Raw genomic sequence first — 70,431 nt, 5'->3', positions numbered from 1 at the left:
ATTGATAATCAGTCAGGAATGTTCAGAACACTTTAAATCAAAATGCCATCACATTCTGTCTGGATGTTTGAAGTGTTTCTTTAGTGTAATTGTCATTTCAGCCACTGGAGGCTGAAGTTCAGCAGCTCCTCACTCTAAAACAAAGTGATTTCCTCAGCTGACCTGCAGCTGCAGTGGAATACAGGACATACTTGTGTGTAGGAATACAGCAGCTGGCTGCTTCATAAATATGTGGCAGCAAAGGAAAGTTCTGCCTTGATGTGAAGATGAAGCTCTAAAATCTTCTAAATGAAGAACATTTCAACATGTGTGGGACTGTTTGTTTTCAAAGTGTGTAGAAGAGCTTTCTGATGTTGACTCCGTCCACAGCAGCTCATCACTCAGCTTCTGTACCGCTGCTCTGAACTCCATCTACTGCAGTAACACACTGACTGAGTATGACCACACCACAAAGAAACACAACTATCACTGTGCTGCACATGAACTGTGCTCAGTGCAGGGAAACCTGTGGTGGAGCTCCAATCCTTTGGAAATAACAGCTTTCAGAGCACAGGGGGGCCACGGCCACGTGTCTGAAAGCCCCATGAGGGCTGGAGTCTCAACAACACAACTGACTCTGGTCCTCAGCTCCACACCCTCCAAGTCTGAAGACATTTATTAGGACATTAGATTCAGCGGTGGATTAAAGATCTACCACAGTGGACTGACCTCAGAGTCTCCAGTCTACAGTCTGGACTCTCCACAAGATCACACAGCTCCTTCACATCTGGATCCTGCAGGAGGTTTCCTCTCAGGTCCAGTTCTCTGAGATGGGAGGGGTTGGACTTCAGAGCTGAGACCAGAGAAGAACAGCTGATCTCTGACAACCAACAGCATCTCAACCTGAAAAAGAACAAATCATGGAGATCAGATGACTGATAATCAGTCAGAAATGTCCTGATCCAGAACTTCTCCATCTTCTCAAACTCATCACCCACTTTAACATCTCAAATGTTGCTGGTCCACATCAGACCTTGTTCCAATACAAAGACCAAGAGCAAGACTTTAAAGATCCAGTCCTGATGCAAGACTAAGGTCTCCCTTGGTCCTGGTTTCTGTCTGGAGATCAAACATGTGAAACCAACTCTTTGGTTCCTGGAAGACTTTTCCTGATTAATATATTGAACAAGTAAATTCAAGTTTTGGAAAAGAGTGACAACTTTTATTATTATTATTAGAAACAACTGGAAACATGAAACAACAGCGATTTTTAATAAAACTGAATACATTCAAGTTAAATGTGAATATAAATTCTGGATTAAACAAATCCTCAACAACAACTGAACAGACCTCAGAATCTCCAGTCTACAATCTGGACTCTCCAGAAAACCACACAGATCCTTCAGTCCTGAATCCTGCAGGTCATTGTTGTGACTCAGGTCCAGTTCTCTGAGATGGGAGGGGTTGGACTTCAGAGCTGAGACCAGAGAAGAACAGCTGATCTCTGACAAACTGCAGCCCTCCAACCTGAGTAAAGAATAAAAGATGTGACTATAGGAGACAAAGTTCCTGCTTAAAAGCGTTCAATGTTTCATCATCTGTTCATAGCTGAACGTTTAGAAAGCAGAAGTTTAGCTCTTTTCAGAAGTTTAGAAAATGAAAGTCAAACAGCTGAACCAACAGGAAGCAGCTTCACAACAGTCAAATACAAACAGTGAGAAGATTTAATGAGAAAATGAAACAACACCTCAAAGAACCTGAACTGACTCAAACTGTCAACATTGTGATTTCAACACATCGGAAATAACCAAACAGCAGAGTCAGCCAAACTTTATTTCTATCTCTGATTCTGTCATCATTAATGATATATTTGAAGAAACATGAACAGTTGAATGTGGAAATCATACTTAACCCTCCTATTATCCTCGGGGTCAATTTGACCACATTCAATGTTTATCATTCAAAAAATAGTAGCTGACTTTTTTTTTTTTCGTATTTTTTCGCTTCGTATTTCATGACTTTTCCAAATTTGATGGGTACAATTGATTAAGCATAAAATTATCATGAAGACATTTTTCAATGTGCTGAACACATATTGCACACATTGGTATTCCTCTGGGGTCAATTTGACCCCAAGCTGTTTTATCTGTGTAAAAATGTGTGACCTAACATTCCCACAAAGCTATAGGTGCAGAATTGATACTGCACCGATCAATAAATATAAAGCTGTCTGCAGGTCAGAGTCACCACAACTGTAACATCATATTAATCTGAGAGCAGAAATGAAACAGTCTGACCTCAGAGTCTCCAGTCTGCAGTGAGGACTCTCCAGAAAACCACACAGATCCTTCAGTCCTGAATCCTGCAGGTCGTTCAGACTCAGGTCCAGTTCTCTGAGATGGGAGGGGTTGGACTTCAGAGCTGAGACCAGAGAAGAACAGCTGATCTCTGACAAACTGCAGCCCATTAACCTGAGTAAAGAATAAAAGATGTGACTTTAGGAGACAAAGTTCCTGCTTGAAAGTGTTCAATGTTTCATCATCTGTTCAGAGCTGAAGGTTTAGAAAGTAGAAGTTTAGAAAATGAACGTCCAACAGCTGAAACTCATAGAACTGAGCTCCGGCAGGTAAGTCCACTCTAAAACCAGTCGAAACAGTCCGCAAACAAGCTTCAAAAGTTCTACACAGAAAACCAAACTTATCATGAATGATATATTTGAAGATGACGTCTTGGCCTGATGTTGGACCAACACATGACATTTAACCCAGCTGTCAGTGTTTTAGCTCAGTCTGTCTCAGTCCACAGTTTGGACTCTCCAGTCCAGCACACACTAGCTTCAGTCCTGAATCCTCTATGTGGTTCTGACTCAGGTCCAGGTCTCTCAGATGGGAGGGGTTGGACTTTAGAGCTGAGGCCACGACATCACACTCAGTCTCTGAGAGTCCACAACCAACAAGTCTGTGATGACACATATTACACAATACGTCACTGACACAGGACACTACATATTCATCTGGAGAGTTTGAGGACTAAAGACGCCAAGACTTCCATCTCTGTCTCACACTGTCAGAGTTTCAATCCTTTTTCAGGCAAAGAGACAAAATGTGGTCAGTTGGTCTTCCATCAGGTCCTCAGTCTGTCAGGGACCTGATCCAGGTCTGTATCCTCTGAGGGACCATGAGGCTATGTTGACCTGAAAACAGACTGTTTTGATTTTCACTGGCTTGAGATCAGTGAACAGTGAAGCTGGTGAAGATGATCAGTCACTCATACCTGCTGATGTCATCAGTCTTTAGGATTTCCACTAGAAACACAACTAAGTGAATATTTATCTCTGGCAGCATTTGAATCATCTGAAAACAAACAGCTGACAGTGAAACACCATCTGAATCAGATTGGATTTAAACACATCAGAAGGATTGATGAGAAGGAGAGTGGACTCACCGAGCCTTCCTGCAGTTCCTCACAGCTGGGATCAGTCTGCGTCGTCCTTCCTCTGATGTGTTGTACTTCTTCAGGTCTAACTCATCCAGAATGTCCTCTGACATCTGTAGCATGTAGGCCAGACCTGAGCAGTGGATCAGGGAGAGTTTCTTCTTTAATTTGGTGTTTGACTTCAGGAATTCCTGGATCTCCTGATGAATTGAGTGATCATTCAGCTCCATCAGACAGTGGAAGATGTTGACACTTCTGTCAGGAGAGATTTTCATCTTCCTCGTCTTCTTCAGGTTGTTGATGGCTCTCTGGATGGTCTCTGGTTTGGTTTCTGTCTGACCCAGCAGAACTTCTAAGAGTCTCTGGTTGGACTGTAGAGAGAGACCATGAAGGAAGCGGACAAACAGGTCCAGGTGACCAGTTTTACTTCTGAGGGATTTCTCCAGGACTGCCATCAGAAAGTCCTCCAAGGCTGAAGCTTTGTGTTTTTTTCCCAGAAAGTTCTTCAGGACCTCCTTGTTCCTGTTGGTGTGACAGTGGAACATGTAGACTGCAGCCAGAAACTCCTGAACACTCAGATGAACAAAGCAGTAGACTGTTTTCTGGAAGATCACACTCTCTGTTTTGAAGATCTCAGTACAGAGTCCTGAGTACACCGAGGCCTCTGTGACATCAAGACCACACTGCTCCAGGTCTTCTTGGTAGAACATGATGTTCCCTTTCTCCAGATGTTCAAACGCCAGCCTGCCCAGCTTCAGAAGAACTTCCCTGTCAGCCTCCATCAGCTCCTGTGGACTTGTCTCATGTCCCTCATGGTACTTGATCCTCTTCCTCCTGGTCTGGACCAGCAGGAAGTGTGAGTACAGGTCAGTCATGGTCTGAGGCAGCTCTCCTTGCTGGTCTGTAGTCAGCATGTGCTCCAGAACTGTAGCAATGATCCAGCAGAAAACTGGGACTTGACACATGATGTGAAGACTTTTGGACTTGTTGATGTGTGAGATGATTCTGTTAGACAGCTCTTCATCCCTGGACCTCCTCCTGAAGTACTCCTCCTGCTGGGCGTCAGTGAAGCCTCGGACTTCTGTTAGCCTGTCAACACATGAAGGAGGGATCTGACTGGCTGCTGCAGGTCTGGAAGTGATCCAGACCAGAGCCGAGGGAAGCAGATTCCCCTGGATGAGGTTTGTCAGCAGCAGGTGGACCGATGACTCCTGTGTGACGTCAGACACGACCTCCCTGTTGGTGAAGTCCAGTGAAAGTCTGCTTTCATCCAGGCCGTCCAGGATGAACAGAACTTTACAGGCAGCCAGCTGCTCTGCTGTGATCTTCAGTAATGTTGGATGGAAAACATGAAGCAGCCTGAGAAGACTGTACTGCTGATCTCTGATCAGGTTCAGCTCCCTGAATGAAAGCAGAACCAGCAGACTGACATCCTGGTTCTCCAAGCCCTCTGCCCAGTCCAGACTGAACTTCTGCACAGAGAAAGTTTTTCCAACTCCAGCAACGCCGTTGGTCAGAACCAGTCTGATGGGCCTCTGCTGGTCAGGTGAGACTCTAAAGATGTGGTGACATTTGATTGGAGCATCATGGAGGCTCTTCTTCTTAGAAGTTGTCTCCAGCTGCCTCACCTCATGTTGGGTATTCACCTCTTCACTCTGTCCCTCTGTGATGTAGAGCTCAGTGTAGATCCTGTTGAGGAGGGTTCCACTTCCTGTTCCTGTTCCTTCAGTCACATGTTGACATCTGGTCCTCAGACTGATCTTATGTCGATCTAAAACCTCCTGTAGAACACGATCTGCTGACAGAGAAGAGACAACGTTAGACTGAAGACAGAGAGTCTGAGGATCTGATGGAAAACTAAAGACGTCAGTCAGAAGTTCAGTCTCACTCTGTTCAGGGCTGGTCTTTAGACCTGGTCTGGTTCTGGATCTTTGTCCACACTGGGGACAGGAGGAGTCTCCTGAAGACGCAGACTGGTCCCAGTGTGAGGTGCAGCACTGTCTGCAGACCCAGTGTCCACAGCTGGTAGAGACTGGATCCTTCAGGACGTCCTGACACAGAGCACAGTGGGACGGCTGCTCCTCTTCAGAGACATGTCTTTTCCTCTTCCTGTCTCTGTGAAAACATTTCTTTATAACTGATTATAACTGACGTGATCTGACTGATGTCATAAAATGTTTGGGCAAATAAAAAACATCAGTAGTTTCTGGTGATAAAACCCAGAAGATCCATCTCAGTGCCTTCCTGAATCTGCACTAATGATTCAGGATCATTCATATTAATCTATGAACAGATTTTTATTCTCATCTTCACAGTCTCTTACTTTGTCTCTGAGGGTCCAGGTCCATTACTGAAGCCTGGAGGATTCCATTCTTTGGACCAGTCAGACTTCAGAGACAGACAGCTTGATCCTGGAGACTCTGGTCTGGCCTCTTCTTCCTCATCACAGTCCATCATCTTGAGGACGGAGTCGGTCTGAGAGGGAAACACTTTCTGACTGACAGAAGACAAAGAAGAAACTGGACAAATAGTTTGTTCCAAAGATACACACCCAAAAATACCAGGCAAATCCAAACACACATAGTCCATCAACTTCGGGAAGGTGTAAATTTGACAGAAGACCAGAATCTCTGTCAAACACAAACAACCACAGAAAAATAAAGTCCCGGTCAGGTTTGTTGGTTCCATTGTTGGTCTCATGTGTATGATCCAGCTCATCATCACATTGAGTCAAACTGTCGATGGGGAGAACAGGAAGTACCTCACTTCACTGTGTTGCTGAGGGACTGGATAGAATAGATAAATCAGGACTTCCAGGAAAGTTGAAGTTGTGGTGTTTGCAGTTTGGATTGTTTCCCAGGTTGATGTGGCCACTATGAGTATACGAGATTCCAATAACTGCTGCAGAGAAAATGGAAAGACTAGTAAGCTTTTACATTAGGAAGTGGCTCGGGGTTCCGAGATGTTTAAGCACTGTGGCACTGTATGGGAAAGGCATACTTCAGCTCCCAGTATCTAGTCTAGTGGAGGAGTTTAAATGTACTAAGGTTAGGACAGAGCTCCTGTTATCTGGGAGTAAAGATGTGGTTGTTAGTAAAGTGGTTCCAAACCCAACCAAGGGGAGAAAATGGAATCCAAGAATGGCAGTGCAGGGATTGTGGGTAATGTACACATAGGCCGAGGAGGCTTGGGGCTTGGCCCAGGCAAACTGGTGTGGAGTAGAGCAGATCCCAAAGAGAAGAGGAAGCTAGTTGTGGAGCAGGTTCGTAGACAGGAGGAAATATTAAGAGGTGCGAGGACAGTGGCTCAGGCTAAGCAGGGACAGTGGTTGGACTGGGACGGTGTGGAGAAGAAAAAGCTTAGTTGGAAAGAGCTGTGGAGTATGGAGGAAAGCAGTATTAGATTTTTGACAGGGGCAACATATGATGTCTTGCCAACTCCCCAGAACCTAAAACTCTGGGTAAATGGAGACGCGCTATGTTCGTTGTGTTCGGGCACTGCAACTCTAAAGCACATCTTGTCTGGTTGTAAGGTTAGTCTCTCACAAGGCCGATATACATGGCGACATAACCAGGTTTTAAAAAGCTTAGCTGCAGGCACTGAAGATATACAGAGGCAGGTAATTTTAGGAGGGTCTGAGACAAAGAGAGTTGCAATACAGTTTGTGCAGGAAGGAGGGAAAGTTAATAAGATAATAAGGAAGCAAGGCAGCTTAGAGGATGCTAGTGACTGGGAGATGCAGGTAGATCTAGGAGGAAAGCTTGTTGTTCCCCAGGAAATAGCCTGTACAAAGCTAAGGCCTGATATAATTTTGTGGTCTAGGAGTAGAAAGAAAGTATATTTCATAGAGCTGACTGTGCCATGGGAGGATTTAGTTGAAGAAGCATATGAAAGGAAAAGGCTCAAGTATGCAGATTTAGGTAAGGATGCTGAGCAGCGAGGGTGGAAGGTTAGGATTTGTCCAGTGGAAGTAGGATGTAGAGGGTTTGTAGCCAGATCTGTTGTTGCTTTGTTGAAAGAGTTAGGAGGAAGTGGACAGAGGGTGAGGAAAACAGTGAAGGAAATGTCAGATGAGGCAGTAAGATCCAGTCAGTGGATTTGGGTGAGAAAAGTTAATAGTAGCTGGGGGCCCAGCAGGGGGAGCTCTTAAGATAGACTCTCGGGAGAAGCAGAGGAAAAAATCCAGGAAGGGGAAGTGTATTTAAGTGGAGGGTGTGGGCTGTTTGAGCTTCTTTGCCACCATGTAGTTAGTCCAGGTGAGTTGGCCTGGGTTGGTGTGTTGATTTTATTTGAATATAGGATTGTTTAGATGAGTTTAGTTGCTGAATCTGCTAGTGTAGCTTGTACTGCCTCCACCTCCTGCACCCTCTATACTTTCATGCCCCCTACCTGAACCAGGGTTTGTATCCCATCCCTACTTTTATCTCCACCTCTTCTATTTCTCCCCCCTACCCGAACCAGGGTCTGTATCCCCACCCCGCTTTCACTGGTGCAGTTGGTGAGAGGTCAGAGTAGGTGATAGTAGTGCTGTTTGAGATAGTTGTATTTGTGTGAGGAGTGGTGATGGCTGGCATTAGGGGGTGACTCTGGGACGCCAGTGTTCACGGTCTAGCCTTCTGGAGGTGTTGTGGGCCTAACTAGACGAAACACCAGTGAAAGGAGGTTCCCACCTGATGACCCCAAAGACATGATAGCTATCACCGCTCACTGGCCTAGTTGGATATTATCTGTAGGGAACATAGAGCAGGGTGAAAGTTTGTTGCTAGGAAGGTGATCACTGAGTCTGGTCCATTTTTTGTCGCACAAGTTTGTTGTGTTTTTTCTAAATAAATGTGTCCTCAGGGATGGGCAATATTTCTAATGCATGTATTTTAAAAAACAAAACACTATTTTGTGATTTGTATGTTGAGATATTTCAGTGGTGTGTATTTTCTAAATACTGTAAAATACTTTCTGTGAAACACTGATTAAATGATCCATTTATTTATCTTTCTATTTTTGAAGAGCATCTGTTTTTCTGTCTGTGGCCCCCTTCCATGCTCACACACCTGCGATACCGCTCTTGGCCAAATGCGATTTTGGCACTCTTTCACACTACGGACACACACACTTCATGCACTCATCACAACACAAAATGCACGGCAGATTGGACTGAGTCCTGGGTATTTGGTGTTTTGTCTGGACCAGTCAAGGAAGTTGTTTCACAGCAAGATGAGCAACCAAATTAGATAGTTTAATTTTTGTAACACATTTATTCCCCACCATGAATCCATTGGCATGTTTCTGTTCAGTCTAACACTCAGAGCTTTTTGTTTTTTTATATAACCTAGCTCTGTGATAGATCGACACACACTATGATTTTCGCCGGAGCTCAAAGAATCATGTTTTTAAAGTTATTGTCATGTTACATGGTTTCTTTTTGTTTCATGTGTAGCCTACATAGGATTGCTGTGGGTGTAATTTTGACTCTAGAAAAATGTCCATGTACATGTCTATCACTTTTAGAAATGTAACTCTTTGGAGTTGACGGCACGTTAGGGTTAGGGACCGATTTAAGATGATGTAGAAGAAAGATGCAGCCTCACTGAATCTCCATTTCAACTTGTGTCCAAAGTGTGGACTTCAAACTATATACAGTATTTAAACCTGGCTGATAGGCCAAGCAATAAATCTATGCCACGCTCTTTCCTGATTATTGTTGACCTGTTCGGTACAGCAGAAAACTGTAAAAACAGGAAAGCACTCTCAAGTCTCTCTGGTGATAAAACCTAGAAGATCCATTTCAGTGTCTTCCTGTATCAGCAAGAACGATTCAGGATCATGAATATTAATTTATGAACAGATATTTATTCTCATCTTCGCAGTCTCTTACTTTGTCTCTGAGGGTCCAGGTCCATTACTGAAGTCTGGCAGAATAAACTCTTTGGACCGGTCAGACTTCAGAGACAGACAGATTGATCCTGGAGACTCTGGTCTGACCTCCTCTTCCTCATCACAGTCCATCATCTTCAGGACAGAGTCGGTCTGAGAGGGAAACACTTTCTGACTGACAGAAGACAAAGACAGGACAAACGGTTTGTTCCAAAGCTACACACCAAAAAACACACACAGACCTTCATCTTCGGGAAGGAGTCAGACAAAAAAATAAAGTGCCAGTCAGTTTTGTTGGTTTCATGTGTATTATCCAGCTCACCATCATGTTGGGTCAAACTGTCGATGGGGAGAACAGGAAGTACCTCACTTCACTTCTGTGTCCTCATTCTGTCTCAGTGTCTTTTTGTGGACAGAGCTTCATTCACTCTTCTTCCTCCAAAGTGGCCAGAACACTAACTTGAGGGAAATAACAGGACAAAGAAAGGCCCATCTGCTGTGGAAAAATACTCGTCCTGAATAAAAACACGAGTTAGATAAGCACACACCTCCAGTACACCAAGCACATTACCAAAGAAAATAAAGGTAACCAATTAAAGTTAAAAAAAAAAAAAAGAAAAAAGGTGGGGGGGGGGGGGGGGGGGGGGGGGGGCGCGGGCAACAAGTCAATCACCCCTACTGCCTTGCTGCATTATGTAAACATTTTCCCTGTCCAGTTTTACAGTTTTAGTCTTATTTTAATAGATCATTTTTAATATTCATTGCATTGTTCATTAATAACATCTCCTGGTCTTCACAAATACGCGGCTATCTGATATCTTCAACTTGTCACTTCCCAAAGTTATGTTTTATGTGCTGGTCCTCATCTGTCCTGTCTGAGATGCTGGAGCTTCACGCATGCAGATAATGCTCAACTCAAAAGGTGAAAGGTGTCTGAATTAATGTTTTGTTTTGTTTTGTTTTTTTCGTTGGGCCTCCTGGTAAACAGTGGAATCCAGAGAAATGTGTTAATAACTGGGTTCTCACAAGAAGATCAGCTGATCACACAGCCTGTCCAAAAAGAAAGAAAGAAAAAAAAAAAAAAAGCATGACAATCAAGCCAGAGTACCAGTCAATATGGAATCAATTTTGACTGCAAGCAATTGTATGAGCATAGCCACATTATTCTTTGGTTGTTGTCATTATGTTTTATATTACAGAGGTTGTGATTTTTGTTCATTGTTCAAGCCATTTTGGAGTGTTTAAAATATGATTAGTTTTGGACTTACCATTTTTATTTTTGAATTGAAATTGTGAAAAGCAAGGTTGTGTTCCATATTGTGGTGTTCAATGAAATTATACTTTATATTCTTAAACAACACAAAAAATATCTCTAAATAAACTAATCATCCATTGTCTAATGACTGAAAAAAAAAGTGCTATCAGCTAGCTAATAGTTAGCTGGAGTGCATTTAGCTTCAGTGTATATTATCCAGATTGTTTACTGTTTTTGACACCTGTTAGAACCATTAAGTCTGCAAGTAAGATGGTAAATAAACGGCTAAGTAGCTGCTGCTAAGTACATGTATGGTTATTTTCCCATAGATCTCAATACAATTTGCCATTGGTTTAGCTTTCAGACTTTACACTACAGTCTGATCTCATTTGGTATTTTTTGATTTATAATCACAAATGTGTTACATTTATTACATAAGTTGTATTTGTTTTCAAATTCAGCACAACTGTATTGACAGAAAGTGGATTATCTTCGTGAAATTAGATACTACATTTGTTTTATCATACAAATCCTGATACTGTTTCTGAGAAATCACACACAGTTTCCGTGAAGACAAGTCTGTTATTGTCAGTGATAATTATTAATGTTGATCTTTTAAAAAGGACAAAGACAACACCTCAAGTCATTATCTGAGCTGTCAGACCAGTTCTCTCATTAAAACCCCGTCAAAAGTTGGCACACCCTGTGGTGGTAAACTGAGGACAAAGGCAGAAAAAAAAACTCAACTCACAAGATCTGTGCTCTGTTGATGCTATTAATTGGCAAAAAATACAGCTTATCCTCAAATAATTGTTCTTTAACTTGATAAGAAACTATTAATATTATTTTTACAAATCTGAAAGCAGCCAATCATCATTCAGAAAAGTTCTCCTGTCCAGTCAAACAGTGAAACAACACAATGTGATCACAGTAATCCTGTTCACACATTTACAGATTCTCACCTGCTGAACTCACTTCAGGGAGACTTTCTGACACTTTCCAGCTTCATGTGAAGAGAAGAAGCTGCTTGTTCTCCCTCATCAGTCCTGGTGTCTGTTTGAGCTGAGGAAAAGTTACATCCTCATAACTGCAGAGTCCAAATTATAAAACAACAGAGTGATGTTAAAACCGCTCCAACATGTTTTAGAAACCGAGTCTGTGCCAGAGCACTCCCTGGTTTGTTGTTGTACTGCTGCTGTTACTCAGCTCGTCTAATGTCCTCTTTAAGGACAATCTGGAACCTGGCTGGAGTGTAACTGAAGCGGCGAACAGACTGAGGCCTGCTAGCTTAACTGGATTCTTTCCCAGTTGTTTCAGGGTAGTTTTTTTCAGCACTTTTGAATAGTCAACTTAATCAGCCATGAAACGCTAGTTGCATTTTCTGAAATTGAGAGTCAAAATATAAACAAAAACATCAGGCTCTTATTCTCTGAGTCTAACTCTGAGTCTGACCCTGAAGTTTTCTGTCCCAGAACAGCAGATCTGAATTAGTTTGATCAACTCGGAGTAGTTTCACCCGGAGTGAAGCGCGTGCGCCCCAACTCTAAACAGACAGCATCAATGGAGCTCTGATTCGACGAGTCACCATGGCAACAGGGAAGCGGAGAGCCACAACTTTCACCCCGATAGGACATCTTAATGCGCTCATACGGCGAGTTTAACATGTCTTTAGAAATAAATGCAACACTGAAAAAGAGAGGGAGACGGTGTGGGAGGACATTGCTGCTCAGCACAATGCCCAAGTTTAAATTTAGTGCTTTGTAATCACAATCATATTCCAGAGGAAAACTGCTTGAATGGTAGGCTATTAGTTTATTTCATTTAGCTACAATTTTTCGGGGGGAGAGGCGCACTTGGCAGCAGTTTAAAATGAAATATAAAAACATTGTTCGAACAGGAAAGACCTCAGCATAATCTCATGTGGACCTGATTTTGATCATGTCTCTATCTGCTTGGTGGAGCCCCCTCACACCACAACAGACCTTGTAACTGTACTGTAACCTTGATTACCAAATTTGAAATTATTTAGTTTACTAAATGCAGCAATATAAATTCTTTGGAAAAGAAGAGCATTACATGATTAATTGTAAAACACATCATTTATTAAAGTAAGGCAGCAGCACCCATCAATACATAAAGTGAGCAGTATAATCAGGACTGATATGAAGAGCCGGGGTAGAGCGCTCTTACTCACCGATATAAAATCCATCAGGTTCTTGAGCAGAGCAGCTGCGCTGGATTCACTGTGGCAGACTTCTTTTGAACAGCTTTTCCTGTCCTCTTGGAAGTGGTTGTGCCACAGCTGGCCTTGGTCCCCCTTTCAGGATTGATTTTAACCAATGGCCTGAAAAACAAAATAGTCTGAGATCAGAGGCTGTCAAATCCAAAAAAATAAATAAAATTAAAAAAAAAAAAAAAAAAAATCAAATGTCCACCTGTTTGACCAAACACTGATAGATGTCATCACAGCACCATAATACAGTTAATGTCAGGAGGTTATAATGTCCTGTTGTTCTGTTCTATACTCACTGTGCTCCACTTTCCTGCACTCAGGCAGAATAAAAGAAAACAGCTGTTACTCTTTTGTGCCACAAGGAGGAGATACCCAGAAGTGAATGCTTCTGTCAGGTGTAAACAAAGGCAGGGCACATATATAACAGACTGAAGAAACGCTAAAGAGAAACAATGTGCTGCAATCTCTCTTTATTTTGCAATTAAGTGAATATAAAATGGTTAATAGCTTTATATATAAAGGTAAGGAGAGAGAGAGTAAAGATGATAATAGACAGGAGACCACTGCAGCCATTTTGAAATGAAGTAGCAGCATTGCCATGAATTAGGGTTCCGTTCATTTTAAGGGTGGTAGAGTCTTAAAAGGTAGTTAACATGAACTGTTAATGGGGAAAAGAGGAGTAACATAAAATAGTTAAGGAACTAAAATGTATTTATTTACAGGCATTTACATACAAAACTCATTTTGTTTATGCAAAAAATGTGACAGAAAAGGAGGACTCCAACAGAGCACAGGTGCTTCAAAATAAACAGACAAAACAAAAAAACAACTAAGGACAATAAAAACCAATTCAAATAGTTGAACAGCTTATACCAGCAAAATATAAACAAATCCTGAGTCACAGAAGATGCAGCCACTGTCAGGGGTCTAACAAACAAAAGGTGGCGGGAGGATATGAAGATTATACAACAAAAGTGTAACTGTCAAAACTAGGCTGACAATTAGCAAATCACAATCCTTGACAAATGGAGAGAAAGAGGCGACACCAGACACCACAGTTGCCTTTCAACTCCGGCCAGGAGGTCTGCTGGCCGGAGTTGAAGGGCATTACTGCTAAAGTTGTACGCCACACTTTCTTACCTTTTCCTGTTCTGTCCTGTTGATTCTGTTATGTCCCAGAGGTTTTAATGACATCAGAGATCCAAGATTCCTCCCATAGAAGAAAAGGAATTAATCCATGTTGATATCAGCATGAGCACCATGATGCTGACTGCTGTGAGGCGAGCTGCAGACACCACAACAGTCGTCCTAAATGCCAGGAGAGAGAGGGATGGAGGGAGGGACGCACGCACGCACGCACGCACACGCACACGCACACACACACACACACACACACACACACACACACACACACACACACACACACACACACACACACACACACACACACACACCTTTAACACGGATTAAACAAGGACTTTGTGTGTGTTATCTTTATCATATCAAACATTAATAAGAAAAAAGGCAAGTTACTGAGGGGTGTGAGGACCCGATCATCACTGCTTACAGCTTAAATTTAAAGTTGTACGTCACACGGTCTGAGCTTTTCCTGTTCTGTCAGCAAACATCAAAAGAGATGTTGATTCTGTGATGTCACAAAGGTTTTAATGACATCAGCCATCCAAGACTCCTCCCATAGAAGGAAAAGAATGAGTCCATGTTGATATCAGAATGAGCACCATGATGCTCACTGCTGTCTTCTCATATCAAGCAAGGGCGATTTGGCAATGTTCAATTTCTTCCTTTCTTTCACAGGGAGAATATACAAGCAGCACAGAAGTGCAAAGCTCTGGAATAAATCCTATTTTAGCCACTCTCCCTTTTTTCAGAGGCACATAAGAGGCTGTTTGAATCAACACATGATGATTAACACACATCCATGTTAAACATGACAAATCTTTTCTCTTTTTGATTCCTCATTCTTAGCAGTCTATTGATTTGCTAGAGCTAAATTCTGGCTGTTTCGCTTTAAAATGGAGGCACTGGATATTTAAAAGGATTTTTTTTTTTTTATTTTTTTTTTTTTAAACGAAGGAACAGCAAGCCTGTACTCAGGTAATTTGCGTTTGATAGAGCAGCACCTGATTGGATCCTCATCTAACTTCCTCCACAGAAGTTCCATTAAAAGGACACAGCAGTCTCTCTGACCAATCAGTTAACTGCACAGTCTTCAAGTCTCCCTTTGGAACAGCCAGAACTTTTGTGGGAAAAGGTGAAACCACCGCACAGTAAATGTTGGGGTAACCAGAATTAAGCTACAGGGAACTAGATCCCCAGAGCTGGTTCAGATCCTGAACCTTCCCATTGCTGGATGTACTTCTGTTGTGTGTGGGCCACTTCATAGGCTCCAGTGGCGAAATCTGTCAGTGTGTGGTACTTATAAGACAGTAACCTGCAGAGTGATGCAGAGGTTGTGATTTCAAGCCGCAGCTGGCTGTGATTTTGGAAGAAAGGTGGCATCTTGTTGCAGCACCTCTGTTGTGTTGTGCTATGTTCATTGTTTTCTTTTGTCTGTCGGTGGACTAATCTTGGAATAGCTTATCCACCAGAGTGTACCAGCTCTGGGGACAAAAACATAAAAGATTCTATGATGTTACAAAAGTTCTAATGACAGAGAGATCAAAGACTCTTGTTTGTCTCATTCAGACTGCAGCCTGAAGTCCCGGGGACATCATGCTAATGAACAGATCAATGGAACTGAAATAAACTGACAGTCCAACAGGAGGCAGGAAGAAGAAAATTAAGGCCACAGACAACAACTCCTCTGAAGATCTTCAGCAATAATGTTGGGAGAAGTTCAGCTCTCATCATCGGTCCAGCCATCAACTGTTTTCTTCCCTTTTTACTCTTAAAGAAAAAATTCTCAGTTACAGAAAACAACCAGAGCACGAAGGAAAAGTAATGATTGTGCTGATGGAGTTTCAGGAACACACAGATTTAGACAGTAAAGTCCAGATCTGTCTCAAATCAAACCAGAGCTGAGAAGTGAAGCGTCTCAGTTTTTTAGTTTCAAGTGTGCTTCAATACAACTCCCTCAGAGACACTGAACCAGAACAGACCCAGAAGCCAGGATAGAGAGGTTGAAGGTGTGGAGGTGTGCCACATGTGTCACCTTCCTGTTGTTGTCAGACAGTTTGAGGTTTCTGTGGATTGTGTTTGTGTCCAGTTCCAGTTCACAGACATCTGATGGAGAGAACAAGAAACAACAGCTGCAGTTTATCATCTGTTCATTTATCAACAACTCATTCAAACTAACATTTCATCACTTGTGAATAATGTTTGACTACATTTAAATTAAAAGCCAACAATCCAGGTAGAACATCAACAGTTACTGAACATGAGAGTCAAGATGTCAGCAATGTTCTGCTTTTTTTCTGCTGTGGAGTCAAAGATGACGGCTGATGGAGATCCACATCAATAAACACATGAAGTTTGTTGGCTTTACCATCTGTTTTTAAATCAGTTCAACATGAACTAACACAAACAGGATGAAGGCTGTTTGTTACATTACCTGATGGTCAAACTAATCTTCATGCAGCTGATGAGTGAAGGTGAACTTTAACTGCAGCTTCCATGAAAAAAATAAAGACAATATATACATGTATATCTGACAGCAGGAGGTTTCCTAAAGTTGTTGATCCAAAGACAGTCTGAACTCTCTGTGTAAAACTGAATATGACTTACAGGAAAATCTGACCAGAGTAGTTTCTGAACTTTGGAATGAATTGAAGTCAATAATTAACAGACAGTAATAATAAGTCCATATCAGGTAGATCACAAAGATCCAATGACCTTTGATTTATATGATGTGATGCACAATATGGGACAAAAATATGATCCTTTATCTTTTAATACTATTCAAAAACATTATTACACATTCTCGGACTCACAATTATGTTTATGACAAGGGACAGTTTGTTTTTCCACAGTGTGTATCTAGAGTTATCTGGTGAGACACATAACATCTTCAGCATCAGCAGATCACCCTGGGACTAGACCACTGCAGATCAGGGTGTCTCTTCAAAAGATGCTGCCTCCTTCAAAGAGCTAAGAGACACTGAGGAACCAGAGGCCTGTATCACAAAGCTGGATTAACATGCCTGGGATCTGTTTTAGTGATCCAGCTTCACTTAACCAGACATCCACAATCCTGATATGCTGTCTCACAAAACTGGTCATCAACTCACTAATCAAACCTAGTTTTTACATCTAAATCTGTGCATGGTCACATAAAAGGGGCTGGGTTTGCTGCATCCGACCAACCAACCCATGGAGAAGACACAATACTGCATTTTACAACTATAAAATTAAGAAAACATAAAGAATATAAATCAATAATAAGAGCAAAAAGGAACACAGTTGCAGCTGCCAGAAGCCCCAAAGAATGCTGGGAAATAAATCAGACTCTTTCAATGAGTATATTCCTGAAATTATCATATTAACTTTCCACCACATCATACAGCCCTGACCACTGTTGTATCCAGACAGTGCTGATTGCTGCTTTTCATGTAGAGCAGCTGTGTTTTATATGTGTTGGATATTCCGAAGCAACACTGAGTTTCCAATGTGTGGATGTTGGTAGGGAGAAGAAGTTATTTAGCAAACATCCTAAATATGTTTCGAACTACAAATGAACTGTCCTCTGTCTATTCTTCATTTCTTGTTTGTCACAATTCCAACCCTCCTCCTTTATCGGGCTAAAGACGGACAGAAGCATCTCCACGTCCTCCCCCTGAACACAGGAGCCAGCCATCCATAACCAGATGTGGACAAACCTCCTCCCCACAACATCACCCAAAAAGAAACAACCCTCATCATCACTTCATCACAGAGAGGGCCCTTCTGCTGTCATCAGATTCAGTGATGTCTTCATCAGGTCATCAAGTTTACACATCATCAACTGTCTTTGAGGAGAAATAATCAAACACCAAGTCAATTTCTCCTTCTCTGTATTTTCACCTGTCGGTCCAGGTGTGCTCTGATTAACAGGACTTCAGCCTGCTGACCTACACTGAGCTGCTCTGTTTCCTCTGAAAGAACAAGTCTTTAATTCGAGTTCAAACTGAAGCAGTAACTGCAACAGTGAGAAATGTTTTTCCATGCTAACGAAGCCTAATTAGCTAATTAAGATACGTTAGCAATGCTAGCTAAATTAACAAAGTTAGCATGCTAACCAAATTAGCTAACTTAGCTATGTTAGCATAACGACGTAACGACCTTCAACAAGGAGGACTCTGCTCAACATGTCGATTAAATGTTGTTTAAGAACAGTTTCACATGCAAACAGAGAAAAGACAACTTTACAGAAATTCAGCGTTAAAGTTCTCATCAGAGTTCTTACCTGAACTCCGGTGAATATTTGCTACAGGTGCTGCAGGAAGACGGAAGTTTGTTTCAAAACTCAGACTGGTGAATTTACAGCATTTAGTTAGCAGCACAACTTCCTGAACTTGTTTTCGGTACTGCTCCTCTTTTCAGTTCACTTCTAAGTTTTATTTTGTTTTCCATTTTCTCACAAAATGTCGAGTTGTAGCCACTTAAACAACTTTACACAACGCGCTGTCACTCCAAATGACTGACACCACTGAGAGCCAATGACAACTGAGGGGACATGGACGGACCAATCAGGTTTTCGGGGGAGGGAGCCTCAGCTGTGATCACGAGAGAATATTCTCATTCACTTCGACTCTTTCCTTCTCATTATTTGTCCTAAAAAGGAACCAAGAAAGCCATCAAAGCTGAGCCACTTGGTTTTTCTTCATGCCAATCTGAACCAAAGACGAGATAAAACTGTTAGGATTTTCATTTACATCCGATTGTATCATCCTTCATACTTGTCTATGTGGTTTAAATGTAAGTAGTTCAACATTTTTAAATGATTTACATTTAATTAAAGATTAAAAATATTTTCAAACTGAGTTTGATCTTTGGGTTTTTGTGCTTTTTCATTTATTATTTGTCATTATTATTTGCCATTTATCATTCGTTTGCGAAACGAGTCGTGTGCGTCTTTGTGCGCATGCGCTCATCCATCTGACACGAACGCTAGTGTCACGCGTGGGAGAGCGATTAAAGACAGGTAATGCCTTTGATCTCCAGTGACGTCACACAGTGTCGTAGCTCCATGTAGGTTGGAGCTGAGGATGTGATGTTCTGAGCACACTCAGAAAACGGACGGGAAGTGTCATTTCTCCTGACGTGTAGCATGATTTTTGTGCTGGAAGTTGTTCATCAAACACAACCAGAAGCAGCCAGTGACCAATTTAAAGAAGCATGAAACCAGAACATGCTGTGATCCATCCAACCGGTGTTGGCAGGATTTGATGTTGGAGTTTGAATAAATTCACTGACGCTTTAAAATGATCGCGGTACTGATGCTAATCCCGTTAGCCGGTCTATGGAGTTTTCTATTGCATGTTAGCATTGAATGGACATAGCGGACGTTATTTTAAGATAAAATGATGGCAGTAATTCTGGTTAAAATGACTTTGAATGCTATTTTAAATTTGTGGGTGTTCAGTCATTTGTGGTCTTATTCTGTGGAACAGAAAGTTCCTCTTTCATTTTATTATTCTCTCTTTCGGTGGAAAAAAGCCGAGTCCAGTCGAGGAGAGCCGAATCTTCAGAGAATCCGTGCAGACAGGGGGGTTATTTTGATGGACACACCATGATGCCAATCACATGAGAGGACAAACTGATGTTTTCACAATAATATTCACCTGGTCAATTGACATAGATATGAAGTTTTACAGGTGACCAAGAAGAGACGTTTTCTTTGCTCTACAACGTAACTTTGTGAAAATAACATGTCTGTGGTTGTTTTCTGATCCCTCCTTCGTTTCTTCATGTCTTCTGTTTGTGTCTCTCTCTCGGAGTGATGTTGTTACTGAAGCCGACTCTGACCCCTCACTGAGCGGGTCGGTGCGGAGAAACACTCCGTTACCTCCGACAGCTGAGCGGTATCGCTTCTCGGCCTTTTGGCTAAGATCAAGTGTAGTATCTGTTCTTATCAGTTTAATATCTGATACGTCCCCTACCCGGGGACCATATATTAAATAGATTTTTGGAACAGGGAGATGGAATAGGGGCTTGCTCCGTCCACTCCACGCATCGACCTGGTATTGCAGTATCTCCAGGAACGGTGCACTCCCTCTGTGTGTTCAATACAAGTCCTGTTCAGCTCAACATCACCTTAAACACATGATGTTGTCTTCATGTGTGTAACGCTGAGTGTACAGAGTGTTCATGTTCAGTTTATGGTTTTAGAATCAGTGAAGCATTCATGTAGAAACATCAGTTTAATGTTGCTGATTTCATCAGGTTATATTCTGCTGACCAGACTGAATCAATAAAGTTTTGTCATCGTTTAAATGTTGGTTGTATTTTGCATTTGTCAGCTGAATCCACAGAGTCACTGAAATGATGAAGTAAATTCAGGAAAGGAAAAACGTTTGGCTCTGAATCTCAATGTAGATTTGAACAAAGAGCTCCAGCTGAAGAAAACAATGCTGTCTGTTTCCAGATGATGAAGAACTCAGTTCTCAGTTGATGCTCAGTTATCTCCATCTAGTGGACAGATGGTAGAAGTTGATTCCTGAAAAGAGGAAGTGACTTTTCCTCAGATCAAACTGTTGAAGGAGAACGAGCAGCTTCTTCCTCACTGACTCACTCAACCTCTGTCTCCTGGGTTTGGATTGAGGTCTGGGTCTGGGTCTGGGTCTAAGACCAGGTGGGCCTGCAGTGAAAATACAAATATGCACTGAAAACGTGCATAGCAGCTTCTGTCAGAAGTTGTTAGTTGTGTTGTGTTAGTTGTAACCAATGAACCATGACACAATTGAACATCATCTGTTTTGCTTCATCTGCTTTTTACTGTCCAGGACACAGAGGAAGAGGATGTCTCCACATGCACATTTGTTCTTGATGTTTTCACTCACTGTTTAAAAAAAAAAAAAAATAATACAATTTAATTCATCCAAGTGTGATCTTTTGTTGCTCTAATATATTCGATTCACATTTTCTGTATGGCTTAGTCTTAAAATTATCATGGTTGTATGGTCAGTTCCTGCCTCATCAGAAAAAGTGGGATGGACAATAAATGCTGAATGGACTGTTGCTACTCTGCTTTCTCCATCAGTATCAGACCACGAGTAAGTCAATAGGAATTAAAGCAAAATCAAGGAAATCCAATAATCCATCTACGCAAAAAAGAGCATTTGAATCATCAAAATATTTCCCCAGCTGACACAAACGTGATGCTTTCCCTCCAAAACGTATTTAAGTAATTCTTATACAGAGCTTTCAGTTGTCACCCCACCACCCCAAATGTAAAACTGACATTTACGAATATGGAATGATGCAATAAAAGCCAAACAAGTACTTGGGTAAGTGATTTTATTTATATTTAGCATGCAATGTCTCAGTCTCTGCTGTCTGTTCCACAGAAGAACATGACAGTTCAGCGGGCTGACATGAACCACGTGACCACCCCGCAGTGAGATCAGGGAGTGTCGGGACTCTTCTCTCTTTGTCTGTCTGTATCATGTCAGAAACTCTGAAACACTCTGTACTTCTTTAAAACACGGTGGATTTACTGATATGAAAGTGTCCAGCAGTCCATGATGGATCATTATAGAAAGATATCAACTTTAATTCAAATACATTGTTGAATATAAACACAGAAATTAAAATATTCATCTGTAAAAGTTAAGATGTTGCCGAATAAATTATGCCAGTTGTGTGATGACGTCATGTGTCACTTTCCTTACTGAGGAGTGACAGCAGAGGAACAAAGGAGGAGCTTGTGTTTGAACCTGTGTGAGAAAAACAGAAAAAAGAAGACTCTTTAGCAATGCTGGGGATTGCATCAAAGGATTCATACATGGAAAGCACACATTCTACCACTGAGCTACATTCCCTGCATGGTGTGGCAGCTTTAGCTAACCAGATAGCTTCTGAGCTCCTGCGACAGCTAAAACAGTGATCTGTCTGATGAAACCTTTTAGATGAGATGAGCTCCAAAGCCCACCCAGGGACCTGCTGTGTTCAGTTCACTTGTTGCTGTATCTCCAAAGAGCTGAAGTCTTGTGGAGAATGTGGGCATCGATCCCACTACCTCTCACATGCTAAGCTAGCGATCTACCATTTGAGCTAATTCCCCTGTACTGACATGCAAGCTAAGCTTTGAGAAAAGGCCCCTTTAACAACGTCTGCGTTCACCATCAACAGGTTTCAAAGATATTTAGAAATCATTCACGATGGCCTTAAAGGCAGATATTTAGGATAACTCTAGCTGGAATAGCAGGCTGCAACAGGAAAAGTTCGGCATGTCTCTGTCTCTTGATGGGCTAATTTTTCAACAAATTTTTCGGCTATTGTTGCAGCTTTTGTAGTCAGAATGGCCAAGCGGTCTAAGCGTTCAGGTCGCAGTCTCTCCTTGAGGTGTGGGTTCAAATCCCACCTCTGACAGAGACCACTTTCATTTCACCTCTACTGCAGTAAGGTGTGTTTGGGGACAAAGTTGTTTTGACCGCCCAAACTTTTAAAAGACCAAAATTCCTTTGACATGTCGAAATATTGCTACTCCGTCCTTCGAAAATGGAAACAATGGAAACAACAACACATGCAAACAGAGAAAGGTGCTGGGTTGAGGTTCCAGTATCAAGGGTGACATCGTTGATGCCACAAAACCATCTCCAGTGCGAATACGTTGGATATTCGATGCATTTTGCAGTGTGGTGTTGGTTTTTCACTGCAATTTGCAGTGCATTCACAGTGATTTTTTTTTTTTTTTTTTACTGCGTTTTGCAGTGCATTTGCAGTGAACTTTTGCACTGCTTTTGCCATGGCAGACAATCTGTGATGTCAGATGATCTGTGATGTCAGAAGTTCTGTGAATTCAGATGATTAAAAAGACATTTTATCCTGAATTGAACCCTTAATTCTTAATTCTGATTCATTTGACTTTGTCTGTTGTTTCTGCATCGTTGTTCAGTCAGACCAACAGCAGGCTGCCATCCACAGTTCATCACTTTTATTTTCTCAACATGTCTCAACATGTCTCTGTGGTGCAATCGGTCAGCGTGTTCGGCTGTTATCTGAAAGGATGGTGGTTCAAGCCCACCCAGGGATGTTCTTTGTTTAAACCCCTTTGCTGCGGATAAGATCTCTGCCTGTCTTGTGGAAGACTGGGATTTCAATTCCTGAATATTAGAAACTCAGTGCTGCTTGCAATATAAAACACAGCTGCTCTACATGAAAAGTGATACAACAGTGGTCACCTCCTGTCTGTAGGCAGACTCATCACTCTGCTGGATGAGGCCGATGAAAATAAAGACCTCCTTCGAGCCGGAGTTGAACCAGCGACCTAAGGATTTCAGCTGTAAGCCTCTACAGTCCTCCGCTCTACCAACTGAGCTATCGAAGGGAGCTGTTCAACCTCTCCTCTTCTTGTCTCCTTTGACTAATATTTACAGATTTGGGTTAGGGAAAACATGGAGAATGTCATTTATCACAGTATGATCCACGCTCTAACCAGCTGACGTTGAGGATAATTCTGACTGGAATAGCAGGCTGCAACTTAGACAGACTAAAGCAACCACCGACGAGGATGGGATTCGAACCCACGCGTGCAGAGCACAATGGATTAGCAGTCCATCGCCTTAACCACTCGGCCACCTCGTCATGTTTGATGGCTTCAAAGGCAGATATTTAGGATAATTCTAGCTGGAATAGCAGGCTGCAACAGGACAAGTTCTGCATGTCTCTGTCGCTTGATGGGCTAATTTTTCAACAAATTTTTCGGCTCATTTGTTAGCTTTAGTTGTCAGAATGGCCGAGCGGTCTAAGGCGCTGCGTTCAGGTCGCAGTCTCCCCTGGAGGCGTGGGTTCAAATCCCACTTCTGACAGAAACTGCTTTTCTTTCACCTCTACTGCAGCAAGGTGTGTTTGTGGACAAAGTTGTTTTGGTCTACTTTTGACCGCCCAAACTTTTAAAAGACCAAAATTCCTTTGACGTGTTGAAATATTGCCACGCCATCCTTGGAAAATTGAAACAACCTGGTTTCAATCAACAAAAAGGAGGTCTACTGATGTGCCAGGAGCTCTACGTCACTGGAGCCTTTTCACCTCCACAGGTTTGTGTCATGTAATCCAAGAGAATTCCCATACCGGGAGTTGAACCTGGGCCGCCTGGGTGAAAACCAGGTGGCCCAGGTTGGCAAGCCAGGAGAGACATTCTCTGATGGATGCAGCTCCATCCACTCCATCCACTGTGAGCCCCTCAACCCCAGAATGCTGGAGAAACAGGAAGGAGGAACACCCTCGACCAACAGTGGCAAACAGCTGTCTGAGTGAAAAACCTCCCCTTGATGTGTGGATTCAAATCCCACTTCTGACAGAAACTGCTTTTCTTTCACCTCAACTGCTGTAAGGTGTGTTTGGGGACAAAGTTGTTTTATGTATATATGTATATATATATAATATATATTACATAACAACTAATTACACTTGGATGAATTAAAATTTTATTTTTTTTAATTTAACAGCAAGTGAAAACATCAAGAATAAGTGTGCATGTGGAGACGTCCTCTTCCTCTGTGTCCTGGACACTAAAAAGCAGATGAAGCAAAATAGGTGAGAAAAGAAGATGTTCAGTTGTGTCATGCGAACTGCGAACAAACTATGTTATTTCTCCATCTCAGAATAACCTCAGAACCTGTATTTTTGTGCTGACTGCTGCAATAATGCTGCCTTTAATAGAAGTTTAGGAACATTTGATGAAAGAATACATTTTGAAATGTCTGTTTATAGTTTATCACTTGTTAGGATCCCTGTTAGCTCTCACTGAGGCAGCAGCTACTCTTCCTGGGGTCCAAATGAAAATAGACATCTGCAGTCAAACAGGTTCAGGTAGATGCAGAGTCCTACATTAAAACAAACCACTTTACCATCAACCTCAGCTGCAGTTTACACATTACACTTCCATTACCAGGTCCTCTGTATATACATGTACATCAGAGTGGTTCTGTGGCTTAGCTGGTCAAAGCAACTGTCTCTTAAACAGGAGATCCTGGGTTTGAATCACAGCAGTGCCTTGTTCATAATGTTAGGTACTACAGATATAACAAGCTGGCAGTTGAAACTGTTTGCCTCCGAAGAGACCTGAACCTTAATCCAGCAGGTCGGACAGCTCGGCCACTCTACCACCTTCACAGAAGGAATGACACCCATGTGACATTATGAGAAACCTCAAAGGTTTGGAGGAGAGAAGAGTATGTGACCATGACTGTCCTGTGAGCTTCATTCACAATATGACATGTCCTCTACCACTGAGCTCCATCCTCTTTGGACCTTTCCTGAACCACAGAGGCTCTGAGCTACTGCAGCAGGTGAAAAGACAAACTGTTTCATGAAGCCTCTTCTCTGCTCAGGGTTTGATCACTGTTTTGGGGGAAGTGGAGTTACTGTTATATGTAGTCACTATCCCACAAAATCAGAAGACAGAGGTTCCACCGAGACTTGAACTCAGATCACTGGATTCAAAGTCCAGAGTGCTAACCATTACACCATGGAACCCCAGGATTGTTAGTTGATCTTTATCAAAGGCGCTGGCTCGAGGTTCCAGTGTCGAGGGATGTCATTGATAGAGCCAAACCGTCTCCACTTCTTATATGGTGAATGTGTGCTTCAGTCTTTTGCAAGAAAATGTAAAATAAAATAAAACTTAAAAGTGAGCTGAAAGAAAAGGACCTGTTCTTAAGTGTTAATGATGACTTTTTGTGTGTGTGGGGGTGTTTTGTTTTGAATTTATGATCTTTGTTGTCCATATAGAAAGGCATTAACAAAGCCCCACCTGTCATGTCTCTATTCCCCACCAGTGGGGTGGAGCCCACACTTTAAGAACGGCGGCCCTATAAGCATCCAACAGCATCACTGAGTCACTGAGCACAGTGACAACTGTACACATTACTGGAGGAAGTGATAAATGACATTCAGCCACTGTGTTAGGATAGCAGAGGAGGGTTTTGATCCATCAACCTCTGTATTACGGGCCCAAAACACTTCTACTGCTCCACTCTGCTCATAGCAGGCTGTGCTGCAGTCTCTTCTGGATCTGTGGGTTCAAATCCTCTGTGCTGTGCTGTGACCCAGCTTCTTTGTCTGAGGGCCCTCTTAGAAAAGATCCTTACTGATGAATTTGTTTTGCTTTAATTCACATCTGTCCTCATCCTCAACTGATTCCTCAATTAAATGTTGGTAGAAAATGTTGGTTTGTTTGGCACCTTGACATTTCCGAAATAGCTTTTTATCTCTCATTAATTAAAAAAGACAGTCTTCTGAAGGATAAACCACAGGTACTAAAATCCAGGATTGAACCAGGGACTCTACCAACTGAGCTATTTCAGCACAGCACACAGTGGAAATGACTTCTCATTGTTGCTTCCATGGCCTGGAAGTGGAACTGGAAGTGGTGAGAGGCTCCAACTCACCACCTTCAGATTATGAGACTGACACGCTGCCTGCTGCACCAACGAGGCCTGGAACCCAGAGTAAGTAAAAGAGGGAGATGGAGGAGAGCTGTCAGTGTTTCAGTATAAACATACATCATACAGCCCTGACCACTGTTGTATCCAGGCAGAGCTGACTGCTGCTTTTCATGGAGAGCAGCTGACTTTTACATTCCAGAAAGCACCGAGTTTCTAACATTTGAATGTTGGTAAAGATTTATGTTGCATTGGCCTGGAATTGAACCCAGGCCTCCCGCCTGGCAGGTGAGAATTCTACAGATGAACCACCAATGATGACTGACCACCACTACACCATCAAAAGCTTTCAACACTTGTTGACGCTTTGTTTCCTCAGACATGCTTTTAGAAACATGACAGCTAACCCTAAGCTGATCACAGAGAGTCTCTTGAATGGCTCTTTAATATGAACGATGGGAACCAAGTCACACTTTCAGGCCCCCCTCCTTTTTTTATTAGTGCCTCGGGTCCCTCTGTGCCATCAAATAAAATTTTGGGAAGGATAAAAAAGTAAGACATAAAAGGTGAACTGTGATGGCAGGAATCAAGGTGTGAACACAGTCGTGCAACTCTTCAGGGAAATACACAGAACAGTCTGTCTTTTCTGGACATGTTTGGTGTGTAGCACAACACAACTACACAGCTCAGCTATTTGTTGACTGACAAACACAACAGCAAGCTCTAACTCAGACAGCTACAATTATTCCTTTCTACATAAATGCTTTTCTTTGGGGTTGTCCTGCTCAGAAATTCAGTAAAAATGATGATTTGCTATTTTAAATTTGTACAGATCAGCCACAACAACACAACCCTGATCCCTAATCACTGCAGTTAACAGTCCTCTCATCATATGCTAATGGTCCTCATGAATTTAAGAGGATCGTTGTCTGTTCCTGATGGACTAAATGTGTTCTTCATTACAAACCATTACCAAGACCATTGAAACCGCCCAAACAAAGTAGACAGGGAGCTGTGGGAGTGGTTTCATTCAGGTAGAAGATAAATTCAGGTAAAAGCCTGAAAGGGAGTCCGTTGGACACGACTGGGAAGTTAATGCAAAGACTCTTGAGGAGAAGAGCCTAAGTGAGGTAAAAATGAAAGCTTAATGTGACTTAATCAATTCAATTGCTCTCTTTTTCCACTTTCAGTGTGAATTGACAAAAACAACAGTAAGTCTTGGAGCCATGTTTTCTTCAAATCTAACTCGGATCACTCCAATCAGAGACACTGATGACGTCTTTGTGCATAAGTGCTTCTCTTTGGGGTTGTCCTGGATGGAAATTGGACAAAAAAGATGAGGAATGCAATTCATTCTTTTCTTCAATCACCAGGACAACAAGTTTTATCAATTAATCAATTGGGGGCAAAGAAAGTAGTCTGAAAGTCACAAATGTTACCTTAACTTGAGCACTGACTTGACTGTTGAATTCAGTAAGTGCTACTTGTTGGAGCAGCGCTGACTGACAAAGACAACAACTTCTTCTTAGAATGCAACAATGATCATTTCAAATAAAAAGACGGAAGATTTCCTTTTGTACATGTGCTTCTCTTTGGGGTTGTCCTGGATGGAATTTGAACAAAAATTAATACATTTCGTCAGATCAGCTGAATTAGTGCATTTGTCACCAACGTTTCCCTAAATGAAGCACAGACTTCTGTTCTGAGAGCAGTAAGTGCTATTTGTTGGGGTGATGTTGGTGATTTCAGAAGTCAATCACAAGTCAGCAAGTTTTATCAATGATATGGAGGGTGGAGGGTTAAGAAAGTAGTTAGAAAGTCACAAATGTTACCTTAAAGGGCAAATTACAGGTTAATGACCACATTGAATCAATGTTTAAAAAAATAATATAGGAAATGTTTTGATAAAGTGTCTCATACTGGTAATATCCGTATATTCGCTCCACACAAACAGGACTGGCAGTCTTTGTCCCTCAGCTGGAAAGTGAAGGAGCTAAAATGTCCACAGCAGAAGTCCTGTGGGGTTTTGTCACCGACAGACTCGCCGCCGCCTCCCGGGAGATCTTAGCGGCCGTGGACAGAATGGTAGCCGGATATGAGGAGGAGGCTTCGGGCTTCAGGCAGGAGATCGACCGGCAGAGGAGCCAGCTGGAGCTGCTGCAGCCCCGAGTCCTGATCCACAAAACGGGTCAGTTGTTTTTATGAGTGAGAAAGGCTGAGGACTGTATTTGGCAGATGTAGAATGAAGCAGCTGGAGGAATTACTGTGTTCATATTGTAGCTAATAAAGAGGATTCATTATTGAATCGTTTCCTCCAGATGTTCAGCAGCTGATGGTGAAAAAAGAGGTTCCTACTGAGTTCACCTCCAGTCCGGATCCGGAGGATTCAGAGAGTCCAGTCCTTAAACAGGAACAGGAGGAGGACCAGGTACCAGGACTGGAGGAGACCAGGAACCCTGTGAGGCCGTTTCAGGTGAAGAGTGAGGATGAAGAGATGAATGAACCGGCCAGGAGCTGTGATCCACAGAGTCCTCTTCAACCAGATCCAGATCCAGAGGAAGAGGCCTCAGACTCCTCTGATACTGAAATCAGTGAAGATTATCATGAAACCAGAGTGGCCCAGTCAGATGTGAAAATACATGAAGGTGATGCAAATGTTAGAAGATGTGACAGCAGTGAAAAACCATTCAGCTGCCATGAGTGTGGGAAAACGTTTAAAAAAAAGTGGGATCTGAAGAGTCACAAGGTAGTCCACACAGGAGAGAGACCCTTCAGCTGTGATGTTTGTGGGAAAAGGTTTAAACGACAGAAAATCCTTAAAGAACACATGGTAGTCCACACAGGAGAGAGACCCTTCAGCTGTGATGTTTGTGGGAAAAGGTTTAAACTACAGAACGCCCTTAAATCACACATGGTAATCCACACAGAAGAGAAACCCTTCAGCTGTGATGTTTGTGGGAAAAGGTTTAAACGACAGAACGCCCTTAAAGAACACATGGTAGTCCACACAGAAGAGAAACCCTTCAGCTGTGATGTTTGTGGGAAAAGGTTTAAACGACAGAAAATCCTTAAAGAACACATGGTAGTCCACACAGGAGAGAGACCCTTCAGCTGTGATGTTTGTGGGAAAAGGTTTAAACTACAGAACACCCTTAAATCACACATGGTAGTCCACACAGAAGAGAAACCCTTCAGCTGTGATGTTTGTGGGAAAAGGTTTAAACGACAGAAAATCCTTAAAGCACACATGGTAGTCCACACAGAAGAGAAACCCTTCAGCTGTGATATTTGTGGCAAAAAATTTAAACGAAGGCGAAACCTGAAATTTCACATGGAGGTCCATACAGAGGGGAAACCGTTTGGTTGTGACAAATGTTAAGAAGAGAAAGACCGAAGCAGGTGACTGCAGGATCTTTGCTGGTTGACCAAAGGCAAACTGTAACATGTTTGGTAATTTGTTTTTACTTTTGCTTTGTTGTTTTTTGTCCTCACTCATTTGTGTTTGAGTCAGTGACATATATACCAGAAAAAAAGGTTTTGTCAAAGAATTTCAATAAAACGCATAAAAAATGTTGACTTTTGTTCTGCTAATTCATCTTTATAGAAACATGTGTTTTTGTTTTTTGTTTTTTTTATTTGCCATCAGAAATTATGTGACAATTTGTTGTATTATGCCTAAAATATGCTGTGATATGAAAATAATATAAACTGAAAATGGATTAAACCTGTAAGTTACTCAATTTATCAGAACTAAACTGTGATCCATTGTAGTTTTGTGAAAATGAGCATTGAGCATTATTTTCTAAATCATCGCTCAAAGTGAGACCTATGCTGTCGGTCTATCAACATATTTTCTACTTATTGTGACACACTTTGCTATAAAGTTCTAACAATATTTGTCACTCTGTGATGCTGTTTTCTATGTATTCCATTAATGTTTTCAGATTTTATCTTTCATAACAGACTCTGGCTGGCAGAAATGAGATCCACAGGTCAAATCAAATCAAATCAAATCAAATCAGATTTATTTGTATAGCGCCAAATCATAACAAAGTTACATCAAGGCACTTTACATATAGAGCAGGTCTAGACCAAACTCTTTATAAATTTATTTAAAGAGACCCAACAGATCCCCCGATGAGCAAGCACTTGGCAACAGTGGCAAGGAAAAACTTCCTTTAAGAGGCAGAAACCTCGAGCAGAACCAGGCTCGGGGGGGCGGCCATCTGCCTCGACCGGTTGGGTTGAGAGAGAGAGAGAGAGAGAGAGAGAGAGAGAGAGAGAGACAGGCAGGCAGGCATTGGAGGGGGGGTGTAGGCAGGAACATGTTGTTGCATGAAGTTCATGGAGTTGAGCTGTAATACAGAATTCATGCTATATGGGAGCAGCAGGTGTTGCAGGAACATGGGATGGAGATGAGTCACCACCTGCAGGATGAGGACAGGGAGAGAGAGGAGAGGAACTGGGAGAGACAGAGACTTTGGCAGAACATGGTTAGTAAATGCAGTATAAATGCTTAGAACTGGGTGAAACTGTTTTGTTTTGTTTTTTTTTTTGTTTTTTTTTTTTAAGAAGGATGGTTTTTATCAGCGCATGCAAGGAGGGAGTTAGAGAGAAAGAGGGAGAGAGGGTGACAGGGAGAGACAGAGAGCGAGAGAGAGAGAGAGAGAGAGAGAGAGAAGCTCAGTCCTTCCCCCAGCAGCCTAGGCCTATAGCAGCATACCTAAAGAGTAGAGGACTTTTTAACTGTACGCTCTGTCATACAGGAAAGTTTTAAGCCTGGTCTTGAAAGTTACTAAAGAGTCCGCCCCCCGGACCGATGCTGGGAGTTGGTTCCATAGAAGAGGAGCCTGATAACTGAACGATCTGCCTCCAGATTTACTCTTGGAGACTCTAGGAACCACAAGTAAACCTCCATCTAGAGAGCGGAGTGGCCTGCTAGGACAGTAAGGAACTATGAGCTCTCTGAGATACGATGGAGCTTGGCCATTAAGAGCTTTATACGTTAAAAGAAGGATTTTGAATTCTACTCTGTATTTTACTGGCAGCCAATGAAGAGCAGCTAACACGGGAGAGATGTGATCTCTTTTCCTAGTTCCTGTTAATATTCGTGCAGCAGCGTTCTGAATTAACTGAAGGCCTTTTAGAGATTTGTTTGGACATGCAGATAGTAATGAGTTACAGTAGTCCAGCCTAGAAGTTACAAATGCATGGACTAGTTTTTCTGCATCATCCTGACAGAGGATGTTTCTGATTTTCCTAATGTTTCTCAGGTGGAAGAAAGCTGCCCGACTAACTTGTTTTATGTGAGGGACAAAGGACATGTCCTGGTCAAAAATTACTCCAAGGTTTCTTACAGTGGAGCTGGAGGCCAAAGTAATGCCGTCCAAACTGATGAGATGATTAGATAGTATTTTTCTGAGGTGCTTAGGACCGAGTACAATAACTTCTGTTTTGTCAGAGTTGAGAAGTAAAAAATTTCCAGTCATCCAGACTTTTATGTCTTCAAGACATGCCTGCAGTCTGACTATCTGACTGACTTCATTTGGCTTCATTGATAGGTACAGCTGAGTATCGTCTGCGTAGCAGTGGAAATTGATGCTGTGTTTCCTGATAATGTTGCCTAGAGGAAGCAGATAAAGCGTAAAGAGGATTGGTCCAAGTACCGAACCCTGCGGGACTCCATGACTGACTACAGTACATGAGGAGGAGCTGTTGTTTACATGAACAAACTGATGTCTATCTGATAAGTAGGATTTGAACCACTTTAGTGCAGTTCCTTTAATTCCAATTTCATGTTCCAGCCTCTGTAGTAAAATATTATGATCTATGGTGTCGAATGCGGCACTAAGATCTAGAAGGAGAAGTATGGAGGCTGATCCATTGTCTGAGGCCATTAGAATGTCATTGGAGACTTTAACCAGCGCTGTTTCTGTGCTATGATGGGCTCTAAATCCTGACTGAAACTCTTCAAACAAACTGTTCCCATCCAGATGCTCGTGTAGTTGTTTTGCCACAGCTTTCTCAATGATTTTAGAAATAAATGGAAGGTTCGATATGGGTCTATAGTTTGCCAAAACATCTGGATCAAGATTAGGCTTTTTAAGCTGGGGTTTGATGACCGCAGTCTTAAGTGCCTGAGGTACATAACCCAGAAATAAAGTCAGATTAACCAAATCTAGAATGAACGGCTCAATTACATAAAAGATCTCTTTAAAAAGGCTGGTTGGTACTGGGTCTAATAGACAGGTTGATGGTCTGGATGAAGCTGTATCACCTGAACAGGGACTTGAACCCTGGACCCTCAGATTAAAAGTCTGATGCTCTACCAACTGAGCTACTCAGGCTTCTGACAGGTGCATAATTCAGATGAAATTAAATTAATTATTTCAGCTTGACTCGAACAAACAGCACTGAGGCAGCAGCTACTCTTCCTGGGGTCCAAATGAAAATGCACATCTGCAGTCAAACAGGTTCAGGTAGATGCAGAGTCCTACATTAAAACAAACCACTTTACCATCAACCTCAGCTGCAGTATACACATTACACTTCCATTACCAGATCCTCTGTATATACATGTATGTCAGAGTGGTGCTGTGGCTTAGCTGGTCAAAGCACCTGTCTCGTAAACAGGAGATCCTGGGTTCAAATCCCAGCAGTGCCTCATTCATAGTGTAAGATGTTGTAGATAGACACTTACACATGGGAAGTGCACGTTCTACCACTGAGCTACATCCCCTGCATGGTCTGGCAGCATTAGCTAACCAGATAGCTTCTGAGCTCCTGCAACACCGATCTGTCTGATGAAGCATTTTGGATGAGATGAGGACATTGATGATGCTGCTGAATTTAGGTCACCTGCACTTATGTCAACAGTCAGAGCTCCATACACAATAAGAGTACTGAAGAAAAATACTTTAAACATGAGCTCTGTGTCACATTCATGCAGCTTGTGTAGAAACAGTTCATTCCATCAGAATCAACCTTCACCTGTTAAGGTAACAGTTTGGTAACAGTTGAGGAGGAAACTATCCAGGCTGGAAAATGTTGAGTATCTATCATCAGCTATCATCGGCCTTGATAATGGTAACTTAGCACCAGTTACTGCTCTGATCCTCTTAGATGAGTCTTAACAACATCACTCAGCTCTCCCATATTTTAATGCCGTGCAGATTACAGAGATTCTCCAACGTGCTCTGTAGCTCTCGGGGAAATGGGTAGCTCAGTGGGAAATCTGGGTCCATGAAAACAACTAACCGTTGTTGACACATGATGTTTCTCTTTCCTGCTCCTCGTTACTGTATAGTGGACAGTATCTCTGCCTGTCACACAGAAGACTTCAAACCTTCAAACTACTGATGCACCGATATGAAATTTTTCCCCGATACCGTTATCAATATCTGTTAAAATTATTTTCCCTGACCGGGAATCGAACCCGGGCCGCGGCGGTGAGAGCGCCGAATCCTAGCCACTAGACCATCAGGGAGTGTGCACACACTAAATGTTGTAGTGTGTGAGATTTTTGATTTGAGATGTGAGATTTGAACTAGGGACCTCTTGAGCTGCAGTCAAATGCTCTCCCACTGAGCTACACCCCCCATAAACACACACAGCCCATCACTGCAGATCAGCAGGTCTGACTGAAAACATACTGTAAAGTATGAACCACAGCACTGCTGGGGTTTGAATGTGTAGAGAGCAAGAGGTCAACACTTGTGCTCCTCACAGTTGTGTGTCACTTGTGAGTCTGAAGAGCTGCTGCCTTTGATACATCGCCTGATGATGTAACAATACTTACAGAATGAAACTCCTCCTTTGAAGCTGCTTTGAAGAATTTCCAAAATCACATGTGATTCAGATGTAAACACAAAGGCTGCCCCACTGTCACCATTCAGAACAGCTGAGAAGCTTATTGATCATTCAAAAACTCTGTGCAGTCATATTCAAATAATAAACAATGTTCTACGTTGCTCAAAGTGAGATTTACAGTTTACTTCATCCTCACACTACATGCTAATGTTAGCACAGTTGCACTGCCCCTTTCCTCTACATTGGTTTCTGTTTCCTCATCAGAGACTGGCAGCTGGACGAACATGTCAGGATGGTCGGTGGTCTAAGGCTCCAGACTCAAGGTTAACTCCTTGAGAGATGTTTGCTTTCCCACTAAAACTTGAAAACGTATCTAAGTAATACTTCTACAGAGCTTTCAGTTGTCACCCTACCACTCCAAATGTGAAACTGACATGTGCAAATATGGAATGATGCAATAACAGCCAAACAAGTAGTTGAGTATGTGATTTTATTTATATTTAGCATGCAGTGTCTCAGTCTCTGCTGTCTGTTCCACAGAAGAACATGACAGTTCAGCGGACTGACATGAACCACGTGACCACCCCGCAGTGAGATCAGGGAGTGTCGGGACTCTTCTCTCTCTGGGACACTGGATCTGTCTGTCTGTATCATGTCAGAAACTCTGAAACACTCTGAACTCCTCTAAAACACGCTGGATTTACTGATATGAAAGTGTCCACCGGTCCACCAACCCACCATCGATATATTGTGATGGTGTGAAGAACATGTGAGCAGGAGAGCAGCTGCTTAAGTTTATGATGTGTTCAGGAAACAGTCAAAGCTCCATACACAACAATAGTCCTGCTTCTGTTTACCAAAAGCCTCCAAAGTCCACCCTCCAACAAAGAGCTAAATGTGGGCATCGATCCCACTACCTCTCACATGCTAAGCAAGAGCTCTACCATTTGAGCTAATTCCCCAGCAGCCAGCGCATGTTCTCTAAATGAATATATAGTGAAAGTATCTCCAGGAGTAAAATGATTAAATCACTACCTCAATCTCAATTGACAATCTCTGTATTATATCAGAGGCCCTTTGCGGTACATATACTTATCTTTATTAGCATTTGTATCTGTACACACACACACACAATCACACACACCACGTTTTCCAGCCCTCATGGTTCTTGGGGAATCCATACATGTGGAAACCCTTCTCGGACTGATTGGAGCATCCAAACGCTGCACTCCTACATTAAAACAAACCACTTTACCATCAACCTCAGCTGCAGTATACACATTACACTTCCATTACCAGATCCTCTGTATATACATGTACTTCAGAGTGGTGCTGTGGCTTAGCTGGTCAAAGTGCCTGTCTTGTAAACAGGAGCTCTTGGGTCTTGGGTCTTTCCCCGGTCTTTCTTTTCATCGGCCTCATCCAGCAGAGTGATGAGTTTACAGACAGGAGGTGACCACTGATGTATCACTGTTCATGTAGAGCAGCTGTGTTTTATACTGCAAGCAGCACTGAGTTTCTAACATTCAGGAATTGAAATCCCAGTCTTCCATAAGACAGGCAGAGATCTTATCCGCAAAGGGGTTTAAACAAAGAACATCCCCGGGTGGGCTTGAACCACCATCCTTTCAGATAACAGCCGAACACGCTGACCGATTGCACCACAGAGACATGTTGAGACATGTTGAGAAAATAAAAGTGATGAACTGTGGATGGCAGCCTGCTGTCGGTCTGACTGAACAACGATGCAGAAACAACAGACAAAGTCAAATGAATCAGAATTAAGAATTAAGGGTTCAATTCAGTATAACATGTCTTTTTAATCATCTGTCATCACAGACCTTCTGACATCATAGATCATCTGCCATGGCAAAAGCAGTGCAAAAGTTCACTTCAAATGCACACAGGCCGGTTAGCTCAGCTTGTTAGAGCGTGGTGCTAATAACTCTTGTCCAGAAACTGCAAGTAAAAGCTGTAATACAGGAAGTGATGAGCAGGAACTCCACTGAGAGTGAAGCACTGCTGGGGTTTGAATGCAGGATGTCCTGTTTATAAGACTTATATGACTTATATGACAGTAACCTGCGGAGTGATGCCGAGGTTGTGAGTTCAAGCCTCACCTGGAGCAGCTGATTGAGCTTTTGGAAGAAAGTTGGTATCTTGTTGAAGCACCTACGGTACGAGAAACTTTGGATAATGAACAGCTAGCTGTTGCTAAAACACCATTAGCAGAGGATGGTTTCGATCCATCGACCTCTGGGTTATGGGCACAGCACGCTTCCGCTGCGCCACTCTGCTCATAGCCAGCTGAGCTGCAGCATATAAACTCGAATCCCATCTCTGTGGAATCTGCGTAGGAATGCCATTCCTTCCTTTCTTCAATCACCAGGACAGCAGGTATTATCAGTGATATGGGGGGTGGGGGATAAGGAAGTAGTTTGAAAGTCACAAATGTTACCTTAACCTGAGCACTAACTTGACTGTTGAATTCAGTAAGTGCTACTTGTTGGGGCAGTGCTGACTGACAAAGACAACAACATCTTCTTAGAATACAATACTGATCATTTCAATTATGAAACACAGACGACTTCCTTTTGTACAAGTGCTTCTCTTTGCGGTTGTCCTGGATGGTATTAAAACCAGTTTTGATAGATTTCTTCAGATCAGCTGAATGAGTGAATTTGTCATCAACATTTCCCGAACTGAAGCACAGACTTGTGTTCTGAGAGTCTCATGCAGATGTGAAAGGAATTTTAGTGTGGGCGGCCAAAAGTCGACCAAAATACCTTTGTCCCCAAACACACCTTGCTGCGGTAGATGTGAAAGAAAAGCAGTTTCTGTCAGAAGTGGGATTTGAACCCACGCCTCCAGGGGAGACTGCGACCTGAACGCCAGCTGCAGAAGGATCGTTTGACCTGCCACAAGAAAATGGCAGAAAGATGTTGTTGACAGCCTTTTCGACACACAACCAGTCAGCGTGACACATCTACCCTTGTAGGTCAAAAAAACCTGAGCAAGAACCTCAGATATACCACCTCAGATGCCGAAACCCAGGATTGAACGAGGGACCTTTAGATCTTCAGTCTAACGCTCTCCCAACTGAGCTATTTCTGAGCAGCAGAAGTGTTTTGGGCCCGTAATACAGAAGTTGATGGATTGAAACCCTCCTCTGCTATCCTAACACACTGGCTGAATGTCATTTATCACTTTCTCCAGTAATGTGTACAGTTGTCACTGTGCTGCTCCTGACTCAGTGATGCTGTTGGATGCTTATAGGGCCGCCGTTCTTAAAGTGTGGGCTCCACCCCACTGGTGGGGAATAGAGACATGACAGGTGGGGCTTTGTTAATGCCTTTCTTTATGGACAACAAAGATCATAAATTCAAAACAAACACCCCCCCACACACAAAAAGTCATCATTCACACTTAACACAGAACAGGTCCTTTTCTTTCAGCTCACTTTTAAATTTTATTTTATTTTACATTTTCTTGCAAAAGAAAAAAAAACACAGAAGCACACATTCACCATATAAGAAGTGGAGACGGTTTGCCTCCATCAATGACAGCCCTCGACACTGGAACCTCGAGCCAGCGCCTTTGATAACGATCAATTAACAGCCCTGTGGTTCCATGGTGTAATGGTTAGCACTCTGGACTTTGAATCCAGTGATCTGAGTTCAAGTCTCGGTGGAACCTCTGTCTTCTGATTTTGTGGGACAGTGACTACATATAACAGTAACTCCACTCCACCCAAAACAGTGATCCACCCCTGAGCAGAGAGGAGGCTTCATGAAACAGCTTTTCTTTTCACCTGCTGCAGCAGCTCAGAGCCTCTGTGGTTCAGGAAAAACGACAGACTAAAGAAAGACATTTCAGGTGCATGTGATTACACTGAAATAATATAATTTGATTTATTTCATTTTATTCCATTCAGAAAGTAAAAATAATATATTTTATGACATCATTACACACAGTGACATATTTCAAGTGTTTATTTCTTTTAATATTTATCATTGTGACCTACAGCTGATAAAAACCCAAAAGTAGTTTATTTCAACAACATTTGACTTCACCCACAAGGAACTGCTGGGATTTAAACACAGGCTGCTTTCACAAAGTTTGTCTCCTGTGAAAAGCAGTCAATCACTAATTTCCCCTCTCCTCAGCACAGCATGAGCCACAAAGTTACTGTTGCTTCACTTTACAAGATACTGCCAATAACACAACCAGCCAACCTCACACAGCTCCATATAATAAGAGTTAGCTCCCCTGATGACTGCAAGGCAACAGCTGGGCTTGTCCAGGATTTGAACTCTGAGTATCCAGTTCCAGAACAGCAGACAGTGGTTGGCTCAATCAACATTTAGGATAATTCTAGCTGGAACTGCAGAGTGGAAGATGGAGAAGTCAATGTGTCTCTGTGGTGCAATCTGTCAGCGCGTTTGGCTGTTAACCGAAAGGATGGTGGTTCGAGCCCACCCAGGGACGTGCTTAGTTTTTAAGCTGATTACAACCACTACATGTTGATGTTATGGCAGCTGCACTGCCCCTTTCCTCTACTTTGGTTTCACCAGAACCATTAAATATGGTTTAACCTGTAATACATAACTGCCCAACCACGAAGGGACTCAAATCCTCAGTCTTGTGATCCGAAGTCAGACGCCTTGTCCATTAGGCCAGTTTAATGTCCCATTGTCAGAATCAGTCAGCTCTGCCTGGATACAACAGTGGTCAGGGCTGTATGAGGTATGTTTATCCTGAAACACTGACAGGTCTCCTCCATCTCACTCTTTTACTTTCTCTGGGTTCCAGACCTCGCTGGTGCAGTAGGCACGCACGTCAGCGCACGTCGGGGGCACCCTGCACAGCACAGACGAACCTCAGGGGAACAGACCATTGCCAAAAGGAACATCATCAAAATCAAAAACATGGCAACTTTCATAAATCTAACCTGCAGGGATTATCACAAAGTTCACAAGAACCAACAACAACCCAAATCAAATGTCCTAAAAGTCAATAGAATTCGGTTCATTTTATTTGATAATTGTTTATTCATTATTCATTTTTTTTTAATGGCTTATACCTTTGAGTTCTGCAGACAGAAGCAACAACAAAACTGGAACAAATTTTCACTGCTATGCAGATGATCCCCTCCTGTATGTGACTAACAACCGTGACTCCTGCCATCTATTCACATTGGAACCTTCACTGTGTGAAATGACAGATTTTCTTCCTCTACTGCTGTAAGGTTTTGGGACAAAGGTATTTTGGTCGACCTCTGACTGCCCACGCTTTTAAAGGACTAAAATTCCATTCACATCTGCATGAGCACATGCCAGCAGGGTTCTATGGTGTAATGGTTAGCACTCTGGACTCTGAATCCAGCGATCAGAGTTCAAATCTCGGTGGAACCTGAATTAAAAGTAAAAAAATTAAAAATTAAAAAAATTTTAAAATTAAAAGGCGTGGGTTCAAATCCCACTTCTGACAAAAAAAAAAAAACGCCACAAATGTTCCATCAGTAACCATCAAAGGAGATGCTGATTCTGTGATGTCACAAAGGTTCTAATGACATCAAAGGGATGAAAGACTCCTCCCACTTTTTTGTCCTGACCTCTATAAACCACATGGCTCGTTGGTCTAGGGGTATGATTCTCGCTTAGGGTGCGAGAGGTCCCGGGTTCAAATCCCGGACGAGCCCATGCGTTGCCTTTCAGTCAGTAGGGCTGCTAACCGTTACACTATGGAGCTGTGTGAGGTTTGCTGTCTGGCAGTTTTGTGGCTCATGCTGTGCTGAGGAGAAGGGATATTGTTGATTGACTGCTTTTCACAGGAGACAAACTTTGGTAGGAGTCATGATGGTCAGCCACTTACTTTGCAATATTTTCAGATCCTCTGTACATCTTGGTACTTCTTTGTACTACTTTTGTGGTGCTGACATAACATGATGTTCTATCTGTCACCATCTTTACTGGTCCATGATTATGATGCATATAATGACCTTCATTTGCACGTGCACAGCGTGATTATATATATTTTTATCTTGGCAGGTGACCAATTGTCTGCTAGTTCACGATGTCCTTAAAGGCAGATATTTAGGATAATTCTAGCAGGAATAGCAGGCTGCAACAGGAAAAGTTCCAGTCAGACCTCTCGCACCCGAAGCGAGAATCATACCCCTAGACCAACGAGCCATTGACAGCAGGACATTTATGGCATTTAAAATGTAGTCAAACGTTTTCTGAGCATTGATCATACACTACAACATTTAGTATCCTTCCTAACCTATTCTCGCTTCTTGGAGATATTAAACATCTGTCCCAGTGGCCTAATGGAACTAACTGCTTATAAATGTCTCACTGGATCAAAAGCTTTGAGCTACGATAGGCTATGTAATTATTTAAGATTGAACATCTTACATTACTGACATCTGACATTACTGTTTGATAAATTTGGTGACAACTGCACTTTGGGTCCATTTGGAGAACATGGGGGGCTGTGTGACTTCATCACCAGAAATTAAAATGTCTAACATTGATAAAACCGTAGCAGCACAAATAAGAATTTTTACAGCGCAAACAAACGGTACCATTTCGCGTCCATTCGGAGTGGATGCTCACCGTTTCGCACGCAATGGTGGTATAGTGGTGAGCATAGCTGCCTTCCAAGCAGTTAACCCGGGTTCGATTCCCGGCCATTGCAGTTTAACTGTGTGTCTACACTTTAACTTGACATCCTGTAGATCTCATGCAAATGGTGCCCAACTGGTCTACAGACCAGGAGGAGGATGAAACCGTTCTATCTATTCAGCTACAGTTGGTCTGTTACAGTAGATTCACACACATTGTTTAACATATTCTAAGAACAAGTCATGGACAGTGGTTGGCCTGTCCATCACCCTGGTAACTGGCCAGTTATATTCAGTTTACACCAAGTTGGTGGGTTTAAGCCCCATACTGGCCGCATGCAACCTCTCAAAACTTGATTTCTTCTCTCTCTCCTCTCTGTCTGTATGAAACCCCATAGACTTCAACACACTCTGACTTCATTTTCCAACCAGTGGAGCCGCCCCCTGGTGGTTATTAGATAGACTGCAGGTGGAAGAGAGAGAAAGTGGATGTGGTGGTTAAAAATTACACAAAACTCCAGAGGACACTGCCACCTGACCCTAACGAGCAGAGTGGCGCAGTGGAAGCGTGCTGGGCCCATAACTCAGAGGTCGATGGATCGAAACCATCCTCTGCTATTTGTACACACTGGATGAGATTTTCAGCATCACTGATTAACAGTAAAACATCGAGAACTCTGTCTGTCATATCTATAATGTTCATCGTTGTAACCTACAGCTGATGAAAACCCAAAAGTCCTTTCTTTCTACAACATCTGACTTTAGCAACAAGGAGCTGCTGGGAGACATGAAGACTGTGCAGTTCAGTGACTGGTCAGAGAGAGTGCTGTGTCCTTTTAATGAAACTTATATGAATTTAACTCAACAACCTTAAACTTTATCAATGAGACACTGAACCCAGGATCTCCTGTTTACTAGACAGGCGCTTTGACCAACTAAGCCACAGCACCACTCTGATGTACAGGGATGTATTTTGGATCTGAAAATACCCCCAACATACGTGGCTGACCATCATGACTCTTACCAAAGTTTCTTTAGCAGGTTCCAGTCTCTTCGGAGGTGTGGGTTTAAATCCCGCCACTTTGTTTCCATTTAATTTCTTCACATCACATTTCACATCACTATTTCCCATTATTTTAGATGGACGCACATCACCATTTGATTTTATTTCAGTTTATTTTGAACAATATAAAAAAAAAAAAAAAAAAAAAAAAAAGTCAGCAAGTTTTATCAATGATATGGAGGGTGGAGGGTTTAGAAAGTAGTTAGAAAGTCACAAATGTTACCTTAAAGGGCATATTGCAGGTTAAGGACCACATTGAATCAATGTTTAAAAAATAATATTGGAAATGTTTTGCTGGAAAGTGAAGGAGGTAAAATGTCCACAGCAGAAGGGGGGCAGATCATTGGACACGTCATATGAAGGGCTCGTCTGGGATTTGAACCCGGGACCTCTCGCACCCAAAGCGAGACTCATACCCCTAGACCAACGAGCCCTTGATAAAGTTTTTTAAATTATTGAAAAAATTTTACTTTTCATTCTGATCTTTATTCAAGCGTTCTTTATTGACAAGAAAGATCCAACATTAAGAACAGAACAGCTACACACAAACAAAATAATCATCATCTAGCTCAGTCGGTAGAGCATGAGACTCTTAATCTCAGGGTCGTGGGTTCGAGCCCCACGTTGGAGATGACAAACCTGGAGGGGAAGCGTGTGTTTAGGGACATCTGGAGAGAATTGGCCCTGGTAGACCTCCAAGCCTACCTTGGAAGTAATACAGACAAACCAGGTTCAGTCCAAATAGTTCCAGTTTTGTTGTTGCTTCTGTCTGCAGAATTCAAAGGTATCTGGCAGGACCATGATTGTCTTTAGAGCTTCATTAACAGAGTGCACTCTATGGTGGAGGTCATGACAAAAAAGTGGGAGGAGTCTTTGATCTCTTTAGAACCTTTGTGACATCACAAACACACCTTGCTGCAGTAGAGGTGAAAGAGAAGCACTTTCTGTCAGAAGTGGGATTTGAACCCACGCCTCCAGGGGAGACTGCAACCTGAACGCAGCGCCTTAGACCGCTCAGCCATTCTGACAACTAAAGCTAGCAAATGAGCCGAAAAATTTGTTGAAAAATTAGCCCATCAAGAGACAGAGACATGCAGAACTTGTCCTGTTGCAGCCTGCTATTTCAGCTAGAATTAATAAATATCTGCCTTTGAAACAATCAAACATGACGAGGTGGCCGAGTGGTTAAGGCGATGGACTGCTAATCCATTGTGCTCTGCACGCGTGGGTTCGAATCCCATCCTCGTTGGTGGTTGCTTTAGTCGAAGTTGCAGCCTGCTATTCCACCTAAAATTATCTATCCAGTCAGAATTATCCTCAACGTCAGCTGGTTAGAGCTGAGCCACTTTTTTGATCATACTGTGATAAATGACATTCTCCATGTTTTCCCTAACCCAAATCGAAAAGCAGCATACAATACTTGCACAGACGAGGTAATGTAGGGAGGAAAGGAAAGAGAAACATCACGTGGTGTGTGACTTCACTTCCTCTGTGGATAAACAAGGAGAATAAAGTTGTTTCCTAACAGCTTCTATCCAGAGACCTTTAGTGTGTGAGGTGAACATGACAATTTTTACATATGTTGGATTTTGGCAATTGGTTCCTTTGCATCGGTTGGGAATTGAACCCAGGCCTCCCATTTGGCAGGTGTGTGTTATTTGGTGTGAACATATTTTCGAAGGACTGAGTAGCAATATTTCGACATGTCAAAGGAATTTTGGTCTTTTAAAAGTTTGGGCGGTCAAGAATAGACCAAAACAACTTTGTCCTCAAAAAACACACCTTGCTGCAGTAGAGGTGAAATGAAAGTGGTTTCTGTCAGAAGTGGGATTTGAACCCACGCCTCCAGGAGAGACTGGTATTTTGGTCGACTTTTGACCGCCCACACTTTTAAAAGACTAAAATTCCTTTCTCATCTGCATGAACACATACTCATGCCTGCAGGGTTCCATGGTGTAATGGTTAGCACTCTGGACTCTGAATCCAGCGATCCGAGTTCAAGTCTCGGTGGAACCTGAATCTAACCAATGAAACACTGAGAGTCCTGTCAAAATGCCACTCTGTCCTTCGAAAATGGAAACGACCTCCTTTTGTCCACTCTACACATATGAATGCATGCAAATTGTCTGATGAAGCCTCCTCTCTGCTTTATCTTCAGCAAGAAAATGTAAAATAAAATTGATTTTAGAAGTGAGCTGAAAGAAAAGGAGCAATTCTGAAAACAAGTTCAGGAAGTTTTGCATTCACCACTCGAGAGTTTTGAAATGAAATGAAAATCTGATTTTATCCCCATTTATATTTATAACTGTAAACTACAATCTCTTAAAGTTAAATGTAAAATCAATTGAAGAGTACATCCAAACTTATACGTTGACTCGGGTAGTAATTTCTTCTCATGCTGTTTCTCCTTTGCTGCTGCAGCTGTTACATTTTCGGTGAAACATGCTCATCCTCTCCGTGGGCCTGCTTTCAGACCTCCAACTCCACTGTGTTGAAGTAACTGGATCTCCATTGATGATGGCTTTTTATAGAGGTTGTGCATGCGTGCAACTCAACGTGAACATGAATCAACTAAGATCAGCTGTTCTGGAACTGGATACTCAGATTTTCAAAGAGAAATTGGCAGCACTGATGCTGAGCTGCTTAATGTGTCTGTTGTATAAACAGGACATCCTGCATCCAAACCCCAGCAGTGCTTCACTCTCAGTGGAGTTCCTCGTCATCACCTCAACTAAGCAGAAAGTCATCTCTGCAGTTGTTCTCTGAAACGTCTGTATCTGTATCGTAGAAGAAGTAAACATTTTACATTTTCTTGCAAAAGAAAAAAAAACCACAGAAGCACACATTCACCATATAAGAAGTGGAGACGGTTTGGCTCCATCAATGACATCCCTCGACACTGGAACCTCGAGCCAGCGCCTTTGATAAAGATCAGCTAACAGTCCTGTGGTTCCATGGTGTAATGGTTAGCACTCTGGACTTTGAATCCAGTGATCCGAGTTCAAGTCTCGGTGGAACCTCTGTCTTCTGATTTTGTGGGATAGTGACTACATATAACAGTAACTCCACTCCCCCCAAAACAGTGATCCAACCCTGAGCAGAGAGGAGGCTTCATGAAACAGTTTCTCTTTTCACCTGCTGCAGCAGCTCAGAGCCTCTGTGGTTCAGTAAAGGTCCAAAGAGGATGTAGCTCAGTGGTAGAGGACATGTCATATTGTGAATGAAGCTCACAGGACAGTCATGGTCACATACTCTTCTCTCCTCCAAACCTTTGAGGTTTCTCATAATGTGAAGGTGGTAGAGTGGCCGAGCAGTCCAACCTGCTGGATTAAGGCTCAGGTCTCTTTGGAGGCAAATAGTTTCAACTGCCAGCTTGTTATATCTGTAGTATCTAACATTATGAACAAGGCACTGCTGTGATTCAAATCCAGGATCTCCTGTTTAAGAGACAGACACTTTCTGTCTCAAGATCCTGATCGACAGCATTGTTGCGTTTTGCTACATCTGAGCTCAAGATACAAATAAAATAATCTAAAATGGCTTTTATTTTTGAAATGCTTTTTTGGCGCGACTGCTCTTGTTCTTTCTGTAGCTCAAAGTGTTAAGGAGTTGAAACGCAGCAAAACATATGAAATGATGAAAATAAAGATTAGAATTCATTTAATTTTTGGTAGGATGACTATGCTGAGTGGATAACTGAGAGATCAGAGTGTTAGACAAGATAAGTACTTCCTGTGCTTCATTAGCAGTGCTGCAGATTGAACCCAGGACCTCATACATGCAAAACACACGCTCTCCCACTGAGCTACATCCCCTGCATGGTCTGGTAGCTTTAGCAGCTTTATGAGCTTTAGCTAGGGAGTTTTGTCAATGACCTGTATTTCTCATGAACTAAAGCCATTTTACCCTGACCGAAAATCAAACCCAGGCTGCAGCAGTGAGAGCTGATCCAGCCACATGCAGTGGTGGTATAAGTGGGAAGCATATTTTCATCAAAACTACGTTTTAATCGTTGTTGGCAGGACTCGAACCTGCGCGGGGAAACCCCAATGGATTTCAAGTCCATCGCCTTAACCACTCAGCCACAACAACTACATGAGCTGCTGAAAACCTTTATGACATCACAGAATCAGCATCTCCTTTGCTTTCAAGCCCAGCTGTTGCCTTGCAGTCGTCAGGAGAGCTAACCCTTATGATATGGAGCTGTGTGATTTTGGCTGGTTGTATTTGTAGTGTCTTGTAAAGTGAAGCAACAGTAACTTTGTGGCTCATGCTGTGCTGCGGAGAAGGGAAATTCTATTACACCACGCAGGGGATGTAGCTCAGTGGTAGTGTGCGTGCTTTGCATGAATGAGGCCCTGGGTTCAATCCCCATCATCTTCAGCGTTGATAATGAAGCACATTGTCAGGAGGGACACGTCACAGGCTCCAGTGTTGTGGTATTGGAGGGATCAGAGTGTTGGAGAGCAGAACTCTTTCCTGTGCTTCAGATATGCTGTTTGTTTCTGAGCTGATTGTGAATGATCAATAAGCTTCTCAGCTGTTCTGAATGGTGACAGTGAGGCAGCCTTTGTGTTTACATCTGAATCACATGTGATTTTGGAAATTCTTTGAAGCAGCTTCAAAGGAAAGACTTTTATTCTGTGAGTACTGTGACATCATCAGGTGATGTATCAAAGGCAGCAGCTCTTCAGACTCACATCACAATCAGTTTTGTGTCTTATTTGGCTCCATTTGGTGGAAGCTGTGAATTGCAGGATTCAGGGGGAATACATCCATACATACATCTCCACTGAACCTGTGAGAAAGCTCAAAGTTGTGTCCAAAGGTTTGGAGGGGTGAATGGCAGAAAGATGTCTTTGAAGCCATTTGGACACACAACCAGTCAGCGTGCAGCATTCAACCTCACAATATTTCATGTGGTTGTGGTTGAAAGACGAGGCAGAATATTGGAAATGTAACTTTGGGTCTAAAAAAAACAGCTTATCGCCCAACGTGGGGCTCGAACCCACGACCCTGAGATTAAGAGTCTCATGCTCTACCGACTGAGCTAGCCAGGCTGCTAGAAATGCCAAACATCCTCCAAAAAAAAAAAAAAAAATTTGCAAAAAATAATTTCAAAATAAAAGCCATTGTCTATGTTGCTCATGTTCGGTCATAAATCCAGCCACATGAGTTCCCATAACCAGTTTCATTAAAAAAGGACTGTGATTTTGCACCTTTACATGGAATGGTGGTATAGTGGTGAGCATAGCTGCCTTCCAAGCAGTCCCATCGAATCCCATCACTGCCAATTACCCCAGCAGTGCTTCGCTCTCAGTAGAGTTCCTGCTCGTCACTAAAGCAAACTGATGAAAACCATCACTTCCTGTATTACAAATTTTACCTGCTGTATCTGGTCAAGAGAAACAGTCATTTAGTGGTTGGTGCTGTTTTCAGCAGATGGAAATTTGGTGATTGACCATTTTTCACAGGCGACAAACTTCAGTAAGAGTCATGATGTTCAGGCACTGATGTTGGCGACATAACATGATGGGCTTGTCTTGGATTTGAATCCAGGAATTCGCACTCTAAGTGAGAATCACACCCCTAGACCAACGGGCCATCAGCAAGAAGACGAGAAGCAACATTTGATGAAATAATACGTTTTGATGATGGTTGGAAACGGCTTTTTATTGTTTATCACTTGTCAGGATCCCCGTTAGCTGTCACTGAGGCAGCAGCTACTCTTCCTGGGGTCCAAATGAAAACGCACATCTGCAATCAAACAGGTTCAGGTAGATGCAGAGTTGGTTTGTTAACTACCTGTTAAGACTCTACCACCCTTAAAATGAACAGAACCCTAATTAATGTCAGTGCCTGCTATTTCATGTCAAAATGGCTGCTGCAGTGGAAAAAAATAATATTGTGGTCACCCTGCCAGGAGCATATTATAAATTCAATAAAATACATCACCATACCATGTTTTAGGACTGAGTATTATAACAGTAAGGAGCTGTAAATTATTTTACAGGAAGGACACCGTGGAAATTTACTGAAAACCCTGCTGCCAGTATTTTACTGTGAATTTACAGGATAATTGTTTACAGTGTAGGGGCTGCCTGACTAAAAATAAAAACTGTGGAGTGGCAGGGTGCCATCCAGTGACTGTGAAGTTCATACCATATGATCCAGTTTTGTTGTTGCTTCTGTCTGCAGAACTCAAAGGTATCTGGCAGGACCACATTTGTCTTTGGAGCTTCATTGACAGTGTGCACTCTGTGGTGGAGAGATCAAAGACTCCTCCCATTTTTTCCCATGAACTCCACAGTAGAATGCACACTGTGAATGAAGCTCCAAAGACAAACGTGGTGTGCTGTGCTCGGGTTCAAATCCCGGACAAGCCCTTAGTGTTACGTCGCCAACATCAGTGCCTGGCCATTGTGACTCTTACCAAAGTTTGTCTCCTGTGAAAAGCGGTCAATCACCACATTTCCATCTGCTCAACACAGCAACAACCACTTTGTCGTGAGTAAGTCTGAAGAGCTGCTGCTTTTGATATATTGCCAGTCAGCAAATAGTATTTGGCAAGGATCATGTAGATCTACATACTGTAGGGTATCATCAAGATCACAGGTTGGTAACATCACCTGTGAGCAGAAAATCCAAAAAATCCCGACCCGAACACCAGAGGAAGGTTAGTTTTTTCTCTACATTATTCACAGAAATGGTCAAAAGCCTTTGATGCTTGTTGAACTTCAGTGGTAGAATTCCTGCGTGCTGCACATGTTTGATTCTCAGCTGATGGTAATGATCCTCTTAACAACATCCAAATGTTAGAAACTCAGTGCTGCCTGCAGCATAAAACACAGCTGCTCTACATGAAAAGTGATACAACTGTGGTCACCTCCTGTCTGTAGTCAGACTCATCACTGTGCTGGATGAGGCTGATGAAAAAAACAGCCTCCTTCGAGCCAGATTTGAACCAGCGACCTAAGGATATCAGCTGTAAGCCTCTACAGTCCTCCGCTCTACCAACTGAGCTATCGAAGGGAGCTGCTGGTGCTCAGCGGATTCAGTAACAGCTGAGTTTTCTTTAGTCCAACAACTGCTGTCCATTTCTCCCACAGGGAGCCACAGGCTTTAGTGTTTTCAGTCCTAACTCCTTTATTGTCAAAAAATCATATTCCTATTTTATGCAGATTTTTCATTCACATAAGGCTTTGTCAGGAGTGGGATTTGAACCCACGCCTCCATTCAGAGACCAGAATACCCTTCTGCACAGGAAGCAGCTTAACTTAAGTCTGACGCCTTAGACCACTCGGCCATCCTGACATGTGCCCAGCTGCCACTCTCTGATGTGGTTCGACTCCCGGTATGGGAATTTACTTTACAACAACAGACCTACCACAAGCATGCCTCACCTGCTCTAAGACTCTTCACGCCTTTCTAAGGATGTTCTCTGTTCTTGTTGTGAATGAAGATGAAGTTACGTCAAGTATGTATGTACGTACATAGGTACGTACTTGTATGTACTTAATAAAATTAATAAATCTCTGAATAAAATTATCTTGACTTTTATTTTGAGAGCAGGAAGAAGGATATCCAATACAGTAAGTTGGGGAGTCTGGGGTTCATAACCCAAAGATAAAGTTAAATGAATCATATCCAGAATGAAGAGCTCAATTAAGAATAACGTTTCCTTTGAACGTCTGACATCACAAATCATCTGACATTACTGTTTGATAAATGTGGTGACAACATGTTTTATGTCTTAAAGGTCCTGCAGCTCTTCCAACTGAGCTACTCAGGCTTCTGATTGGGGCGTATTCCAGATGAAATGATCTGGCCTCGTAAAAAGAGCCGATCTCTGAATGTGCTCCTGCTGCTGGCTCTCTCTCAGCTGATCCCAGCTGATCCGCTCCGAGGCTGACAACCAAATGTACCTGATGTAAGTCAAGCGATGAAATGAGTTCATCCTCTCATCCGAACTTTATCAGGGGAGATGAAAATAAACGAATCACATTTGTGTTTGAAGTGAATGAAGTGATTTGTGTTTCACTTCATTCGTTTCATTCATACGTCATGTGCGTCTTTGTGCGCATGCGCTCATCAATCCGAATCGAATGCTTGAGTGCGACGTATGCGGTGGTATCGCGTGGGAGAGGATGAAAGACAGGAAATGGCTTTGATCTCCAGTGACGTCACACAGTCTGGTTGTGTGTTGGCTGTGTGTGTCTCTTGTGAGTCCCTCTGCTGTCTGCTATGTGGATCTTCGGTTCATATATCCTGTTTGCTGTGAAGCCCCGCCTCTGTGTTGGGAGGCTCCGCCTCCACCTGTGGGGAGGCTATAAAAGCCAGACTCCCTCAGCTGATGCTCTCTCTCCTGGACGGCCTGGATCCTGTTTGGTTTGAGTATCTTATTTTGACACACACGGCTTTCAATATCCAACATTTTCATCCCACACTGATGACTGACTTCACACCTCACACTGCTTTATTGGTTTTGTATTTGTTTGTTACGACGTGGTGTACAATAACTTGTGTTTTGAGGTATCAGTGTGGCCCTCCCTTCTTTGTTGTGGCCTAAATTAGCGGGTCATTTTCTCTGTGTAGGTGTGTGTTGTGTTAGATTTTCTTTGTGAAGTGTAGAAATGTTTGGGCTGGTAGTTTTGCTGTTTTATAATGCTGCTTTAATGAAGTGTGGAGGGGAGGAGAATTCAGAGTTCAGTAGTTTTCAGTCAGCAGTTGTTTGGTGCTGTGGAGTGAATTGTTTGTAGTTGCAGGTCGCTGCATGTGCTCAGACAGTGTTTGGCTGTAGGAGGGTTTTTTTTGGCTGGAGCATCTGTTTGTTCCCCCAAACAGGCCGTAGCAGCAGTTCCTCATAAGGAGGGACTGTTGGCTTTGTTGTGTTTCAGGGCTGTTTGTTGTTTTTGTATGCTGTCCGTGTGGTTAGCAGCAGTTGTCTCGGGGGCACCTTCTGTAGCGTTGGCTGGGGCAGTTAGCCGTCCACAATGCAAGCGGGTTTTAGGTGCATAAGTACCCACCACCAGTACGCATACGAAGACTAGGGTGGAGTTAGGCAGTTTAGGGGGAAGGCTCCTTTCTCTATAAATCCTCTCTATGGCTGTTCACTGTCTGAGTCGCAGCAGGGTCTCTGTTGCCTCAGTTGATATTGCAAACAGAATTTTGGTTGTACTTTTTTTTTTTTTTTTTTTTTTTTTTTTTTCCCCTCTTTATCTTCTGTCAGCAGGATGTCTTGTGACCATAGTAATCAGCTGAGTTGAGGAATTGGCAGTCAGTGAGCATCTTCTGACCTGAGCAGTGTAAAGATTTTGATATGGCTCTGTCAGAGACTTGTGAGAAGCTGTCAGCGGAGCAGTATGTGCAGTTTAAAGGGGAGAAGCTCAAACTGGAAAGGGAAAGGCTGCAGTTTCAGATGGAGCTGCAGGCAGAGAAGCTGGATCTGGAAAGGGAAAAGTTAAAGTTGGGGGAGGTGGAGTGTTGACTCATTGACAGCAATCATGCGTCTGTGTAATACCTTTCACTCTGACCACTACTTTTTTTTTTTTTTTGGTGGTTCTTGGCTTGATAAGAATAATTTTTAGGACCCGCAGCTACAAATTCCTGTAAGCTGTCTCCTCTAATTCCTCAGTCAGATCTCTCAGGTAGTTACCCAGAGGCAGTGTGTTTGTCCCTTTCCCGTGATATAAATGAGGCTGTCTCCCAAAATAAAGAACTCTGTCCTGCGTAGACTGAAAATAACTGTACACTTTTAGGCTGTTGTGAAACAGCCACAAAGACATTATCTATTTTTTTTTTTTCTTCTCCCATCTCCACCCACCTGTGCTCCCTCATGACAACTGGTGTTACGCCGTGCACTGACCGTAACCTCTTTATTCTCCTCATGGTGTTAGAGCAGAGCTCAAATGTTGTCCCCGTTAGAGGAGAGCGTTCTTGAGGCTGAAAACACACAGGCGTGATTTAAAAACAACCCAGATACTCCCAGACCTACTTAAAGCTTCCTACTTCAGCGTAACCGTCTACAAAGTAGTTTCCCAGCTGCTTTTCACTAGCGTTGGTGTTAGAAACCCATTCTAACTACTGTATGCTGCCGTGTGAATAAGATTAATAAGATGGTCAGGAGGAGGAATGGCTAAGGTTCTGGGCCTGAGAAAATTGGTGAGAAATACTTTCATGCAGGCCGAGGCTGTGGTCGACCTGCTGAAAGGATCCCTGCCTGTTTCCTGGATGTAACCGTTTCAGGAAACAAGCCTCAGAGAGAATGTCCCCATTGTTTTGGCAGTAAAACAGCTTCTTTTTCAAAGTTAAAGACTCCGCCCCTCACTGTTTCGTACCACGCATTAAACTCACTCTTACCTGCAGCTGTCATGAGCTATGATTGATGATTATGTGCTATGAAGACGGTTTTCTTATAAGAGGCCGTTCTGAAATGTCTGACAAATTCTAACGCGCATGTCACACCTGAAACTACACCGGCGTTTCCCCCCCTCCTGAATCTCTAACAGGTGTACGGCCCTGTCTATGGCATTCAAACACTGTGTGTGAAACAACCGGTGGAGAAGGTGAATCAACCTGAGAGAAATGAGGAGAGACGGGGGGCTCAGTCACAGAGTCATTTTCAAAGTTCAATTTGTTTATTATGGAACGAAGATCGTTTACAACGTTGGTCAGAGTTTCAGGGCGATTCAACTCCTCTATAGCGAGGTTTATGGCTAGGAAAGGGTCCTCTGAAAAACTCCTACATTCAGCATTCTCTTTTTGCTCCATGTTAAACCTTTTAGAATTCAAACCTCATACGCCAGTTCATACAACCTGTCGAGAAATCTATCCAGGTGTCTGTACGGTATCCTTCTGCAGTTTGGCGAAGGCGATCTAATTCTTCTTCTTGTTGACCTATAGGAGGCGCTCCTTCTCCGAAAGGAGGGGGATCTTGCTCTCCTGAATGGGGACCTGCTTTTTCTGGAGCGCGAATTCCTCCTCCTCTCCTTCCTAAAGTCTGAAAATATAAATAAAATTATTTCCCACGGAGCTATGCACGGTTGATTGTTTTGTACTCACTCTTTGTAAAGAAATTCATTTTTAAATACATACTCAATATGCTCCTTTCACTCTAACAAAACACGTCTTCCCTATTTGACTGTCAACCTCAAAATGAATTTGCTGCCATTTTACTCGACCCTGCCCTCGAATGATCGAATTGGTTGTGACCTCTTTGCCTGGGCGTGGAAAACAAAGGGGGAGGGGTTAGGGGTGGGAAAAACAATCTCATTTGTCGAGAGGGGCGGGGTTAACTAAGATCAAAGGACCTGTCAAAATTTGACGAGAAGGTGTACATATTACTCTCTCTGGAGAAATCCTTTGAAAGTAAAAATGGTCACCTGGACCTGTTTGTCTGCTTCCTTCATGGTCTCTCTCTGCAGTTCAACCAGAGACTCTTAGGAGGTCTGCTGGGTCAGACAGAAACCAAACCAGAGACCATCCAGAGAGCCATCAACAACCTGAAGAAGATGAACAGTTATTTTACCTCTCCTGACAGAAGCATCAACATCTTCCACTGTCTGATGGAGCTGAAGGATCACTCAGTTCATCAGGAGATCCAGGAGATCCTGAAGTCAGAGACCAGATCAGAGAAGGAACTCTCCCTGATCCACTGCTCAGGTCTGGCCTACATGCTACAGATGTCAGAGGATGTTCTGGATGAGTTAGACCTGAAGAAGTACAACACATCAGAGGAGGGACGACGGAGACTGATCCCAGCTGTGAGGAACTGCAGGAAGGCTCGGTGAGTCCACTCTCATTCTCATCAATCCTTCTGATGTGTTTAAATCCAATCTGATTCAGATGGTGTTTCAAAGTCAGCTGTTTGTTTTTAGATGGTTCAAATGCTGCCAGAGATAAATATTCACTTAGTTGTGTTTCTAGTGGAAATGCTAAAGACTGATGACATCAGCAGGTATCAGTGACTGATCATCTTCACAGCTTCACTGTTCACTGATCTCAACTCAGTGAAAATTAAATCAGTAGACAGTCAAAATGTTTTCAGGTCCACATGACCTCATGGTCCCTCAGAGGAGACAGACCTGGATCAGGTCCCTGACAGACTGAGGACCTGATGGAAGACCAACTGACCACATTTTCTCTTCACCTGAAAAAATAATGAAAACTCTGACAGTGTGAGACAGAGATGGAAGTCTTGGTGTCTTTAGTCCTCAAACCCTCCAGATGAATATGTAGTTTCCTCTGTCACAGTGACATATTGTGTAATATGTGTCATCACAGACTTGTTGGTTGTGGACTCACAAAGACTGAGTGTGATGTCGTGGCCTCAGCTCTAAAGTCCAACCCCTCCCATCTGAGAGACCTGGACCTGAGTCAGAACCACATAGAGGATTCAGGACTGAAGCTGGTGTGTGCTGGACTGGAGAGTCCAAACTGTGGACTGGAGACTCTGAGGTCAGTTTACTGACTGGACCTGCTGTGGTTTGAGTGTTGTTGTTTTTTTGGATGATGTGTGCAGAGACATGATGATGACCCACAATAACACAAAGATCATTGAGGACATTTCTGATTGATTATTAATGATTTGATCTTCATTTTTTTTATTCTTCACTCAGGTTGGAAGCTGCATTTTCTCAGATCAGCTGTTCTTCTCTGGTCTCAGCTCTGAAGTCCAACCCCTCCCATCTCAGAGAACTGGACCTGAGTCACAGCAACGACCTGAAGGATTCAGGACTGAAGGATCTGTGTGGTTTTCTGGAGAGTCCTCACTGCAGACTGGATACTCTGAGGTCAGACTGACGTTTTATTTCTGCTCGTGTGTCTGATACTCGAGGGCTCCCAACCCAAATCACCATGAAGAGCCAACACTGAGGTCCATCTGTGTACTGCTGTAAGATAACCAATAGCTCTATGATGCTGAGTATTACAAAGAGAATATTCACAGAATCCCCAGACAGCAGAAGCATCGTCTGACGCACACACACACGCGCACACACACACACACACACACACACACACACACACACACACACACACACACACACACACACACACACACACACACACACATTATAGAACAGAGTGAAAGTATGAACTCCCAGATGAGCACAGTGTTCAGACTTGTTCAGGGCTCTACCTGCAGACTGAGCTAAAACACTGACAGCTGGGTTAAATGTCATGTGTTGGTCCAACGTCAGGCCAAGACATTTATACTGATCAGTGTAGGACAGCAGTACTGTCCCAAGATTAACAACAACTCAACTTCTCACACTTGATTTTTGGCCTAAAATGCACTACCTGTGTTTTGTCTTGGTTCTCCATTCATCTCCACTTCCAGATACAGGTTCAATGGATGCAAAGTCAGTAAAACGCCTCACAAACTCTGACGAGATGCTCTGAATAAGCTGTTCATGTCGTGCGCTGTCAAGCTGTGTTCCGTCTTTATTATGTTGTTGTATTTCTGCCTGCATGTGAGGGAAGTTGTGCAGGTCACCTTGCTGCAGCCTCCTTAACATCTGCTGTAGGGCTGAAACGATTAATCGATTAAATCGAATAATTCGATTAGAAAAATGCATCGATTACATTTAGTCTGCCTTCGTTTATTCAACCCAGAACTATGTATGCGCGGAGCATGTTTCCGTACGGCCGCTGAATTTCTGTATGGCCACTGCACTTTTACTTCAGCACACAGCGCGGAATCAGCAGGACATGTCCAGGCAGCACGCAGTCTTCGGTGGCGAAAATGTCAAACCTCAAACAAAGAACGGGCAGACAACGATGGAGAGATGGAACAAGATGGACAAAGAAAAAGACCGAAACGCTCTGAAGTATGGGACCGTTTCAGATTTAAAAAAAAAAAGAAAAAAAAAAGCAAAGTTACATGTTTGCACTGCCACACGGAGCTCGCATTACACAACAGCACATCAATGATGCAGCACCTCGCAAGAAAGCATCCAGCACATTCTCTGAGTGCAAAAGAATCCACGGAGGCGCGGTAAGTCAAGCTTAGGCTAGCGCTTTTTGCACGTCTTAAACGTGTGCCTTTTGTGTTACACATGTTTGGGTAAATGACTAGAAACACTTAACTTATGTTAACTTTTAACGATGTTCACAGACAGCATAATGACGGCACAAGTTAAGGGTCTGGTTTGATACTTGATATCTTTTTCAGATTTTACACAGTAACAGACCTCACACATTCAAAGAAAAGAGATAAATATGTGTCGATGTGAACATTATTTACAAAAATGTATTCACAGCACATATTTGAATACATAAATAAAACACTCTTGATTATATGTTGAAAATGTCATCATATACAAAGTTGGACTAATAAAATTTCTCTTTTTGGCAGATCCCAAACCAGTATCGAAACCTACCACCATGCTCACCACAGCAAGCAGCCCAATACACTGAATGCATCATGAACATGCTGGTGACCGATATGAGGCCAATTTCTATGGTCGAAGGAAAGGGCTTCAAAGAGATGGTGTCAAAGTTCAGTCCCTGTTATGAACTTCCATTGTTATTACATTGTTTGTAGTTGAGTATGTTAATATGCACACCATAAAAAAAGCACTTTTTTAAATTTATTTTAAACTGAGTCATAGTTTTCTACTTTACATTGTGGAAACAAATATTCTGTTTAGTTACATACAGTGTGATAAGCTGTAATTTAATTTAAGACTTACTCAGTGCCATTATTTATGGTAAATACTCAGGCATTTCATGTTTGCGTTTTTAATGCTCATGTGAAGAGCTTTCACAGTGTTGCTGGTTGTGCAGTGAAAATAAATGCTTTTTCAGACTACAAAATCTTGAATATTGTCTTCATTTTCATAAAGACAACAAAAACATGTTTTATCCGATTAATCGAAGTAAATAATCGCTAGATTACTCGAATACTAAAGTAATCGTTAGCTGCAGCCCTAATCAGCTGCAGTGGTTTGGTTCCACACGAAGATGAGAATTGGCTCTCAGTGCTGGGACTGTTGGGGGAGCGGTTTAGCCTTGGCCCGTTGCCCTCCTCTCTACACTGCAGGAAACATGTTTTCTCCATCTGCCTTGCGGAGCACCCCACATATCAATCAATCAATCTCAGGATTCTACGGATTGATATCCCGTCCTATCCCTGTAATTTCTTAAAGATGATATAGATTAGAATAGATTCCGTTTGGACTGTTTTTAGAGTGGAATTACCACTCCACCACTTAGGGTTAGTATTACATTTCCATTGAATAATAAACACAACAAAAGAAATCAAATCTCTTTCTGTGTGTGTGTGTGTGAGAGAGAGAGAGAGAGAGACATACAGAAATTACACTTGTGGGAGGGATGGGCTTGGTGGCTTTCCTGAGGACCCTCTTTGAAAAACACTGTTCTAAAGTCACCTATTTTATTCTTTACTCAGGTTGATGAACTGCAGATTGTCAGAGATCAGCTGTTCTTCTCTGGTCTCAGCTCTGAAGTCCAACCCCTCCCATCTCAGAGAACTGGACCTGAGTCACAACAACCTGCAGGATTCAGGACTGAAGGATCTGTGTGGTTTTCTGAAGAGTCCTCACTGCAGACTGGAGACTCTGAGGTCAGACTCATGTTTTATTTCTGCTCTCAGATTAATATGATGTTACAGTTGTGGTGACTCTGACCTGCAGACATCAGGCTGATATTATACTGATCCTCACTGAGGATCTTCATGCTGACATCAGTTTTCTTCTTCTCAGGTTTAGTCCAGTAACTGAAATGAAATGAAATGAGAAATGTTGAAATACACATTTAAAATGTGAAGAAAATAAGAAAAATCCTTCAGTGTTTCAATGACAGGAAACATTTTTCCACACCGACGTGAACAAATATATATTCAGTGATTTCTTGTTACAACACGACTATAAATACGTGACTAAAGCAGACTGACTGAGAGATTCAGACCAAAATCAGCATGTTTGTTAAACGTGGTCACCGCTGAATGACGTGAAAATGTTCCAGATGTTATGAACCATGTGTTGACTTTTGACACACACTGAATACTTTCAAGTAGGAACTTTGTCTCATAAAGCAGGAGTTCCCAAACATTTCCATGCTATGGCCCCTCAAAAAGCATTAGCTTCTGGCCGGGGACCCCCTTTGCAAACCCACTGACAAAATATGTAAAATAAAAAAAGAATCAACTTTTAGAATGATTTCCTTAATTTTATTCAATACTCAATCATTATTTCATTTGCTTAGAATAATAATATAACATATTTACAGGACTGTATTAGGGTTAGTATTACATTTCCATTGAATAATAAACGTGTGTGTGTGTGTGTGTGAGAGAGAGAGAGAGAGAGAGAAATACAGAAATTACACTCGTGGGAGGGATGGGCTTGGTGGCTTTCCTGAGGCCCCCACTTTGAAAAACACTGTTCTAAAGTCACATCTTTTTTCTTTACTCAGGTTGAAGAACTGCAGATTGTCAGAGATCAGCTGTTCTTCTCTGGTCTCAGCTCTGAAGTCCAACCCCTCCCATCTCAGAGAACTGGACCTGAATCAGAACTACCTGAAGGATTCAGGACTGAAGGATCTGTGTGGTTTTCTAGAGAGTCCTCACTGTAGACTGGAGACTCTGAGGTCAGACTCATGTTTTATTTCTGCTCTCAGATTAATATGATGTTACAGTTGTGGTGACTCTGACCTGCAGACAGGTTTGTATTTATGAGGGAAAATCCTCTTCAGGTTTTTGACATTTAAATTGAAAGGTTTGAAAGTAACTTTGGAAAAAATATTTTCAATCATTAAAAAATTACATTTTAATATAAATTCATATTCACAATGTTGACAGTTTTGAGTCAGTTGGGCTGAACCTTCAGCTCTGAACAGATGATGAAACATTGAACACTTTGAAGCAGGAACTTTGTCTCCGAAAGTCACAACTTTTGTTCTTTACTCAGGTTGATGGGCTGCAGTTTGTCAGAGATCAGCTGTTCTTTTCTGGTCTCAGCTCTGAAGTCCAACCCCTCCCATCTCAGAGAACTGGACCTGAGTGAGAACAACCTGAAGGATTCAGACCTGAAGGATCTGTCTGATCTTGTGAAGAGTCCAGACTTCAGACTGGAGACTCTGAGGTCAGTACAGTCTGACTCATTTCATGTTCCTTTCAGTGATATTGTTTAAATCCAGTATCAGAGCAAAGACTCAGTGTTTCCTGTGAACCTTCAAACTCCTCAGTGAAGCTGTGAGAGGTAAACAGAAACAGAAAGACACAGTCAGCCAATCAGATCAGTCAGAGGACAGTTGTGATCATCTCATCATCTCAGTTTAAATGGACTTTCAGTAAATCATCAGTTAAGTGATGAACCTTCATGACTCAGCTCTTTATCTCCACTGTGGACTCAGAGAAATGTGCTGAGTCAGCAGACTTCAGGTCTGTGAGTTTCCAGCTCAGTGTGTTCACTCCAACACGTTAACATGAGCTGAGAGGAAGCAGCTGCTGCACATCTGGACTGAACAGGACTGAAGTCCCTGCAGGTCTTTATGCTGGATCTGCATCACTGACTGACAGCTGATGGACAGAGTCAGGAAACACTGATGGATCTGCTCTCTTCTTCTTCTCTACGCAGGTGCCAGAAGTGGCGGCTGTGAAGAGGAAGGTGTCTGCTGATGGAGGATCAGCTGCTTCCTGATGATCCAGATGTTGCAGCAGCAGCTTGTCCAGACTCTGGACCATGTTCCTGGGAGGTGGAGAGGAGAGCTTCATCCAGCAGAGACTGACAGAGGAATCAGAACTGGTCTGAGAACAGAGTCCAGTCCACCATGATCCCAGAGACTCCTCAAGTCCTCCTCTCCTCTCAGCCAGCTCCTCCAAACTCCACCTGGGGTTTATGTTCAGCTTCTTCTGGACCCTTTGGGCTGCTTTGGGAACATTTCTTGAAGCATTTTTGTTGATATAAAATATTTTCTTGTGAAACATGTGAGTGTCAGTCCACACTGATTAAACTTTTAAATTGGCCCTTTCTTCCCTTCATAAAACGTAAATATATTTTTAACATATTGCAAAAAATGTCTTGTGTAAATAAATAACATGATACTGAAAGAGCAGAACTCAGGACACTGCAGCAGTTTATCTACTGAAAGGCCAATTTTTATTTAGTGTCCTAAATGACCTTTGTACAACAAACATCCTGTTTTAATCTGAGTGGATGGTGATGTGGCCCAGGTGGGGATATTGTCTTATTTATTTTTATATTTTAATGTGTAAAGCACTTTGTGCAACATTATTAGTTTGAAAAGTGCTGTATAAATAAAGTTTAAAAGATTGATATTGTAACATACAGTCCAGTAATGTGTGTTACTGCTGTGTTCTCATATCAAGCTCATGTTCACCTTCTTTCTTTCACAGGGAGAACATGAAAGAAGCTGAAGCTGAACTCAGCCTTCCAACTTTAGTGCTCCGTGTCACAGACTGATCCATTTTCTGACGTTATAGTCCACACCAGGCTGCAGCCTCTCTGTGTGACACTTTGTTCATCATTATTTTCACACTTTAGTTCCTGCTTCTTTTCATTTAGGCTCCATGTAGGCTGTTCATGATGACTTTGTTTGTGTGTGGCTGTTTTCTTCTGAATGTGGGATCTCTGTCTGAATGAAAGTTTCACAATCACTGCCTCAGACTGCATTCAGAAGGAATTGTTGAAGTCATAGAAGCTGAAGAGTTGATGATCAGAGGCTGACAGCTAAAGGAAGCTAGAATGCACACTGCTCTCTGACAGAGTCGGCCTCCCTCCACATTTAGGAGGCTTTTTCACTTCTTTTTCACTTCTTACAACAGCTGACTGTTACCAGGGCTCATCTGGGATTTGAACCCCGGACCTGTCACACCCTGAGCCAGAATCATCCTGATTGTTCCTGGAATGGTTTGGTTAGTCAGAGTGTGTCTGTGTGTGTTCTTGTCTCTCTGAGTGGTTGGAAATGAAAATGGAGATCGGTAGAAGCAGATGACTCTGAGGATGAATGAATGTTTCTCTGACAACATCAACAACCGTTTACTCACCTCACAAAGAGACTGTGTGACGTCACTGGAGATCAATGACATTTCCTGTCCTTCGTCGCTCTCCCACGCGACACCATCTCAAACGTCACATTCGAATTAGATTCAGCCGGAACGGCGCATGCGCACGAAGAAGCTCGAACGAATGAAGTGAAACACAAATCAGCTGTTCTTAGACATAAATGGCGTTAAATTGAACTAAAACCAAATCTGTTGGTTTGTTCCTCCTAATACTTATTAAAATGCGTCTTTTCCTGCTTTCGCTCATTTTTGGAATCACAGAATGAGCGAAGCGTCGCACCTCGTCCACTGTGTGTGTGTGTCTCGGTTCATTTAAATACTTTGTTGGATCTGTCTGTCTGTATCATGTGGGTTAGGGTTAGGGTTAGCCAACAAGTGTTGAAGGCTGCTGATGAATAGAGATTCATGACGTCGTGGTGAACGTCGTTAAGTAAGCATTGGTGGTTCAGTGGTAGAATTCTCGCCTGCCACGCGGGAGGCCCGGGTTCGATTCCCGGCCAATGCAGAGTAACTTTTTACCAACATCCAGATGTTAGAAACACAGTGCTGCTTGGAAAACACCCTGATAGACTCCAACACACTGTGACTTTGTGAAACAACCAGTGGAGCCCCCTGGTGGTCAGTAGAAGTGCAGCCCCTCTGAGCTGGTGGCAGACCAAGGCTTCAGTCTGCACACATCTTCCACATGTGATGGCACACACACTGTGTATTGTGGCAACATCCGTCCCCTCAGAGAGAATCTGCTCTTTAACCCTCCTGTCGTTTTCACCCCCCGCCCCTTACTTTAGTGTTCCTGCTCTGTTTGATACGGTGGCCGGTAAGTGCAAAACTAAATTACAAAGTGCCAAACACTTTTACAAAAAGTTAAACTAATTTACATATTGGGTAACATGTTTACATTTTATTCAACAATATTACATAAGAAAAATACTTTTAACATGGACAAGACAAATTCACATGTTAGAAAACAAATTTCCAAAAGAAATCTTCCGGAAGGGGAATGTACCAAATGCCGGAAGTGATCCAGAAGAAGATTGACTGTGAGCTCAAAAAGTTTGTATCGGTTTGTGTGGCGGGAAAACTTTACGGAGTGAAAGTTTATGGCAGCATGGAGTAAATGATGTTTTGGCCGTTTTGTGGAAACAACTTGAGCCAATTTACGCGGTTGTGTTTTCCCGGACGATCTGTAGAATGTTTAACGTTGATGAACGGACCAGACGGAAGGAGCACGCGCACAGGAGACATCTAATAAACAGCCGGAAAATGCTAAACAAGCTAAGTGTAGCATCGCGCTAACTAGCTGAAGCTGCTGTCAGACATGCAGTGAATTAAAGTGCACCGTTTCATTTTGCAGCCAATCGTTGTCTTCACGGAATAGCAACGCGTTTAGTTAGTATGCGTTGCTAGTTTTTTATTTATTTATTTGTTCGGCTTTCAGTTATGCTAAATGCACAATTGTTGCTGATTGTTTTAGCTGCTGCTAACTTTCTGTTTTGATACGGAACTCCGTTCATTCCAGCAGAACAACCATGAACATCATATAAACAATTCATGGAGGACAGAAAGTCAAAGTCAAAAGAACTGTGGGCCGAAAGGAAACAGGTCCAGGTACGTGTGTGGATATATCTGTAAAATATGGAAGTCAATATGTGTGTGTGTGTGAAATGAATGATATCTTTTTGTTATTTTAGCAGATAAACATGGATTGATGGCGCCACATGGAGCTGATTTAAAAGCTCAGAGAGGGAAAACACTCCCATTATATACAGATCCGGAGGTAGCAGCACCTGATCTACTGAAGCAAGCTGTCCAAGAAATGAGAACATTTAACAAGAAGATGGATGAAGGAGCAGACCTTCTTTTGTATCCAGACTGTTCAGAGGTGCTCCATGTGCCTGGGTCAGAAAGCCCATTCAAACTGGCAGAATATAAGAAGGAAATAGGAAAGGCACTTTTTTCATTTGCCTAGAAACACACTTTAGAGGAGGTTTGTGGATCTCTTCATTCAATATTTTTTAGATATTTATTTACTCTGATGTAGCATAATTAATAATGTGTTGTTTGTTTTTACTACAGAGGTTGATACATCAGACTCTGATTCTGAAATTGTCATCACATCGAGGAGCACAGCTGAATTCAATGCAGCTGACACTTTGGTACGTTCATTTATACAGTTAGTACTTTGATTCAGTTTTTTTTTGTTTTTATTTATTGATAGGATGTGCATTTGGTTTCAAGCATTAAGTCTAAAAACCAAGTCTTGATTATTTGGCATTTACTATTCCAATCAGACACCCTGATAACCTTTCACCATTGATATATACTGTATGTGGTGAGGGAACAATAATGGAAGCTGTTTAAAGTTGCTGGCAATTGTGCTTTTCTTCTCAGGTTTTTGAACCAAAAAAAACACAGTTCTCCCAAACGCAAACCTGAAGATAAAGGGTAGGTGTTAGTTTTTACAAAAGAAGTCATTTGTCTTTAAGTTGTTGATGTGATTGTGATGAACATGTGGTAGAAAATATCATACGTGTGATATCATTTATAACAAAATAATCTTATTTATAAATCTTATGGTTCCTCTCTACCTCTAAATGTTACTCAAAGCTCTGTTATACTCTGTATCATAAAGTTCATCAGTTTATCAATTTTATCATGTTTCAGAGATTCATCCACAGCTCAGCCTGGACAGGTATTAAGGCAGATTATGGCAGCCTGATGTTCTTTGCTTTCAGTGTGTTGTTTCAGACATTTTCATTTGTTTTTCAGATAGTAATATCTGACACTGAGGATCTGGATCCACCTGAAACAAATCCAGTCAGGAGTACTTGCTACGGGTAAGTAAAAAAACGACAGTGACTCACTTAATGTTAATTGTAATTTATTTAGGTTTAGGTTCTTGGTGTACAATGCAAATGGTATGAACAGGGTTAGATGTAAACAACACTAATGGTTAATGATCATTAACTTTATATATCACATGACACGCTTTGTTGCTTGAACTATTTTTCAAAAACAATTACCCTGCCAAGTGCAAAGCAAGACACAGAGTTCTTCTTTAAATCAGTAATGTTCAACACACAACCATTTTTACTCATTTCTATATGTTTGGGTGGATAGTCATTTTAGAAAACATTGAAGTTTCTTTAGGTCATTTAAATGTGAAACAATGTTTGTGGTGACTTTTTAGATTCAAAGATGGTCTTTCAGCTCTTCAGTTTCTGACTGCACTGCAGCAACAGCCTACTTTGCTGGCCCCTGTCCTGTGCCACTCACTGGTCTGGAACTAGAGACTCTTCAAACCTGACCTCAGTCCATCAGGAAGTAACAGGAGACTTAAAGAAAGTCAAACTTTGGGCTACTGGGCGGACTGTGTCTTTGATTGTGAAGGTTTGTAAAGAACTTTTTTTAATAATTTGTTGAGAAAACACATTGCCAAGATGTAACTGAAGGTTTTTCTTTGCAGAAGGTCAGGCTGCTGTGTCTCTGGAGGATGTTTTGATGTTTGCAGCTGGGCTGACTTCACCTCCCCCGTCCGGATTGGAACCATCGCCAAGAATAGAGTTCCTGGATGACTCTCCATTCCCAGTTCCCAATACATGTTCAAACACATTGAAATTAGCACTCCTAGATTCACACACTGTGTTTAAGTCACACATGGACTTGTAACTGTAACTTGTAATTGGTAACTAGATCATCCCTCGAGACCAGACTCCAAAAAGGTGTTTTGTTTTTTTTTCCTCTCCACACAGTTAAGATTTTCACTGTTAAGTTTTAGACAAAACAAATTTCAAGAAGTTTTGTATTCCATACTTACAAAAATATAGGACTCATTACTTTGCTATAGTTTTTATCAATTGATTTCAAACTCAGCAAAAATGAAGCTGTGACACTTGGTGTTCAGACAGACTGCAGTGTTCCACCACTCCAAATCAGATTTCTTAGCTTGTCATTCACTTTTCCTTGTGCTGTTTCCAAATGATTCTGGTACCTGTTCATCTGAAGAAATTAAACAATGGGAATGTAAATGTTATGTTGACAAACAATAAAAAAATTACAAATATTTCCTTCTGATTGCATCTGTGATAGATTGGTTGAGTTTTTTCCAAACTATTTTAAGACAGAAAAATTGCATGTTTTTCAGTCATGGCAATATTTGATTCAATTCTGTGTTACTTGTCTAATACCAAATCACAGCACAGTCATCTCATGGCTCTTGACATGTATATTAAAAAAATTAATTAATTTAAAAAATAAATAAATAATTAGAAATAGGACAGAAATCCCAATGAGTAAGCACTTGATAATGCAGGAAGGGAAAATTCCCTTTGTCACTGACTCACAGCTGAGCAGTTTCTTTCAGCTTCATGTACAGTTCTGTTGCAGACTCCCAGTTCTCTGGCTTCTGTAGTTGTTTGTGCTCCATAACAAAGTCAAAGTCCTCCTGCATGTTTGAGTCCCCACATGGAGCTATTGACAGGCTCGCCTCTGGAACAGCATCCAAATCAGCTGGTTCAATCTCAAATCCAGTCTGTGGAGCCAAATCTGTGTTAGATACAATAAATAGCATTTATATTATTTATTTATGTTTAAGCAATAAATAATAATAAAACAAACATGGAAATATCAATCATCACCAATATTACCTGTGTGGTCAGCAGTACAGTTCATTGGACATGACGCTGTTCTGGAAGTGTGAATCCTGTGACTGTTCCACAGTCTCACACACTCATCCAACATCACCATAGCAACATCTCAGAAGGCACTGATGCTCATGGCTCCTGTTGAAGTATCCAGCAAACAACTCCATCCAGAACTGAGACCTGTAGAAATGGATAGAATCAGAAGTAAATATATATTATTAGTAGAAGTGGGACTCCATTAAAAAAATCTAATTCATTAAAGGCTTTGAAATGAATGAATTGAAATGAACGCGTTAAAGTCCCAGCCTCAATTATTATATATGTTTAGAGGAGTTAATCTGCGATAGAACATAAAGATAAAAATCAAATGAAAGGTCAGTCATAATAAAATGACTTCATGAAGGCCACTTACCTTCCCCTTCTAAATATGGCCCACCAGGATTCAACACGCTGCTTATTCGTGGATGAGCCATACATGTGGCTGGACGGCCCAGAGCAGCAGTCATCATGATGGAGGCGTAGGGGAGACTGAATGGCAGCCATAATGCCATTCTCCGTGCCACAATCAGTCCTCAGTCTCATGAGAGGAGATTCTCAGCGATCACTGTTGGCTTCTTGTTATTTGTCGGTCCACATTGGAGCCACAGCACTTTAGGTGAAAAAATCCATCCATGCGTCCTGAGAGAGCCAGTTTATCAGAACCATCTGCATGCCACATACAGTTCGCTCCCATTGAGTAGCAGCTTCTTCTTAGAAACCTTCTGCGTGCTCTCTCATTCATCACATCATCTCTCTTCACTCGAAGATTGGACTTTTGTCTGAGTACCTGCCACATCGTCCGACAGCCAAACAGTTGTCCAGGTCCACGAAGTTCCAACCTGATGGCGTTTGGAGAGGAATCATCCTTTTAAGAGTCCGCAGGCTGATGTTTGCACCGTGTAAACTTCACATCATGCTTCAGTAGATCAGGTGCTGCTACCTCCGGATCTGTATATAATGGGAGTGTTTTCCCTCTCTGAGCTTTTAAATCAGCTCCATGTGGCGCCATCAATCCATGTTTATCTGCTAAAATAACAAAAAGATATCATTCATTTCACACACACACACACACACACACACATTTACTTCCATATTTCAAAGATATATCCACACACGTACCTGGACCTGTTTCCTTTCGGCCCACAGTTCTTTTGACTTTGACTTTCTGTCCTCCATGAATTGTTTATATGATGTTCATGGTTGTTCTGCTGGAATGAACGGAGTTCCGCATCAAAACAGAAAGTTAGCAGCAGCTAAAACAATCAGCAACAATTGTGCATTTAGCATAACTCTAAGCCTAAAATAAAAAAAATAAATAAAAACTACCGACGCATACTCACTAAACGCGTTGCTATTCCGTGAAGACAACGATTGGCTGCTAAATGAAACGGTGCACTTTAATTCACTGCATGTCTGACAGCGGCTTCAGCTAGTTAGCGCGATGCTACACTTAGCTTGTTTAGCATTTCCGGCTGTTTATTAGATGTCTCCTGTGCGCGTGCTCCTTCCGTCTGGTCCGTTCATCAACGTCAAACATTCTACAGATCGTCCGCACGGAAAACACAACCGCGTAAATTGGCTCAAGTTGTTTCCACAAAACGGCCAAAACATCATTTACTCCATGCTGCCATAAACTTTAACTCTGCAAACTTTTTCCCGCCACACAAACCGATACAAACTTTTTGAGCTCACAGTCAATCTTCTTCTGGATCACTTCCGGCATTTGGTACATTCCCCTTCCGGAAGATTCTGTCGTTTGGAAATTTGTTTTATAAAATGTAAGTTTGTTTTGTCCGTTGCAAACGTGTTTTTCTTGTGTAATTTTGTTGAATAAAATTTCTCAACATGTAAATTATTTTCACGCTTTGTAAAAGTGTTTGGCACTTTGTAATTTAGTTTTGCACTTACCGGCCACCGTATAAAACAGAGCAGGAACACTAAAGTAAGGGGCGGGGGGTGAAAACGACAGGAGGGTTAAAGAGCAGATTCTCTCTGAGGGGACGGATGTTGCCACAATACACAGTGTGTGTGCCATCACATGTGGAAGATGTGTGCAGACTGAAGCCTTGGTCTGCCACCAGCTCAGAGGGGCTGCACTTCTACTGACCACCAGGGGGCTCCACTGGTTGTTTCACAAAGTCACAGTGTGTTGGAGTCTATCAGGGTGTTTTCCAAGCAGCACTGTGTTTCTAACATCTGGATGTTGGTTACTTAGTTAGAGAATTCTACCACTGAACCACCAATGCTTATTTAAAGACTTTTACAATGACGTCATGAATCTCCAGTCATCAGCAGCCTTCAACGCTTGCTGGCATGTTCAGAAGAACTTCCTGCATTTTATAACGTGGCAACTAACCCGATCAGGGAGAGTCTTCTTTTTTCTGTTTTTCTCACACAGGTTCAAACACAAGCTCCTCCTTTGTTCCTCCGCTGAGTGAGGCGGCAACATTTTTTTTACAAGTTTGACAGATGATTATTACACACAGTGGACGAGGTGCGCGATCTCAAAAATGAGTGAAAGCAGGAAAAGAAGCATTTTAATAAGTAGTAGGAGGAACAAAACAAAAGATTTGGTTTTAGTTCAATTTAACGCCACTTATTTGTCTAATAACAGCTGATTTGTGTTTCACTTCATTCATTCGCGAGACAAGCTTGAGATTCTTCGTGCGCATGCGCCGTTCCGGCTGAATCTCATGCGAGTGTGACGTTTGAGTTGGTGTCGCGTGGGAGAGCGATGAAGGACAGGAAATGCCTTTGATCTCCAGTGACGTCACACAGCCTCATAGAGGTGAGTAAACAGTTGTTGATGTTGTCAGTGAAACTTTCATTCATCCTCAGAGTCATCTGCTTCTACCGATCTCCATTTTCATTTCCAACCACTCAGAGAGACAAGAACACACACAGACACACTCTGACTAACCAAACCATTCCAGGAACAATCAGGATGATTCTGGCTCAGGGTGTGACAGGTCCGGGGTTCAAATCCCAGATGAGCCCTTTGTCAGCTGTTGTAAGAAGTGAAAAAGCCTCCTAAATGTGGAGGGAGGCCGACTCTGTCAGAGAGCAGTGTGCATTCTAGCTTCCTTTAGCTGTCAGCCTCTGATCATCAACTCTTCAGCTTCTATGACTTCAACAATTCCTTCTGAATGCAGTCTGAGGCAGTGATTGTGAAACTTTCATTCAGACAGAGATCCCACATTCAGAAGAAAACAGCCACACACAAACAAAGTCATCATGAACAGCCTACATGGAGCCTAAATGAAAAGAAGCAGGAACTAAAGTGTGAAAATAATGATGAACAAAGTGTCACACAGAGAGGCTGCAGCCTGGTGTGGACTATAACGTCAGAAAATGGATCAGTCTGTGACACGGAGCACTAAAGTTGGAAGGCAACAGTCAGAATTGTCTGAGTTCAGCTGAGCTGAGTCTGCTGCACGACTGCCAGAAAATCATTGCACTGTATTAAATCAATCATTTGACCTTTATTTATACAGCGCTTTTCAAACTAATAACAATGTTGCACAAAGTGCCTTCTGCATAAAAATAAACAAGATAATATCCCCCACCTGGGCCATCCACTCAGACAGAGACACTCAGATTAAACAAGACATTATGTTTGTCTTACAAAGGTCATTTAGTACACAAAATAAAAATTGTCCTTTCAGAAGGTAAACTGCTGCAGTGTTCTCTGAGTAATGCTCTTTTAGCATTTTAGCACTGACAGTAACATGTTTCACAAGAAAATGTTTTATACCAACAAAAGAAAATGCTTCTGGAAATGTTCCCAAAGCAGCCCAAAGGGTCCAGAAGAAGCTGAACCTAAACCCCAGGTGGAGTTTGGAGGAGCTGGCTGAGAGGAGAGGAGGACTTGAGGAGTCTCTGGGATCATGGTGGACTGGACTCTGTTCTCAGACCAGTTCTGATTCCTCTGTCAGTCTCTGCTGGATGAAGCTCTCCTCTCCACCTCTCAGGAACATGGTCCAGAGTCTGGACAAGCTGCTGCTGCAACATCTGGATCATCAGGAAGCAGCTGATCCTCCATCAACACACATCTTCCTCTTCACAGCCACCACTTCCACCTGTGTAGAGAAGAAGAGAGCAGATCCATCAGTGTTTTCTGACTCTGTCCATCAGCTGTCAGTCAGTGATGCAGATCCAGCATAAAGACCTGCAGGGACTTCAGTCCTGTTCAGTCCAGATGTGCAGCAGCTGCTTCCTCTCAGCTCATGTTAACGTGTTGGAGTGAACGCACTGAGCTGGAAACTCACAGACCTCAAGTCTGCTGACTCAGCACATTTCTCTGAGTCCACAGTGGAGATAAAGAGCTGAGTCACTTTACTGATGATTTACTGAAGGTCCATTTAAACAGAGAGACTCAGGCAGGCAGACAGACAGACAGACAGACAGACAGATTCTGGTCTGCAGAAAGACCACATGGTGACAGTGTGATGAAAGAAGATCAGTGATGTGCAGCTTTCAGTCAGACTGATCTCAGAGCTGTGACAGATGAACCTGATCAGATAACAAACAGTCTCAGCTCAGATCTGACAGTTTGATGGACGAGGACCAGAATCTGAACATCTCTGAGTTCTTCAGCTGGAATCTGCTTCATTTGATGGTCACATGATCACAACAGTCCTCTGACTGATCTGATTGGCTGACTGTTTTCTCTCTGTCTAATCCTGAAATCTGTTTCTGTTCTCCTCTCACAGCTTCACTGAGGGTTAGAGTTAAACAATATTACTGAAAGGAACATGAACTGAGTCCAACTGTAGCGGAAATAAAACATGAGTCTGACCTCAGAGTCTCCAGTCTGAATTTTGGACTCTTCACAAAACGACACAGATCCTTCAGGTCTGAATCCTTCAGCTTGTTCCACCTCAG

General features: G+C 42.3%; 24 non-coding genes across 24 annotated transcripts; 12 read left to right on the top strand and 12 right to left on the bottom strand.

Annotated features, from left to right (window-relative positions):
* The first annotated feature begins 19,794 nt into the window (after nt 1-19,794).
* On the top strand, nt 19,795-19,985 carry LOC115058537 (U2 spliceosomal RNA). The gene has a single exon (XR_003842106.1). It is a non-coding gene; the product is annotated as a U2 spliceosomal RNA (small nuclear RNA).
* A 3,186-nt stretch (nt 19,986-23,171) lies between these two features.
* trnay-gua (transfer RNA tyrosine (anticodon GUA)) lies at nt 23,172-23,259 on the bottom strand. Its single transcript is given in 2 exon segments — nt 23,172-23,207; nt 23,223-23,259. It is a non-coding gene; the product is annotated as a tRNA-Tyr (tRNA).
* A 175-nt stretch (nt 23,260-23,434) lies between these two features.
* Nucleotides 23,435-23,516, bottom strand: trnas-gcu (transfer RNA serine (anticodon GCU)). Its single transcript has one exon. It is a non-coding gene; the product is annotated as a tRNA-Ser (tRNA).
* A 141-nt stretch (nt 23,517-23,657) lies between these two features.
* Nucleotides 23,658-23,740, top strand: trnal-cag (transfer RNA leucine (anticodon CAG)). The gene has a single exon. It is a non-coding gene; the product is annotated as a tRNA-Leu (tRNA).
* Nucleotides 23,741-25,337: 1,597 nt separating this feature from the next.
* trnaq-uug (transfer RNA glutamine (anticodon UUG)) lies at nt 25,338-25,409 on the bottom strand. Its single transcript has one exon. It is a non-coding gene; the product is annotated as a tRNA-Gln (tRNA).
* A 7,182-nt stretch (nt 25,410-32,591) lies between these two features.
* Nucleotides 32,592-32,664, bottom strand: trnak-uuu (transfer RNA lysine (anticodon UUU)). Its single transcript has one exon. It is a non-coding gene; the product is annotated as a tRNA-Lys (tRNA).
* Nucleotides 32,665-32,907: 243 nt separating this feature from the next.
* On the top strand, nt 32,908-32,981 carry trnat-cgu (transfer RNA threonine (anticodon CGU)). The gene has a single exon. It is a non-coding gene; the product is annotated as a tRNA-Thr (tRNA).
* A 750-nt stretch (nt 32,982-33,731) lies between these two features.
* On the bottom strand, nt 33,732-33,803 carry trnae-cuc (transfer RNA glutamic acid (anticodon CUC)). Its single transcript has one exon. It is a non-coding gene; the product is annotated as a tRNA-Glu (tRNA).
* Nucleotides 33,804-37,167: 3,364 nt separating this feature from the next.
* Nucleotides 37,168-37,240, bottom strand: trnaf-gaa (transfer RNA phenylalanine (anticodon GAA)). The gene has a single exon. It is a non-coding gene; the product is annotated as a tRNA-Phe (tRNA).
* A 510-nt stretch (nt 37,241-37,750) lies between these two features.
* trnaq-uug (transfer RNA glutamine (anticodon UUG)) lies at nt 37,751-37,822 on the top strand. Its single transcript has one exon. It is a non-coding gene; the product is annotated as a tRNA-Gln (tRNA).
* A 1,646-nt stretch (nt 37,823-39,468) lies between these two features.
* trnaq-cug (transfer RNA glutamine (anticodon CUG)) lies at nt 39,469-39,540 on the top strand. Its single transcript has one exon. It is a non-coding gene; the product is annotated as a tRNA-Gln (tRNA).
* A 215-nt stretch (nt 39,541-39,755) lies between these two features.
* On the top strand, nt 39,756-39,827 carry trnap-agg (transfer RNA proline (anticodon AGG)). Its single transcript has one exon. It is a non-coding gene; the product is annotated as a tRNA-Pro (tRNA).
* Nucleotides 39,828-40,756: 929 nt separating this feature from the next.
* Nucleotides 40,757-40,828, top strand: trnag-ucc (transfer RNA glycine (anticodon UCC)). The gene has a single exon. It is a non-coding gene; the product is annotated as a tRNA-Gly (tRNA).
* A 1,350-nt stretch (nt 40,829-42,178) lies between these two features.
* On the bottom strand, nt 42,179-42,250 carry trnap-ugg (transfer RNA proline (anticodon UGG)). The gene has a single exon. It is a non-coding gene; the product is annotated as a tRNA-Pro (tRNA).
* Nucleotides 42,251-42,375: 125 nt separating this feature from the next.
* On the top strand, nt 42,376-42,448 carry trnak-cuu (transfer RNA lysine (anticodon CUU)). The gene has a single exon. It is a non-coding gene; the product is annotated as a tRNA-Lys (tRNA).
* Nucleotides 42,449-42,762: 314 nt separating this feature from the next.
* On the bottom strand, nt 42,763-42,845 carry trnal-cag (transfer RNA leucine (anticodon CAG)). The gene has a single exon. It is a non-coding gene; the product is annotated as a tRNA-Leu (tRNA).
* Nucleotides 42,846-42,984: 139 nt separating this feature from the next.
* trnas-gcu (transfer RNA serine (anticodon GCU)) lies at nt 42,985-43,066 on the top strand. The gene has a single exon. It is a non-coding gene; the product is annotated as a tRNA-Ser (tRNA).
* Nucleotides 43,067-43,761: 695 nt separating this feature from the next.
* Nucleotides 43,762-43,833, top strand: trnaq-cug (transfer RNA glutamine (anticodon CUG)). Its single transcript has one exon. It is a non-coding gene; the product is annotated as a tRNA-Gln (tRNA).
* A 932-nt stretch (nt 43,834-44,765) lies between these two features.
* On the top strand, nt 44,766-44,837 carry trnaq-uug (transfer RNA glutamine (anticodon UUG)). Its single transcript has one exon. It is a non-coding gene; the product is annotated as a tRNA-Gln (tRNA).
* Nucleotides 44,838-45,827: 990 nt separating this feature from the next.
* On the bottom strand, nt 45,828-45,909 carry trnas-uga (transfer RNA serine (anticodon UGA)). The gene has a single exon. It is a non-coding gene; the product is annotated as a tRNA-Ser (tRNA).
* An 895-nt stretch (nt 45,910-46,804) lies between these two features.
* Nucleotides 46,805-46,877, bottom strand: trnak-cuu (transfer RNA lysine (anticodon CUU)). Its single transcript has one exon. It is a non-coding gene; the product is annotated as a tRNA-Lys (tRNA).
* A 1,884-nt stretch (nt 46,878-48,761) lies between these two features.
* trnay-gua (transfer RNA tyrosine (anticodon GUA)) lies at nt 48,762-48,849 on the bottom strand. The gene is given in 2 exon segments: nt 48,762-48,797; nt 48,813-48,849. It is a non-coding gene; the product is annotated as a tRNA-Tyr (tRNA).
* Nucleotides 48,850-49,020: 171 nt separating this feature from the next.
* trnal-uaa (transfer RNA leucine (anticodon UAA)) lies at nt 49,021-49,131 on the bottom strand. The gene is made up of 2 exons: nt 49,094-49,131; nt 49,021-49,066 (listed from the first exon to the last, which is right to left on the bottom strand). It is a non-coding gene; the product is annotated as a tRNA-Leu (tRNA).
* A 12,168-nt stretch (nt 49,132-61,299) lies between these two features.
* trnag-gcc (transfer RNA glycine (anticodon GCC)) lies at nt 61,300-61,370 on the top strand. The gene has a single exon. It is a non-coding gene; the product is annotated as a tRNA-Gly (tRNA).
* Nucleotides 61,371-70,431: the final 9,061 nt, after the last annotated feature.

This window comes from Echeneis naucrates, chromosome 2 (genome assembly GCF_900963305.1).
Source record: "Echeneis naucrates chromosome 2, fEcheNa1.1, whole genome shotgun sequence".
Lineage (NCBI taxonomy): Eukaryota > Metazoa > Chordata > Actinopteri > Carangiformes > Echeneidae > Echeneis > Echeneis naucrates.
This window is presented reverse-complemented; position numbering and strand designations above follow the sequence as displayed.